Source organism: Mixophyes fleayi, chromosome 2 (assembly GCF_038048845.1).
Source record: "Mixophyes fleayi isolate aMixFle1 chromosome 2, aMixFle1.hap1, whole genome shotgun sequence".
Lineage (NCBI taxonomy): Eukaryota > Metazoa > Chordata > Amphibia > Anura > Limnodynastidae > Mixophyes > Mixophyes fleayi.
Genome location: NC_134403.1, coordinates 239,936,713 through 240,008,801, shown reverse-complemented (window position 1 = coordinate 240,008,801; position 72,089 = coordinate 239,936,713). Strand labels below are relative to the sequence as shown.

The 72,089-nt window shown below is 42.4% G+C and overlaps 1 protein-coding gene across 1 annotated transcript; it reads right to left on the bottom strand.

Moving 5' to 3' along the window:
- Positions 1-30,655: 30,655 nt before the first annotated feature.
- Positions 30,656-64,406, bottom strand: LOC142139903 (tetraspanin-18-like). The gene is made up of 7 exons (XM_075197765.1): positions 64,284-64,406; positions 61,108-61,302; positions 50,549-50,623; positions 43,806-43,904; positions 41,069-41,248; positions 32,994-33,077; positions 30,656-31,391 (listed from the first exon to the last, which is right to left on the bottom strand). Exons 1-7 carry the CDS (start codon positions 64,404-64,406, stop codon positions 31,344-31,346), a joined length of 804 nt encoding a protein of 267 aa, XP_075053866.1. The 3' UTR covers positions 30,656-31,343.
- Positions 64,407-72,089: the final 7,683 nt, after the last annotated feature.

The window sequence follows — 72,089 nt, the reverse complement described above, 5'->3', positions numbered from 1 at the left end:
TGCCCCTTTTTATGCATGCCAATACTTTGTTTGCCCTTGCAGCTGCTACTTGACATTGAGCACTATTGCTAAGTCTACTGTCTACGAGCACTCCCAAATCCTTTTCCATTATAGATTCTCCTAAATTAATTCCATTTAATTTATAGATTGCGTTCTTGTTTTTGATCCCTGAATGCATAACCTTACATTTATCTGTGTTAAACCTCATATTCCATTTGGCCGCCCAATCCTCCAGTTTATTTAAGTCCCTCTGTAGAGAAGCTACATCTTGCTCTGATTTTATTACCTTACAGAGTTTAGTGTCATCTGCAAAAATAGAAACTTTACTCTCTAAACCATCACCAAGGTCATTAATAAATATATTAAAAAGGAGTGGCCGCAGCATGGAACCTTGAGGTACTCCACTTAAAACTTTTGACCAATTAGAAAATGTTCCATTTATCACAACTCTCTGTTCCCTTTTCTCTAACCGGTTTTCGATCCAAGTACAAATGTTGATTCCTAGACCCAGTTCCCTTATTTTGTAAACCAACCTCTTGTGTGGCACTGTATCAAAGGCCTTTGCAAAATCTAAGTAGACCACATCTACTGTCCTGCCCTGGTCTAAGTTCCCACTAACTTCCTCGTAGAAACTAATTAGATTAGTTTGACATGACCTATCCCTCACAAATCCATGTTGATTCCATAATACTGAGTGGTTTGAATTTAGAATGGTTTCTGCAGATCCACCAATTAATCTATCTTCACCTCCTAATATCTAATCTTTGTTTAAAGTGAGGGAGGAAAATGATAGTTCAGCAACTGGGGTCTTTTGTTTTCTTTTCCTTTTCATTCTTTCAAATAAACATAAGATTCAAAACAAAAACAAAAACAAAAAAAAATTCTATTTTTAAAGGTTGTGGATGGATATTTGAAAAAATAGGCATGGGATGTTGATTGCTCATTGGATTGTAAGATAACTGTGAAAATATGTATGTATTTTATAATGCATTCAATCGTATATGTTGTATTTTATACCTCAATAAAATATAAAAAAAACATTCAAAACATTTTGAATGCTACTGGAGTTGGGAGGGGGTTTCATCGGGGGTAGGGGGCCCTGCCTGTTTCATTTGTACTGGGCCCCATGATTTCTGATGGCGACCCTGACTGTATGCATTCTATTCCTGACCATCTCTGAGTGAATATACTATTTATAGAATTCCATTTTGCTTTTTGTTCTGAGAGATAACATTTTGGGCCTGATTCATTAAAGAAAGTAAGGCAAACAAAATGAGTAAGTGTTCTCCTGGACAAAACCATGTTACAATTCAAGGGGTACAAATTAGTTTATTATTTTGCACATAAGATAAATACTGGCTGTTTTTTCAAGTAGCACACAAATACTTGATAATTTTACACTGCAAAATTATAGTTGATATAGAACATGCCTTACCCAACTATAAATCTGCCATCACATTTTAAATTTGCCTCCCCCTCCAATGCAACATGGTTTTGCCCAGGTGCAAAGATACTCATTTTTTTTGCTTTACTTTTTCTAATGAATCAGGCAGGCCCTTTGAGTATATGGACCACATTTCAATCCAGCAGACATATGACTTGATTTTGTTTTATTTCCTTATGACTTACTGGCATTTTAGCTTATTTCAACAATAAATAGTAACATGTGATTCATATTTGTTGTATTTGATGAACCCTGGACTAGTGGAAGTGTGTTTAAGAAAAAAAGACTGCAGCACCTATGGGTGTTTGATGCTGTAAAACAGCACTGAGACCTGCAGGACATTTCTGCTCAGGCTGACTTCGGCAGAGAGTGATTTATGAGGCTGAGTTCCCAAAGATGATGCAAGCGGTTGATGAAAGCAGTTGATACAACTCACATATTGAGATTGAAGTAACAACATGCACATATCCCCTAGACAAAAATCAGTGAGAATACCGGGGGAAGAGGTGAAACTTTTTTTACTGTCTCCCAAACCAGCACTTAAAGAAAAACCTCTGGTATGGTTGGTGTGACAGGCAATTGTCCTACATTTATCATATGCACAGGGCTGCCAAGAGGAATTCAGGATCCCGGTACTGAAACTTTTTGCCACCACCCTCCCTCCATAGGTGAGTAGGAAGAGGGCTGTATGCCGCTGAAGATGCCTGGTCACATAGTGTTGGCGGCATAGTCAACATGGGGGGTAGCTGCTCTTCCTTACACATGACATATGATGTATTAAAATGGTGTTGTTCTAAACTAACTTATTGCAGCTTTCACAACCTGGCACTGGATTCTTGCATGGGTCCTGGAGTGTTGGGACTTGTTAGAAAATGTAAATATGGAAAATCAAGCAATAAGTGAATACCATATATAACACAGATCATGCAAAAAAATTAGTTTGTTTTTTTTTATGTAAAAAAAATAACTCTTTTGCTCCAGTGGAGGCCCAGCCCCCCCCACCCCCCCAGGCAGGCCCAGACCCTGTCAATGCCCTCCACCCCCCCCTCTCGGTGTTCCTGCATATACATGTTGAATGGCAGCTGTTTCCTAACAGTGGCTGGAGCTGCATTGTCTAATGCTCAATGTCTACTGAGTGTTTTTTTCTAAAAAGAGACCCAGTTGGAGAACTTAGAGCATAAGAGGGAAATGCCAAGGTCAAGGTAATATCCATCATAGTGGGTGAAAAATTAGATTCATTGGGAGAGAATAAGTGGCAGCAGAGAGGGTTGGGTTGTCAATAGAAATGTTGAAAATGCCTAATATGAGAGTAGGCTACACAGTTACCTTTTCCATCACACCAGAAAGCAGTACAGAGGGCCATGACCTATAAGCTCCTGGCAATGAAGCCCATACCAGTTTGCTGAGGTCCTGGTGTCAATAGGGGGAATTGTTATACTTTGCGCTTCCATTCTGCTAGCGCAAATTCTGGCTGGCAATTGAAATCCACCTCTTTGGAAATACACAGTGACAGTTTCCTCTGACCCTAAAATATGTATTCTGCTGAAAATCCCCCTCCTAGGGATCTCCTGCAGCACTTGGGAGATAAGATTTAAAAATGAGTTATGTCTGTATTGTGCAGATTTAAGTCAGCTTCTTGGAAATTGCCCTAAACATTGGGAAACAACAAAGATTAATGAGGTTCCAGAAGGGCCACATTAGGTTCTTCTAATCTTTAATTTATGCTCAGCTGATTATAGTTTTTTTACACCTATCCTTTTGCATTGTTCTACTGGTGCAATCTCCCTTTCTGCCTTTTTGGTGCCCCAGGAAATTAATTTCTACCTCTTTTGTAACCAAATTCGCTCTCTCTACCTTATCACTTGAGTGGTCTTTTTCTTTCACCGCTATTGATGGAAGCAAGATTGTTCGAGGCATCATTTGAGACTGTACAGCACCCCTAGCTCTACAAGTTGGAACTTTGCATTAAGAAGTTATATCCTTTTTTGTTATCCCTAAAGTTATCAACCTGGTAGTCTTCTGACTCTATTACCTCCATCTGCACTCTCCTATACTTGATTGTCATGCTGCACAAATCTTATTTTGGGGACCAAGCTGTCATTCCCATTGTTTACAGAAGGTGGTACCGTCTGTTCAATTACCTATTTCAGCTTTAGAGATGGTTCTGCCTAAATCTCCTTAGTATGCTCAATTCTCTGATGAAGTGAAAGTAGCAGCAGCAGATTCAAGCTTTGGGCATCTCAAGGGGATGTGATGTTTAGTTGTATCACTTGCACCAGCTACAGGTCAGGTGTATGTGTCAATTACTTGACGGCTGTGTATGCATGCTAGAATATGTGTTTGCAATAAGGAGCAACTGTAAAAATGTATTTTATGTACAGTAGACATTAAGAGCATCTTAAAAATGTATATTATAGAAAAATAAAATAAAAAACCCACTTTTTATGTTTTAATGTTTTGTCATTATGAGTATATTATTGACAAGTGACACAATTTTATTTTTTTCTGTGTGCTCTTTTGTGAATTTATATTTCACATATGTATTTGCCGTATCTTGCAATGTCTTCGGCAGTAAAAGCAGAGCAGACCTAGACCCATATTCATCAACAGTCATAACTTTAGATCTGCTCCTTGTTGAATACAGACAAATGTATGTCGATGTACGTGCGTTTTTTAAGAAAACGTACATTACGCTCATTTTGCATTTGCCCTTGATTTCTAAACTCTTTGGGCCTGACTCATTAAGGAGAGCAAAGTATTAAAAGGAGTAACATTGTAAAACCATGTTGCATTGGAGGGGGAGGTACATTTAAAATGTGAGGACATTTTTATAGTTGGGATAGGGCATGTCCTAGGTCAATTTTACATTTCAGTGTTAAAAAATGCTATCAATTATTTGTGTGCTACATGAAAAAACAACCAGTATTTAACTTTTGTGCAAAATAATAAACTAATTTTCACCCTTGGCATTGTAATATGGTTTGTCCAGGAGCGAACTTACTCCTTGTTTTTGCTTTACTCTTCTTAATGACTCAGGCAATTTTACGGGATGCAATCTCATTGGTATCAGAAGAGGAGATAAATGGAAAACAGCTTTTAACACTTGAACCATTATGAGTATTTAGTAATGCCATTTGGCCTGAGGAATGCCTCTTGCAGTTTTCCAAAACTTTGTTAACTAAATCTTTCATGAAGTACTTGTTACGTTGGCGGGTCTTGTCAAAAATTTACAGAACCGATGGTAGAGGTCTTCTCCTGTAGTAGCCACCTTTCCCGAAGAGCTTGATGTGCTTACAGGTACTCTGATGCCCCCAGGTCTTAACTCTAAAGTAGTGTAAGTTTATGGACAACACCACAGCGGGCAGGTAGGAGGAGCCAATCTGGAATGTAGCAAGATATCCAAAGGCAGGCCTAGGTCAGGGGTCCAAAGCAGACAGGCTGATCAGGAATAAGCAATAAAGGATCAGGGCTGGCGGCAAACAAGAATATCCAGGAAACAGGTCCAGAGGTCAGGGCAATCAGCAAAAAAACGAAGTCCAGGTATCAGGCCAAGGGTCACAACAGTAGGTACAAAAACAGAGAGGCAGAGTATCAACAGGAACAGGAGTAAAAGAACAGGGGCAGGTCATCAACAGACAAAATCTACCCTATAACTGGCAGAGAGGCTAAGCCCTCCCTGTCTTAAATACTAAATGCAGCCAATCAGGGACAAGGTTTGGGCATCACATGATTAGCCCCCAGGCGCTGCTTAATAAATATTATTAAGCCTAATTAGCCAGCAGGCTAATTGTAACTAATGCGCACGCACTTGGCTGCCCTGTGTTGCCGGGACGCGGCACTGATTACAAGGCATCCCGGCCTTTGCCATGGTGACGGCCAGGCCTGTAGAGAGGGGAGGTGACATCCCGGCTGTTGCTATGACAACCGGGACTCAGACATAAGTAGTGAGCCGTGGTGATCCGCTGCTCGTTACAGTACTTTATCATTATATAGCAGTGTATTTGGAAGATATACTCATCTTTTTAAAAGACATTAAAACTCACCAATAACATGTGGGAAATGTCCTTATTCGCCTTCGGTTTTACCAATTGTATTACATAACTCAATTGCCTTTTTTAGGTTACATTGTTTCTGGTTCTGGACTCTAAATAGACCCGGATAAACATGAGGTCATTTCTGCAGGGCCTCAGCCCTCAAGGATACCCAACGTTTCCTGGGCTTTGCAAATTATTATTGCCAATTTATTAAGGAAATTTCTTTATTGGTTGCTCCTATTGCAGCATTATCACGAAAAAACACTACAGATGCTATAGAAGCTTTTAAATTTCTTAAATCAGCTTTCTCTTCAGTCCCCATTTTGCAACAACCTGATAATTACCATCCCTTCTTCATTGAGGTGGATCATCCTAAGGAGTAGTCTTGTCTCGGCATGAATTCTCTGGGAAGCTTTACCCTAGTGGATTCTTCTCCCACAAGCTTTCACCTGCAGAGAGTAATTATGTCATAGGAGACAAGCAGTTGTTAGCTATCTAGTTGGCTCTTGAAGAATTGAGACACCTTTTTGAAAGGGCCCAAATTTCAGTGACCATTTATACGGACCATAAAAACTTTCTATACCTACAATCAGCACAGTGTTTAAAATCTCATCAGGCAAGATGGTGATTAATCTTTTCTCATTTCTTGCCAACTGTCCAGGCTCAGAAAACAAGAAGGCATCAGCCTTCTGATTCTGATTTCTCAGATAAGGAATCTTCAGTGAAGAATAAATTTATCTACAATCCTAAATGTATCCTAGCTGTTACATTTTCTTTGCTCTTCAAATCTCCTCCTGCCAAAACTTTAATTCCACCGGAATTACATCCAAAGTTGTTTCATTGGGCCCATGCTTCTCGAGATCTTCAAGCTCTGAGTTCTTGGTGGCCATTTCTCTGTTTGGATATTGAGAAATTTGTCAGCACCTAGCACAAGGTGCCTCATCAGAAACCTTTTAATCCAGTCTTTCTTTTTTGCCAGTCCCAGACCAACCATCGACCCATTTATCCATGGATTTTATCACAGACTTACCTTTGAATGGCCTCTCAACACCATTTTAATGGACTAACTGAAATAATTAATCAAAAACTCAAAATAAAATCATAATTCTTTTCTTCCAATCAAAACAATTGCGAGCAATTACTTTCCTGGGCAGAGTTTACCCACCATCTCTGTGAGGCTACCACTAACTCCCCATTTTTGTACTCTATGGATGTCATCCTATATTACCCACCTTGTCTAATATATCTTCTTCAGAAATACCTGCAGTGAATTCTCGTCTTCAACCATCTAGTCCCAAGTCAAGGAAAATTTGTCATCATCTCATTATTAAAAAAACCTTTTGATAAAAGACGTTCTGTACCTCAACTAAAACCCAGAGACAAGGTCTGGTTATATACTTTTATACTTTAGAGCAGGGGTTGGCAACCTTTTTCTATCGGAGTGCCAGCTAAAATCTAGTCAAGCCCAGGTGTGCCAGTTGTGTGTGTGTATATATATATATATATATATATATATATATATATATATATATTCCCACCAAATTTCTAAGCTACACAGGCGCTTATAAGTGTGCAACCACAAAGTGATAGTGACAAAAAAATAATTTGTATACTCAGTACATGAGATGGCAGCTCCCAATACAATCGACACCTATCTGCAGGTATCAGCCTAATAAAATACAAAAAGAGAAAGGGGCGCCAACATAGTGCATTAAATGTATATCATCTTTGGGATAGTCCACAAATGTGCAAGTCCCGTACCAGAAATTCAAATTCAAATAGCCTTGAATAAGTGCTCATAGACCTTCACATGAATGTGGTCTGTAACGGACCGCTGTAGTGTAACGTCCTGACTCCAGCAGGGTCTTCTCCCAGAATATTAGCACCACTTCGAATTGGCTAGAACTCAAAAAGAAGCCAATATAGTGTAATACCATCACAACAAGTGAAATGTAATAGAAAATTTCCCATTCGTTTTGCACGCTGTTCCGGACTGGTGCATCAGTGTGGTTTTACTGGCTAACTTTGCCCTGCATGCTGTTTCATCTTTGCACGAGAGACTGGACAGATAAGCTGTTTTATATTGTGTTTTATGTACGAGCATATTATACTTAAGCTGCAGTTGAGGCTATATTGCCTCTTTTTGTATTAAAATTTTCTATTACATTTCACTTGTTGTGATGGTATTACACTATATTGGCTTCTTTTTGAGTTCTAGCCAATTCGAAGTGGTGCTAATATTCTGGGAGAAGACCCTGCTGGAGTCAGGACGTTACACTACAGCGGTCCGTTACAGACCACATTCATGTGAAGGTCTATGAGCACTTATTCAAGGCTATTTGAATTTGAATTTCTGGTACGGGACTTGCACATTTGTGGACTATCCCAAAGATGTTATACATTTAATGCACTATGTTGGCACCCCTTTCTCTTTTTGTATATATATATATATATATATATATATATATATATATATATATATATATATTTATATACATACACACACATACACATACACATACACATACATACATACATACATACATACATACATACATACATACATACAGAGCTGCCTAGAGAAATTCATGGCCCCAGTACAGCAACTCCATGGGTCCTCCCTTATAGTTAAGCATGGTTAAAAAAATGTTGTGCCGCCGTACATTTTTTTACCATGCAAGTGGTCATACAATTGGGGGTGTGGTGGTACATCATTGGGGGCGTGTCTAGCAGGTGAAAAGCACCAGGCCACCCTCTTACAGAAAAATGCATTACTCACACATGCCCTCTTGCTCAGCAGCTTTGCTCACATATGTCCCCTCTGCCCACATGCTTTAATAACACTTGCCCCCCCTCTGCCCAGCACCTTTAGTGACACATGGCCCTCTCCATCACCTTTCGTCACAAATGCCCCCTCTCCAACACACCTTCTTCTTACCTTATTCTCCAATGCACAGCATGGGAAGATATTCAGCAGCCCGCTGAGTACCATGTCACCACTGCAGTCACATGACCTGGCGTCTGAAGGTACCTGAGCTAAAGGGGATTTAGCCACTACCGATCCCCCTGCACTCAATAAAAAAATTAGGTCTCCAGAGGTGACTCGGGCCTCCAAGCAGACCCAGGCAATTTGTAGCCACCCCCTCCCCTCTCGGTGGCTATATATTTATATATATAATTATTTCTCATTTTATGAGGTTAATATCATATTAACAGTAAGGGACCAGCAAAAAAAAAAATGTTATGCCGCACAGTAGTGCCCCAGTTCACATCATACCTCATAATTGTGCCCCCAATTCATCTTATGCCACATAGTTGTGCCCCCAATTCATACTTTGCCACAATTGCCCACAGAAACACATAGTATGCCACAGTTGCCCCCATAAATACATAGTATGCCACAGTTGCCCCCCATAAATACTTAGTATGCCACAGTTGCCCCCAGAAATAGATAATATGTCACAGTTGCCCCCAGAAATTCATAGTATGCCACAGTTGCCCCAGAACCACATAGTATGCCACAGTTGCGCCCATAAATACATAGTATGCCACAGTTGCGCCCATAAATACATAGTATGCCACAGTTGCCCCCATAAATACATAGTATGCCACAGTTGCCCCATAAATACATAATATGTCACAGTTGCCCCCAGAAATTCATAGTATGCCACAGTTGCCCCAGAAACACATAGTATGCCACAGTTGCCCCAGAAACACATAGTATGCCACAGTTGCCCCAGAAACACATAGTATGCCACAGTTGCCCCAGAAACACATAATATGCCACAGTTGTCCCCAGAAACACATAGTATCCCACAGTTGCCCCCAGAAACATATAATATTCCACAGTTGCCCCCAGAAACACATATTATGTCACAGTTGCCCCCAGAAAGGTGCTTGGGAGGAACTGCGCAGTCGACACTGAACTGCTGCGCAAGCGCACCAGTTCAGCTCTTCTCCGGCTGTCATTTTTAATAAATGACAGCCGGAGAAGTGCTCAACTGTTGCGCTTGAGCAGCAGTTCAGTGTCGGGGAAGGAATGACAGCCGGCTGTCATTGAGAACGGACGGCATGCCAGGACTCAGGGGGCTGCGTGCCACCGCCGGGGGTTGCTGACCCCTGCTTTAGAGACTATAAATCCGTTAGCTTTTAGATTAGAATTACCTCCTACGTTATAAGTGCTCAATGTCTTTTATGTCTCCCTATAAAAATAACCGTTGTCATTAAACAATACTCCACATAAAATGAACAAGAATATGAGATTAGACAAATTATTGCCTCTCTGTTAGGAGCCGCTGCCCCTCTCCCTGGCATCCCGGCCCTCTCCATGACGACCGTGACATTACTTCCAGGTTCTTCTAAGGCAACGGTCAGACACCGAGTGTTCTGTTCAGCACCCCCCGGCACGCACCTGCTCTACAGGACAGCCGGGCGAGTGTGCTGGAACTCCTATAGCCTGCTGGCTAATTAATCTGGGTCTTTTTAATTAACCAGGGCCTGGGGATAATTACAGGGCAAAGCCCTGATTGGCTACCATTAGTATTTATGGCAGGGAGGGCTTAGCATCCCTGCCAGTTATAGCGTTCCAGTCCTGTGCTGTGCAGACCTGCTCTTGGATACCTATTTACGTGATCTGCTGTTGTGACCCTTGCCTGTACCTTGGACCCTGCTTGTTTGCCTGTGACCCTGACCTTTTGGCTTGTATTCTGGACTTTGCTGTTTGCCTGTGACCCTGACCCTTTGGCATGTTATTTGACCATTCTACCTGCTTGTGACCCCTGACCTTGGCTTATGCTTGACCATCCATTACCATCTACTCAGCCTCCTCTAGCCTGCCACTGCGGTGTTGTTTAAAGAACTTGCACTACGCTAGGAGTTAAGTCCTGGGGGCATCCGAGTACCTGTGAGCCCATAAAGCTCTATGGGAAAGGCGGCTGCTATAGGTGAAGACCTCTGTCATCTGTTCTGCAAGTTCATTATCAGCCTGGCAGTTTAACAATCTCCAAAGGCACAGTTTCTTAATTTGGAAGATGATAGTCCTGAGGAGTGCTCTTGGGTTGAGGTGACTGATGTGCATATCCCCCTCCTTTTGAAACTGTTTTATAAAAAAATTCCAGACAAACCGTTTTAGGTTGTTCAGTGTCAACCCTTATTAGGGGGATACTGTCACAAGCCACTGGACTTACCTTCTCCATGATGTATATCCAGGGATACCTTTCTCAACAGTGGCTCTAGTGGGTTGATATGCTCAATGTCATGTGACCGCAGCTACAGGGGCAACAGTCAGAGCAACAGGTTTTTCTACCATACTGTCCGGTTACTTTTTTTCCCTGCTATATTTTTTCCCTGTGCTTCTCTTTGTAACTTGTGCTTTTGATCATGGCTGGTTACTGACTACTCTCTTGGGTTTAAATTAAACACCTCTCTAGACCATGTGTGTACCAAACACGGGATTGTTGACTTTCCCTGCTGCTTTCTTTTACACAGTTACCATCTATATCACACCAGAAAGCAGTACAGAAGGCCACAACCTGCGAGCACCTGATTGGTACATAATTGGTTATCTTTAACATATATTGTCAACTCGCATTCATCCTCATTAACATTATTATCTTGTAGAGTCTTTTTAATAGCATTTAGCCCCTTTTCATGCTGTATGATGGTATATAAAGATAAGACATCTGCGGTAACTTAGTACCAATTTTCTTCCCATTCTATATTATTAATTTTTTCTAGAGCATCTCTCGTGTTCTTTAGGTAAGATTTAATTTTTATGACATGAGGTTGCAATAGATGATCTACGTACATAGAGAGATTAGATGTAATTGAATTAACCCCCGGGGGTCTTCCTGGGGGGGTATCAATATTCTTATGTATCTTTGGAAGAAGAATATATATATATTTGGTATTGTTGGATTATTACATGACACAAAGTCTGCTATAGTTGGATTAAGAGTACCTTTCGCTTTGTATTTCTCAATTAGGCAGTTTAATTCCTTTTCAATTCGTTTGGTTGGATCTCCTCTCAATTTCACATAGGTTTTTCCATCATTAAGTTGCTGATTTATCTCTGTAATGTACTTAGATTTTTCCATGATCTCTATGGCTCCGCCTTTGTCAGCCGGTTTTATTATAATATCACTATTCTTCTTTAAGGAATCAATAGCTAATCTCTCTTTTTTCGTTAAATTAAATAGTTTTTTCTTTTTTACATCTTTCCAAGTATCCACCTCATCCAACACGAGTTTTTCAAATGTTTCTATCTGTCCTTTTTTCATTTGAGTAGGGAAAAACGTTGATTAGACTTTTAGATTCTTTTATTCCATATCAATTCATTGTTTTATGTGATGTCGTTTTTTGAAGTGTTTAACAAGTTTGTTTTTTTTATGATGCTGTTTTGCGAAGTATTAAACTTACTCGGTTTTGAGATAATGCACTATGTGCCCGTTTTGTTCATTTACTTTTATATGTGATATTCGGAGCTGAACACAGATTGGTGAAATCAGGACTTTCAATGACCCACTATTTACATTTTGAAAGTAAGCAGATTGGAAGGGGTTCATAACCGTCAATTCTACTATTTATTTATTTGTTTTGTGGTGTATGCTAATTTACAAACAGCACCTGCGAAATATCCTACACCAGGTGTTAATCATAAAAGCTCCTTTCAAATGTATTCGCTCAATCTCTCAAAGTTTTCCTCTATCTGGGCTATTATAGAATATACATCATTGACATTAAGAGAGATTATTTATAAACGATTCCTCTGTTTATGTTTTTCTTGTATATATCTGGAGAAATACCGGAGGGATCCGACAAAGCTGCTTTCCTTATCCTTATTTATGTGAAATTCGGAGGGAACTGACAAAGTTTTGAAAAGCACTCTTAAGATTTTTGAAGATGTCGATGTGCTATTTATCTACCATGGAGGAACTATTTTGTTAAGAATATAGTGAATTATGACAATTTATTTGGATGAAACAATTTGTTTAATTAGTAATCTATTGACAAAACTCATAAGCGCCTGATATATATATACACATTGTTATATACATTTTAGATGGTCTGTAGAGGAAAGTGGTTTCCTCAGTTTTATATTTAAGGCAGCTGTGTATAAGAGCGCTTAGAAAAGTCACAAATTTTGTTTGTCTGATAATTGTTTTTTTTTTGCCTAGCATTCATTATCATGTGAACTGCCAGCAAGGGCTAGCTAGTCAATAATTTCACATGTTTGACTGACATCTATATAACAACTGCTTCGGCTTAAGGATCGTTTGTCATATATTTTTGGTGCAGAACAAAATTTGGCTTTTTGCCCTAGTCAGTGCATTTTAAAAAATGCACTTGTTTAAATGACAATGTATTGTCTGGATTATTGAATGCCTCAATAGGAAATGGTGCTAATGACAAGTGACAATGAAATGTATTTTGTGTGCCAGCTTGTGCATTGTAAAATAAATACATTAGAGACAGCAAGCAATGTATTACCTAGGCATTAAAACAACCGATATGGTTAATGACAAGTACAAAAGGAATGGATGTTTAATTTATTACAGTACTACATAAAATAAGGTGGATTAAAATTAACCACAAAATCCTGCACTAATTTATTGGACTCCAATTGACATTGTTACTGTAGGACTAAGTAGGATGTAAAATAAAAAGCACAGGCAAATCAGGCAATGCTGCAATGTACCAAGTGTGCACAAAACAGAAATAAAGATGAAGATTAGTCAAAGGGCAAACCAGTGATAATTCACAGCTTATGAAAAACAAATATTGGGACAGAAATAGCACTACGTCACCGGTGGTAATCTTTTTCACGATGCTGGGAAATCCGACAGCATTGAGTGCTACAAAAGAAAACCGATTTGTGAAATATATGACTACAATCTAAACAGACTTACCTGAACACGGAATGTGCAGCTTTCCAAAGGAACCGCCATGCTGACAGCCAGAGCTTCCGAACACACAGGACTCCGGCACTTGAGTTTAACATCGTTGCGACTGACATCAATGCTTAATTAAAGTAGAGATGGTCCCCCCCCCGTGTTTTGGTTTTGGATCTGGATTACCTTCAGGTTTTGGTTTTGGCAAAACCGCCCTTGCGTGTTTTGGTTTTGTTTTTTTTTTATTTGGTTTTGTTTTGCAATTTTGTTTAAAAATCTATTTTTTTTGGACTAAATTAAGTTAATTTAGTGCTCCATTGTTTCTTGGATAAGTAAGGTAATTCTAAAGCTAATAAAATAGGAAAAAAACAGTTTAATCCCTGGTAGTGTTTTCGTCAATCCACGGGTTGGATACGTATGAATGAATATGTCTCACTTCTGATTCTCTACTCCGCAAAGAAAAGCATATGTTAACAGAAATGTACGGAGCTCCGTTAATATAATCTACACTTCTGCAAACTGTCTTAAATCTGCACGTCTGGTCACCAGCTCTGTTTTATTTGAAATGGAATGTGAATACTTTATAAAGATGATAATTAAGAGCATTATCTACCATAGGAATACAGACTCAATTGTCACACTATATTCCTTGTTTATTACATTACATCCCCCGTGGTGTTGATGGTCAATATTATAAATGTGCATATTTTATGTATTTTAATAAATCTTATGTAAAGTGTTATTGCGAGCGCCCCTTATTTTCTATGATAATCCCTGGTAGGCCGTCCTGAATTCTGCACACAAACCTGATTGTCTTCCTCTCCATCATAGCCTATTGACAATGCAGCCATCGTCTTTGGGTGTATATTACACCCTACACTTATAGTTAAATATAAAAAGAAATGGACAAATGCTGTTTGGTTTCTGTCTGCATCAGCCCCCCCACCCCGCCTCCACTTGTAGTAAAACAGAAAAAAAACATCCGGTATAGACTGTACAATAAAAATAGAAATGGACAGGGGCGTGGTTTAGCGGCTATAGTGAACGGTCGCAATTATCTCCGGCTCCCTTGCCAAAGTCCCTAAACCGACAGTCACCCGACTGAATCTGACTACTTGCTGGCTTTTTTCTACGGCACACCACACCGCTACTCTCTGCTGCTTGTTTGGGGACCCTTACCTGGCCTCCGTGACTGCCAGGGATCGCCACCTCCGTCCTCGAGGCCCTTTCCGCAGGACCGCTGCATCGCTGTGGCAAATAACACTCTCCACCCTCCTGTAAAACCGGTCGGCTAACTGACTACCTCTGATCGAAGTTGCAGCTGCGGTGCCTCCCGCGGCGAACCGCTAGCCCCGGGAGCACAGAATTACACCCAAAGCGGTGCGCGCACGGTGACTCCCCCTCATCCACAGATCCTGGCTGCAGACTTCAATCTCCCCACCACTGCCAACTTACCAGTCGGGTGCGCGGTTATCCTGGGATGGTCTCCCTAATCGTGCATTGTAGCAGGTCAGTGTGGCTTCCCTCTGTGGTCTCACCTGGTTATACATGGAGAATTTGATTGATGCATCGCTGGTAGCTCCAAAAAGCATCCGGCCTCCAGCTCCTTAATCCAACTTTGGGCTGCACAATGAACCCTCAGTATCTCACCTGTCACAAACCAGGGGTTAAAAATCTCTCATCCCTTGGTGCAGCAGCTCCAGCCACTAAGGGGTTAATCCAGTGGTTCCCAAAACTTTGCAGTTCGCAGCACCCTTAGAGTCTCCAAATCTTTTCAAGGCACCCCTCCAAAATAATTATTGAGCAGTCCTGTTTTAGAAGTAGTTGGGTCAAAAAATTGTAATAAGTATTTAGTTCAGGACAAAAATACTTATTTAGTTGTATGCAAAAATGCCCCCTCTGCATCCAGACACTCTGCCCTCAGGCACTCTGTCCCCTCTGCATCCAGACACACTGCCTCCTCTGCATCCAGACACACTGCCCCCTCTGCATCCAGACACACTGCCCTCTCTCACACTGCCCCCTCTGCCCTCTGTCACGCTGTCCCCCTCCTCTGCCCTCTGTCACGCTGTCCCCCTTCTCTGCCCTATCTCACGATGTCCCCCCTCCTCTGCCCTCTCTCATGATGTCCCTCCTCCTCTGCCCTCTCTCACAATGTCTCCCCTCCTCTGCCCTTTCTTACGCTGTCCCCCTCCTCTGCCCTCTGTCAAGCTGTTACACTCCTCTGCCCCTGTTACACTCCTCTGCCCCCTGTTACACTCCTCTGCCCCGTTGTGCCCCAGCTGTCACCCTCTCTGCCCCAGCTGTCACCCTCTCTGCCCCAGTTTTCACCCTCTCTTCCCCGCTGTCATGCTCTCTGCCCCAGCTGTCACCCTCTCTTCCCCGCTGTCACCCTCTCTGCCCCAGCTGTCACCCTCTCTGCCCCAGCTGTCACCCTCTCTGCCCCAACTGTCACCCTCTCTTCCCCGCTGTCACCCTCTCTGCCCCAGCTGTCACCCTCTCTTCCCTGCTGTCACCCTCTCTGCCCCGCTGTCACCCTCTCTGCCCCAGCTGTCACCCTCTCATCCCCGCTGTCACGCTCTCTGCCCCAGCTGTCACCCTCTCTTCCCCGCTGTCACGCTCTCTGCCCCAGCTGTCACCCTCTCTTCCACGCTGTCACGCTCTCTGCCCCAGCTGTTACCCTCTCTTCCCCACTGTCACGCTCTCTGCCCCAGCTGTCACGCTCTCTTCCCCGCTGTCACGCTCTCTGCCCCAGCTGTCACGCTCTCTGCCCCAGCTGTCAACCTCTCTCCCCCGCTGTCACGCTCTTGCCCCAGCTGTCACGCTCTCTGCCCCCGCTGTCACCCTCTCTCCCCCGCTGTCACCCTCTCTTCCCCGCTGTCACGCTCTCTGCCCAAGCTGTCACGCTCTCTCTGCCCCAGCTGTCACGCTCTCTCTGCCCCAGCTGTCACCCTCTCTGCTCCAGCTGTCACCCTCTCTGCCCCAGCTCTCACGCTCTCTGCCCCAGCTGCCACTCTCTCTGCCCCAGCTATAACCCTCTCTTCCCCGCTGTCACCCTCTCTTCCCTGCTGTCACCCTCTCTTCCCCGCTGTCACCCTCTCTTCCCCGCTGTCACGCTCTCTGCCCCAGCTGTCACCCTCTCTTCCCCGCTGTCACGCTCTCTGCCACAGCTGTCACCCTCTCTTCCACGCTGTCACGCTCTCTGCCCCAGCTGTTACCCTCTCTTCCCCGCTGTCACGCACTCTGGCCCCGCTGTCACGCTCTCTGCCCCCGCTGTCACGCTCTCTGGCCCCGCTGTCACGCTCTCTGCCCCCGCTGTCATGCTCTCTGCCCCCGCTGTCACGCTCTCTCCCCCGCTGTCACGCACTCTGCCCCAGCTGTCATGCTCTCTCCCCCGCTGTCACCCTCTCTCCCCCGCTGTCACGCTCTCTGCCCCAGCTGTCACGCTCTCTGCCCCCGCTGTCACGCACTCTGGCCCCGCTGTCACGCTCTCTGCCCCCGCTGTCACGCTCTCTCCCCCGCTGTCACGCTCTCTTCCCTGCTGTCACGCTCTCTGCCCCAGCTGTCACGCTCTTTGCCCCAGCTGTCACCCTATCTCCCCCGCTGTCACCCTCTCTCCCCCGCTGTCATGCTCTCTGCCCCAGCTGTCACCCTCTCTGCCCCAGCTGTCACGCTCTCTGCCCCAGCTGTCACGCTCTCTGCCCCAGCTCTCACCCTCTCTTCCCCACTGTCACGCTCTCTGCCCCAGCTGTCACGCTCTCTTCCCCAGCTGTCACGCTCTCTTCCCCGCTGTCACGCTCTCTGCCCCAGCTGTCACGCTCTCTGCCCCAGCTGTCACCCTCTCTCCCCCGCTGTCACGCTCTCTGCTCCAGCTGTCATGCTCTCTGCCCCCGCTGTCACCCTCTCTCCCCCGCTGTCACCCTCTCTTCCCCGCTGTCACGCTCTCTGCCCCAGCTGTCACGCTCTCTCTGCCCCAGCTGTCACCCTCTCTGCTCCAGCTGTCACCCTCTCTGCCGCAGCTCTCACGCTCTCTGCACCGGCTGCCACGCTCTCTGCCCCAGCTGCCACGCTCTCTGCCCCAGCTATAACCCTCTCTTCCCTGCTGTCACCCTCTCTTCCCTGCTGTCACCCTCTCTTCCCCGCTGTCACCCTCTCTTCCCCGCTGTCACGCTCTCTGCCACAGCTGTCACCCTCTCTTCCCCGCTGTCACGCTCTCTGCCCCAGCTGTTACCCTCTCTTCCCCGCTGTCACGCTCTCTGCCCCAGCTGTCATGCTCTCTCCCCCGCTGTCACCCTCTCTCCCCCGCTGTCACGCTCTCTGCCCCAGCTGTCACGCTCTCTGCCCCAGCTGTCACGCTCTCTGCCCCCGCTGTCACGCACTCTGGCCCCGCTGTCACGCTCTCTGCCCCCGCTGTCACGCTCTCTCCCCCGCTGTCACGCTCTCTGCCCCAGCTGTCACGCTCTCTTCCCCGCTGTCACGCTCTCTGCCCCAGCTGTCACGCTCTCTGCCCCAGCTGTCACCCTATCTCCCCCGCTGTCACCCTCTCTCCCCCGCTGTCACGCTCTCTGCCACAGCTGTCACCCTCTCTGCCCCAGCTGTCACGCTCTCTGCCCCAGCTGTCACGCTCTCTGCCCCAGCTCTCACCCTCTCTTCCCCACTGTCACGCTCTCTGCCCCAGCTGCCACGCTCTCTGCCCCAGCTGTCACGCTCTCTGCCCCAGCTCTCACCCTCTCTTCCCCAGCTGTCATGCTCTCTGCCCCAGCTGTCACCCTATCTCCCCCGCTGTCATGCTCTCTCCCCCGCTGTCACGCTCTCTGCCCCAGCTGTCACCCTCTCTGCCCCAGCTGTCACGCTCTCTGCCCCAGCTGTCACGCTCTCTGCCCCAGCTCTCACCCTCTCTTCCCCACTGTCACGCTCTCTGCCCCAGCTGCCACGCTCTCTGCCCCAGCTGTCACGCTCTCTGCCCCAGCTCTCACCCTCTCTTCCCCGCTGTCACGCTCTCTGCCCCAGCTATCACCCTCTCTTCCCCGCTGTCACCCTCTCTGCCCCAGCTGTCACCCTCTCTGCCCAAGCTGTCACCCTCTCTTCCCTGCTGCCACCCTCTCTTCCCTGCTGTCACCCTCTCTTCCCCGCTGTCACCCTCTCTGTCCCAGCTGTTACCCTCTCTTCCCCGCTGTCACGCTCTCTGCCCCAGCTTTTACCCTCTCTTCCCCGCTGTCACGCTCTCTGCCCCAGCTGTCACCCTCTCTTCCCCGCTGTCACGCTCTCTGCCCCAGCTGCCACGCTCTCTGCCCCAGCTGTCACCCTCTCTTCCCCTTTGTCACCCTCTCTGCCCCAGCTGTCACCCTCTCTTCCCTGCTGTCACTCTCTCTTCCCCGCTGTCACCCTCTCTGCCCCAGCTGTCATCCTCTCTTCCCCGCTGTCACGCTCTCTGCCCCAGCTGTCACCCTCTCTTCCCCGCTGTCACGCTCTCTGCCCCAGCTGTCACCCTCTCTTCCCCGCTGTCACCCTCTCTGCCCCAGCTGTTACCCTCTCTTCCCCGCTGTCACGCTCTCTGCCCCAGCTGTCACCCTCTCTTCCCCGCTGTCACGCTCCCTCTCTCCTCTGCCGCGCGCCAGCCATAGAAAAAAAAGAAAAAGCACATAAACTTACCAATCCGCCGGGCGCTGGGACCCAGCAGCCTCCTCTCTCCCGCAGCAGCTTGTTACTGACGTCGATATTCAGTGACAGCGGGAGAGAGGAGTCTTCTGGGTCCTGGCGCCCGGCGGATTGGTAAGTTTCTGTGCTTTTTCTTTTTTTCAATGCTTGGCCCGCGGCACCCCAGTGACAGCGCCGCGGCACCCCTGGGAGCCGCGGCGCACAGTTTGGGAACCACCGGGTTAATCCCTGTTGCAGGAAACCTTGTCTTCTCTGCAGAGTTCGCTACAGCCACCTAGTGGTTATACTGAGAACAACGACTGTCTCTCCAGGCAAAGTTCTCCTCATTTAAGTCCTTTGTTCGGGACACAGCACCATCTGGTGTTCACCTCTAATACTACATTACTCTGTGGTGACCACTCACTATAACAAATTGGAGATTATTTCTACCAAGGCAAAGCCAGTAATCTTTCATCTATGTTACACTACCTTCACCGCCTTTCTGTATACATATCGTACAATATGCAGTAATTTTTTCGACTGCCCAGCCTGGGCCTGATGTGGTCTGTATGATTTTCCAAACTCTATTGTGCAGCATCTTCCCTCCCTTTCAACCTCATTTTCCCTCCTTCTGCTTCATACATCTAGCCATATTCTCAATACAAGCAATATGTCGCAGAAGAACAAAAAACCCTCAGGCAGCTCTTCTACGCCCAATTTTTTCGGGACCAAAAATAAAGCTTCACAAGCTTCCTCTGATACTTCAGAAATCTCACAACTCTCGCATCATCTGAACTAGACTCTCAGATTCAAGCAGTTATGACAAATTTACTGGAAGGGGTTAAAGAGACCTTCAAACAGGAACTCTCAAAGGCAGTCAGTGAGTTCAAACAGGAACTTACCTCTCTGAGAACACGGACTGACACTCTAGAAACAAAATCAGACGACCTTTGTCGCTCCCAAGCGACATTTGACAGAGAGTTATCCCATTTAAATTAGGAGGTTGAGTCTCTAAAGGAAAAACAAGAGGACTCTGAAAACCGATCCCGGCGTAATAATATCCAAGTTCGTAACGTGACTGAAGATATTTCACCATCTTAAATTCAGCCGTTTCTCAAAGGCCTCTTTTTTCACCTACTCCCTGGTCTTTTAGATTCCAACTGCATGATGGATGGCGCACATCGTGCCCTCAGAGCCAGACCAGCTGCAGACCAACCCCCATGTGATATTATTGTACGCTTCCACTACTATCATATCAAAGAGCGCATCCTAACTTCTACAAGGAACTCCACCTCGATTCCCTTTAGGGACATGGATCTACAACTTTTCCAAGATCTTGCCCCCTCCACTATCCAAAAATGAAGAGCTCTACAACCTGTCACCAATATTCTACGCCAGCACAATATTCGCTACCGCTGGGGGTTTCCCTTTCAGCTTCAAATCTTTGCAGAAAATACCACTCATCACGTCAAAACCCTAGACCAAGGCCAAGAAATACTGGCCAAGCTGGACATCCTTCCTGAATCCAGATCACTACCCAATTGCACATCAAGGCTAGATCGATCTCTACCTCCAACCCCTGAGTGGTCTAAAATCTCCCAGCGTCGAGCTCGAGACGACCCTCCAGCCTGAAATGTTCAAACGTTCTCACATACCCTTTTCTCTAAGCACATTCGTCTAGAGGTGACTACAGCGGACGGTTCCACCTAGCAGAACTTATTTTATGTTTTTGGTGTTTTGTTTTTGTTTAGTTTTTCACTGCAATCTGTCTTTTTCAGTTGTCTTTTTTACTCTTTTTGCACTTCAAAATGGACACCGGATTTGATATATCCTTTTGTCCTTGGTCTTAGTCAACTAGATGTTCTTATTTCAGCTTTAAATTAAGGTTGACTGTTACTATGTTATTATGTTTTATGATACTCCCTATATATCTTAAACAAATGTTCTTGTTTCTTATTACTGCATTAAGGTTTAACATGCCTCTGCTCATATTACCCACTCCCTTCTTCCTCCTCCATTCCCCCTTCCTTCCAGTATCCCTATTCCCCCCCCCCTGCTGCACAACCTTTCATGCATCTGGATTACTAACAGTTGTAATTTCCTCATTAATAGCTGCATCCAGTATATATGGCGGAGCTATCGACTCAGGTAGCAAGTCCGTACAGATGTTTCCATACCACCCCCCATGCGATTGTTGTTTAGCTTTACAATGTTTACTGATATTAAGTGTGGATCCCTCCTGGAACCCACCGTTAAAGGGTTTCCGCACAATTGGGCCACTCTTTTTTCTCTCTTCTCTTTCTCTCTCTCTCTTCATTCTTAGTGGCTTAATTTTCTCCCTCCTCACTTCTTCTTTTTTCCCCTTCCCCTTCTTCCCCACTTAAAGCCTCCTGGACCTATTCTTTTCACCTTTACAGCACCCAGATTAACAGCAGCGAACTCATTTCTGCCTCCATGACCCTGAAACTCCTTTCCATCAACGTCAATGGCCTCAACTGTCCTCACAAACGTACAATAGTCCTGGGAGCCTGCAGAAGGGAAAAAGCGGACATAGTCTTCCTGCAGGAGACTCACCTTACAGGTACTCAAACGTAACTCCAGGGTAAGCAATTCTCTCAGACCTTTTTTGCCTCAGCAAACTGTAAAAAGCGGGGGATAGCAATACTTATCCATAATAAGGTCCCTTTTCAGCTTTCCTCCACGTATTCTGACCCAGAAGGTCGGCTCCTTCTAGTTATGGGCACATTTCGCTCCTCCCCAATTACTCTGGTCTCAATTTATGCTCCTAATCAAGGTCAGGCTCAGTTTTTCCCAACACTATTCCGACACATTGAGCGTTTGGCCCAGAGTCACATTGTGTTAGGCGGCGACTTCAATGTCGTCTTAGACCCACACCTTGATACCGCCCTCTCCTCTTGCGGACCCTCCACGCCTTCTTCTAAAGGCTCTTCCGCCTTGTCTGCCTTGCTGTTACAACATTTCCTGTATGATACCTTGCTCCTCAAAAACTCCAACGCGAGAGATTATACTCACTACTTCGTTCCCCACCAGATATACACCCGCATTGACATGATCCATGTTTCCCAGTCTCTGATACCCTCAACTACTCAAGCGGGCATCGTCCTATTCTCATGGTCTGATCATGCGGGAGTATTCATCCTTCTCAATCTTTTTCACCATTATCCACGACCCTTTAGATGGCGTCTGGATGACTCCCTACTCTTAAACACTTCTACCTTTATTAATATTTAAACGGCCATCTCAGATTACTTCCAGGAGAACGCCTCCCAGAAGTTAGCTCCAGGTGTTATCTGGGAAGCTCACAAAGTCACAATTCGTGGTCGAATTATTAGTGCTGCCTCGCAGGTAAAGCGAAAGGCTGCCGCCCTTGAGGTCTCCTCATTAGAGCAACGTATTTCTGCTCTTTTGGCACAACACAAGCTGCTCCCTGATCCATCTCTATTAGCACAAATTAACTCTTTAAAGGGCCAACTTAATACCCTTCTGTCCCGTAGAGCGGCCTCTATTCTACAGAAACTTCAGCAACGCTTTTATGACAAGGCAGACAAGGTGGACTCATTGTTAGCTCGGAAACTTCGTCAGAAGCGTGCGCGTGGAGCTATTGATAGACTCCACAAGAAGGCAACTAATTCTATAACATACAATCCATTAAATATTGTTAAGGAATTTAGAGATTTTTATAGTTCCTTATATAACCTTCCTGACCCTTCGCCCCGGGGGACCTCCCATCAGACACTCTTGAGTCATACCTAGCTAATACCCCTCTTCCACATCTCTCTCAATCCCAACTCACTGCAGATGAAGTCAAAATCTCTCAAATCCTGCTCCTGGCCCGGATGGATTCACAGCCCAGTATTATAAAAAGATTTCTGTGGACCTGGTTTCTCATTTAACGATCTTCTATAATCAAATTCTGGAGGGGGCATCCTTTGACTCTGCTACTACTCTGGCCAATATTGCTGTCATCCCAAAACCAGGGAAGGACCTTCTTCATTTTGAAGGCTATAGACCCATTTCCCTTCTCAACGTAAACCTCAAGCTTTACGCTAAAATCTTGGCCATCAGACTTAACCCTCTTCTTCCAGATCTTATCCATCCGGACCAAACGGGCTTCATTCCAGGGAGACAGGCCCCTGATATTTCTAGGAGGACCATTGATTTGATCCACTCCATTGATTTGGACCATTGATTTGAGTGCCCTCCCTCATGATGCCCCTGGATGCGGAGAAGGCATTTGACCGCATCTCTTGGACATTCATACGGGGGGTGGTCGGATCGATGGGCTTCTCTGGTAGGTTTCTGACAGGTATCTCAGCTCTCTACCGAAACCCTTCTGCTACCGTATCAGTTAACGGCCTAACCTCCGAACCATTTATAATTTCCAATGGCACTCGTCAGGGATGCCCCCTCTCCCCTTTGATATTTGCACTTTTAATTGAACCACTAGTGGCCAGAATTCACTGTAACCGATCCATCTCCGGCATTAAGGTCGAGTCGAAGGAAAGCAAAATAGCTTTATATGCAGATGATGTCCTCATTAGCCTGTCCAACCTCGTCATTTCTCTTCCCCCTCTCCTTTCTGAGCTAGAAACTTATGGGTACTTCTCGGGTTATAAAATTAATCCTGCCAAAACTGAAACATTAGACTATTATATCTCTAAAACAGATAAGACAATTCTAGATCAAACATTCTCCTTCACCTGACATCGCCAAAAAATAAAATACTTGGGCATCTTCCTGACCAAAAATCTTTCCCACCTTTTTCAAGCTAACTTTCCCCATACCCTATCCCAAATTAAGAAAGACTTTTGTACCTGGTCTCAGCAATTTATTTCCTGGATTGGCCGTATTAATTCTGTTAAAATGAATATCCTTCCTAGACTATTATATCTTTTTCAAACCCTCCCTATTCGAATTCCCCCTTACGTATTTAAGTTCCTTCAATTCGAATCATCCAAATTTATTTGGGCAGGCAGACGTCCACGTGTATGACTCGGGGTTCTGCAGAGGTCCTCACGGGGAGGTGGTCTAGGTATACCTAATTTTAAGAATTATTACCTTGCAGCCCAACTTGCTCAATATGTCTTATGGAACAGCTCTACATCTGCTAGGGTCTGGGTAACTCTGGAGGCTGAGAGTCTGGGGATGCTTACTCCTGCCTCCCTTCTGTGGATTCCAAGGGCTTGTGGTCCTAAAAAAGTGCTGGCCCACCCCACAATCTCCCTCTCTCTAGCTATATGGGATTCATCTACCAGACTTTACAGTCTTTCCTCACAACCATCTCCAATAATCCCCCTCCTCAACAACCCGAATTTCCCTCGTGGCTTACACCATCCCTCGTTCCTTCCATGGCACTCCCAAGGGATACGCTCCCTTAATGACATAACTCGCAATGTATCATTTCCCCAATTTGCAGACATTGAAGCTAAATTTGGTTTGCCTACGCGAACATTTTACCAATACCTACAAATTCGTAACCTACACTCCAATACCAAATCCCGCCTTACCTCTCGACCTCTCACAACAATTGAGACATTGTGTCCGCACCAGGCATCAACGTCAGGTCTTATATCTAATATTTACTTTGAATTAATCTCTCCCTCTACTCCTCGAGATCCCCATGAGTTGGCATGGGAACATGACTTGGGCTCACCACTGGATACTGAGGAGTGGTTGGAAATTCGAGACAATGCTTCCTCAAGCTCAATTTGTGTCAGTGGCCACTAGACACCAAAATAAACTTGCTCGCCACATAATTTCTGCGGCCACATGTCAAATTGCCATTGAATGGAAACAGGCCTCCGCCCCTTCACTTACCACTGTGATTAATAGGATTTGGCAAACTCACCGGATGGAGTATATGACTAGTATTATAAGGAACTCTGCCAAATCCTTTAACAAGGTCTGGGACCCCTGGATGTCTTACTTCCAATACAGCTCCCCCTTCATTTAGTCATATTCCCCTCCCATTCCCAACCCTCCCCCTTCTTTTTTTGTTGCATCTAATCTCGAGGTGACTTCTGCCATATCACCCCCTCTACTCATCTCTACCTATCTCTGTATCTTTTTTCTCTCTCTCTCTCTCATCTTCTCTTTCCTTTCTCTTCTTATTCTTCCTTTAAAATATAAAAATATACTGCTCTTTCTTGTTTATTATTTGATAGAATCTGACATACTGATTGTATCCTGTACAATATAAGATGTCTTTGTATTGTATTGTATATCATATGTAACCATTAATAAACATTTGGTTTAAAAAAAAAAAAATAGAAATGGACAAAGGCAGTTTGGTGTCTGTATGTATAGCCCCCCCCCCCCCTCCACTTGTAGTTAAATAGAAAAGAAGCAGCCTGCATAGAGACTGTACAATATAAAACAAAATGGACAAAGGCAGTTTGGTGTCAGTCTGTATCAGACCCCCTCTCCACTAGTAGTAAAATAGAAAACAATTCAGCCGGTCTAGACCGTAGAATATAAATAGAAATGGACAAATACAGTTTGGTGTCAGTCTGTATCAGACCCCCTCTCCACTAGAAGTAAAATAGAAAAAAAACAGCCGGTATAGACTGTACAATAAAAATAGAAATGGACAAAGGCAGTTTGGTGTCTGTCTATGTATGACACCCTACCCTTATTGTGAAATTGACAAAACAGCAGCCTTTCAAGACTGTACGTGATATAGAAATGCCTCAAGTCCCTTTCCTATTTGGGGGTAGATTGACCCCTACACTTATACTTATTTTTTTTTTGGGTGTGTTTTTTTCCCTGATTTAAAAACACTATGTACTTTTACATATGCTTTACCAGATGACTACCAGAAGACTACCATCAGGACTGGTGCCAGCACCTGCTTGCTGATCCTGCTCATATGTGGACTGCTTTGGGTTTTCGGTTTTGAGTCTCTCTATTAGAGTGTAATGCCCCTTAAAACTCCTTTAAATAAAATAGTACGTATTCTAGGAGACCCTGTTTATATATTTAAATTGGTTCTGCAAAAATATGCATGATGATCACTGTACAGAGATCTGTAATAGAGCAGCGATTAAAGTGGCCTGATTAAAGGTCATGTAAGATCTTAAAGCACTCACAATTATATAGATACTGTATTCTCGTTAAAGACGCTGCCTAACGTGTATAAAAGTTGGCACTTATATAGCGCTTGCTTCACTGGGTGATGTGAGCAAGCAGAGTGTGTTAATATGTAGAGACCCTATCTAAACATTAATATGATAGAACAAATAGCAGCGCTGAATACGCTGTGTGTAGGTAAGGTAGGGATCTCAAATACCATGACACTCTGTTTAGCCTAATCCCTGACAATGTAATATCACGGAAAGCCTATTTGATTATCAAGGCCAATGGCTAGCTTCTGCTAAATCAGACAGAGTATGCAGCGCACGTCTAACACCAACATAGCTGTGCCGGTGACATGGCCTGCAGGAATATCTCTGATGGAGATAGAACTAGGCCCCAAAGAGCACATAATGCCAAAAAAAGAGTTGCAACATGGTATTGTCCTTGGGCCCTCCCATCCACCCTGATGTTGTTGAAATAGGACATGCACACTTTAACAAACTAATCATTTCAGCGACAGGGCCTACCAAACTACTGTGGCTGAAATGATAGGTTGGGCCTAGGTGGCCAAGATCCTTACCCCTGCTTATTTGAGCTTTACATAAGCTACATATGGCCATACATTTGTTGTCCGGATTCGGATAAAAATAACTCCAGACAGAAGAGGTGGATTTTTTGGGCTTCTGACCAGGCATCACGATGGGCTTTTTCATCCCATGGACAACAACTGTTTCCCCCCCTGGTGCCTCATCTATGATAACCACATCAGCATCCTCCTCGTCAAGTTCCTCCACAACGCCAGCTACATCAATAGCCTCCTTGACACCTTGATTATCCAAATCTGGATCTACACTGTGGGTCATCCTTCCAGCATATGCAGAGGGTGTGCTGCAAATGGTGGATGGAGTCACCTCTTCCCATACAGTGATGGGAAGGTCAGGCTTCGCAACCACCAACACCCTTGGACTCGCCTTGGGGATTTGTGATGTCATCTGTTTAGAAGGCAGAGTTGTTTGCTGTGTTGTTGCTGACAGCATAACTCTTTTAAATTTTTGGGAGGGGGGGGAGGAGGGCTTAGATCCTTGGGTGAAGCTGAACCGCTAGTCCTGAACACGGGCCAGGGCCTAAGCCGTTCCTTGCCACTCCGTGTCGTAAATGGCATATTGGCAAGTTTACGTTTCTCCTCAGATGTTTTCAATTTTCTTTTTTTGCTAATTTTAGTGAACTTTGGTTTTTTGGATTTTACATGCCCTCTAGGAGATTGGGCATCGCCCTTGCCAGACGACGTTGATGGCATTTCATCGTCTATGTCAGGACTAGTGGCAGCAGCTTCAGCATTAGGAGGAGGAAGTGGGTGTTGATCTTTCCCTACTTTATCCTCCAAATTTTTGTACTCCATTATATGCATCACAAGAGAGCGTACCCCTAAACCACACACACTTGGCAAAGCCTTTACAAATTATCTGCGGCACAGGAGAGTACCACTGTACTGTAGTTATACAGCAGTACCTAGAATTTTAAAAATATTTTTTTATATTTTTTTACAATTATTTTTGTATAATTTTTTTATAATTTTTTAATTTTTTTTCTTATTTTTTTTTTATAATTTTTGTATAACTTTTTAATTTTGTTTTTAGCAGAACAGAGCACAGGACACAGACAGCACCACTGGACTCAGCAGGACAGAGCACAGGACTCAGGCAGCACCACTGGACTCAGCAGGACAGAGCACTGGACAAAGCACCACTAGACTCAGCAGAACAGACCACTGGACAAAGCACAAAAGTACCACTAAGATCAAAACAAGGACAGAAGCTCCCTAACTGCAACCTCTCTCACAAGTGATCGCAGCCAGAATGAAGATGGCGGTCGCTAGCGCTGAATTTATGACATCCGAGTCTCGCGAAATCCGAAGCGAGACTTGGATGTCATAGCCTCGGTTTGGCTCCGTTTGGCACCCAGAAGTTCCCGTCGGATACGCACTGTTCGGGTGGGCTCGGATTTCGGAAATCCGAGCCCGCTCATCCCTATCACAAACACATGCACAAGCTAGCAGTTTGGGAGGCACAGCGGGGATCCAGGAGGTCAGCCTACCTTACCGCAGGGTCACACACAGACACACATACATGGATAGTTTACAAAGATTTTTTAGGACTAATAATGACTCTGTAACTGCTGATAGTTCAAAACACCTGGTTTTTATTATTATTGTATTTTTATTGAAAAAGAACAAACTTAAGATAGAAGTGAATTTGTGAGTAGAACAGCCTCTATATTATACTCATATACTATATTCTGGATTTTTTTTCTATTACTAATGTATTCACTTGCTTTTATAAACAATATGTATTTTGCTTATTTTAATTATGCTATGCTTTAATATACCTTTTTTTAGCTATAGCTATAGCTAATTTTATTATGAAAATATTTTTAGTACCCAACAGATAAATATTGACTTTTGCACAATAAAATAAGTTCTTGTACATTTGACATGTTATATATTAGGCACATGGACGATTTGTTTCTGAAAATTTTAACTATAAGTAGAAGAGGATAGAAGCCTGTTAGTACACAATTTTTGATGCCTTCATGCTCCAATATGGCCAACATGCCTGTGAAAAACAGCTGTACATACATGAATATTCAGTCAAAGATATTTTAAAAATATGTGAACGCACAATTTATTTAGTTTTAAACATATGCATCTGTTTGTTTACCGCACACATATATAAGTGTACATCCACTTTCTGATCAAGGAAATGTCCCTAATCCAACCATCTGCCAGAGTGTGGGGAATGTGCAAGACAGAAAAACCACATTAGCTATCATGCTAACAATCCCAAAATGGCAATCTCCACCCCCTGAATTTAATTTCGGTGGGGGAGTTCATCATAGCTACCATTTATTGACTACATTCTACAAAATGATAGCTAGAATCTGATTGGTTGCTATAGGCAACATACCCACTTTTCAATGAGAGGTTATATACCACCGCACTAAGTATTTTTATTTACATATCCAGACTGTAGCGTGTTTCGCTACTCGCTTTAACTAGGCAAAAGTTTTGCCTAGTTAAAGCGAGTAGCGAAACGCACTTCGACATTCGCCTCACTATGTTACAATAAGACCTCACACTGTCTCTATGATTTGTTCTGATATGTTATAATCCAATTACCAGAGGAATACTAATCCTGTCTCATAGAGATGTACTGAACTGAAAATCTTACTAGCCAAGGGATAGCTATAAAAGGAATTCAGATCACCCGATGTCAGAGTGCTTATTAATCATGGCATTCACCCAGTAATTTCTTGCACCGGACAAGTGATAAAAGAGAAATCTAGCTTCTCCTAGGTTATAATGTCTCTGAGATTGAAGTGTAAATAGTTACTTAGTAACAGTTCATACTGATTAAATTATACTAAATCAACACTATCTTTGGAGAACCAGTTACTATACTAATTTACTTGATAGAAGTCTTTTTGACTAATCTCTTGTAATAGACATATAGGTAACATAGTAACATAGTTGATGAGGTTGAAAAAAGACACCAGTCCATCAAGTTCAACCTATTTTGGATCTCCTGCGATCCTGCACTTATATTTGAAATCGATCCAGAGTAAGCAACCGCTAATCTGTTTCAATTGTGAAAATCCCCCCAGACTCAATAATGCAGTCCTATTTTTACCCTATTTTCACTACTATCCTACATTATAATTAATGGTCGTATCCCTGGATACACCTTTCCGCTAAAAATTTGTCTAACCCTTTCTTAAACATATCTATTGAATCTGTCATCACAACCTCCCCTGGCAATGAATTCCATATCTTAACTGCCCTTACTGTAAAGAACCCCTTCCTTTTCTGGTTGTGAAATTTCCTCTCCTCTAACCTTAGAGGGTGACCACGTGTCCTTTGTATAGTCCTAGGGGTAAAAAGTTCCCATGAAAGTTCTCTGTATTGACCCCTAATGTATTTGTACATAGTAATCATATCTCCCATTAGACGCCTCTTTTCTAAAGTAAACATGCCTAAACTGGCTAACCTTTCCTCATAACTTAATGACTCCATACCCTTTATCAATTTTGTCGCCCTTCTCTGAACCCTTTCTAGTTCCAAATTATCTTTTTTATAGAGTGATGCCCAGAACTATACTGCATATTCAAGATGAGGTCTTACCAACGATATGTGATCAATGTTACCATTTATGATAAGAATGGAGAAATAAGCTTCATTAATGGTAAAAACTATGAATACAAACCTTGTCATTTAGCAATTCGAATTCACCTATTGATATATCTGGTTAACTTTGGATTTACACAGCGTGAGAACGATTAATTAATGAAATATATCTTCAAAATATATAAGAAATAAAACAACATAGCGAGGCTTGGCATTTTTTGCCATTTTATTAACATCTTTATTTTAATCTTTATTTTCATTACTTTTTCTTCCTTTTATTATTTCGCTGCCAACGATTTTTAGGTTTATGATGGGAACATTATATTTAAAAATTAAACTAATAAAAGTTATATTTTAAATAAAATGACTATTACAGAGTGCCCTTGTTAAGCATGCTTTCCTCTATCACATGTGTCTTTATACCCACTTTTCAAACCTACCGGAAAACTCTCAGCTTGATACATTTACCCCCTGGAGAGTTTAAAGTCAAGTCTGTCTCAGTAGTAGGCTTTACAAATTAAGCATAAATGGTAATTTCAGAGAAAGGATGACAAGAAAGCAACATCCCCCTGTGATGGTGATGTACTGTCATCCGTTGGGTTGTGCTGATGTATTGTCATCCATTTAATTGTTCATGCCCACTCCCTCTCATCCCACCTTGTGGATTTAATTCCATGCCTTAAAACAACTTATTAAGCGTTATTTTATAGCATATTAGTGTGTGATGTGTTTGATGTTTCATTTTGTAAGACCATAAAGCATACATTGTTTAGCAATGCGTAAGATCATGTAAATACTGTGTGTCCCTGAAAAATATAGATAATCTATTAATCTTCTGATTATCTATTGTGCTTCTTAGCTAACTGAAATTAAATAGTTAATCAGTTTTATTAATTGCTGCAGATGTGGTAAGTTATTGATTACATTGTGAATGGTATGCACAAAATGAAGGAAAGTGGTATATATGCCTCTAACCACCTTAACTATAGTAATTGAAAAGGGAAATGTCCACATTGTTTGAATATGATCTCTCGCAGATATCCTTCTTCACACAGCCTGGTCTTCTAGTCAAAGTTGTAATAAAGACAAAGAGCAAAGAACATGGCGAACATCTGTGGGTTAAGCATGTTAGTGTAAGTATCATAAATGAAAATATTTTACAAGCTTAATGAAACACTCTTATTATAAATAATTTTTCCAAAAGATATAAACGCTGTATCATTATATACTGACTGTATATGTATTTACACTGTGACAATTTTATACTTATTCTTACACTTTTTAGCACAAATTACCTACATAGTAATAACCAGATAGAAAACTATATTTACTGCAAGGAATGCTTTTTGCTGCAAAATCTAATTTGGACAACCTAGAGCACAAACTTCATAGGGGTCTATATATCATGGCTCCTTGCAGCATTTTACCCCAACAAATTCAGACTTGGGCTTCCACGTTCAGATTCATTAAAAAAAATTGATAAATTGAAAAAAGGAAAAAAAATACACATGTATACAAAACAAACAAAAAACCCTGTATTATTTTTTATTATATATTTTTTTTAAATGCTTTATTTTAATAATAAAGCATTTTTCCTGAGGACACCTTATCACATTCAAATATGGCATCAGAATTTGGCGGGCAGAGGCGGCCCTTAATAAATAGGCAATGACAACTGATGGTGATAGTCTTCATTGGCCAGGAGCTTGGTAAGTCTCCCTGTACCCCTTTGATAAATAGACCGCACAGTCTCTCATTATTTTAATGAATGCTCATAATAATAATAATTACATTTTTACTACCGACTGAACTCTTTTCATCTTCAAAATTGGAATATTTACTGTAGTTATATTCCTTTTAAAGACTATTATAAAAAAAAAAAAATCACATTGGGTCACAATTATCAAAACTAATGGAATGAGAGAAAATAGCGATATTGCCCACATCACAGCAACAGGCTGTGAATTGTTCTAAACCAGCAAGGTTACCTTGACATTTATTTATTTTTATTTTTTGTAACTTATGTTAGCCCTTTTTAGTAGGTGCCAATTATATCCCTAATCAGTAAAAGTTTAAAAAGCCTTAAAGTTTAGCATAATCATGATCATTTCTCAGGTTTCAGCAATGGACTTTTACTGATACAAAGTGAAACTCTGCAAGAAGGCAACAAATATAGGCCTGTGCCCCAATCACTTTATGTTTATTACAGTATTGAAATTAGAAGGTTGAAATTTGCCACTATTGTTGTTATCACTCAAAGAAAAGTATAGGTGGCACAGTAGAGGAGATACTGCTAGAGTAGTGAAGGGGCCTAGTCAGTGTCGGAACTAAAATTGATGCAGCAGGAGCGGTGCACCGGAAGATAATAAGGCATGCTATACGGGGAACTAGTGAGCTGTGGGCCCCGGTTCCCTCCTCCCCGCTTCCCTGCACCGTGGCCCACACCTCATAAGTTCCGTTTCTGGGCCTAGTGATGCTGGTCCATGCACGCTGAAAGTCCCCTCTCTACTCTTAAGAAACCATAAGCTTAAGCAATATTTGCACCTAAGAAAATATACACAGTTCAGTTGGACTACTAGCAATACAAGTATATAAATTGTTTGGTGTGTGGCAGAGTGAAAGATTATATTTTCTCTATTGTATCGTTGAACTTTGAATATATCATTAAGCACTGATTTGTTCATTTATGTAATAATATATACATAATAACTTACCTCAATTCCGAGAACTCCAAAACCTACAGCTCCTGATATGGAAATGTATTTCTTCAAATTTCTCGCAATGGTAACAAAACAGCCCTGATGCAAAAGGATTAAAAGCGGGATAGTGTACAAAAGAATGCAATTTCTATAAAGTGAAATGTTAATAATCTAAAGTCAAATTATTATTTTACAGTGGATCATTTGTAAAATTAATAAATTAATATTTTGGAGGAAGAGAACTTCCAGCTGGGTACAAATTGTAATTATTGTCATTATGAAAATAAAATAAAGTGCACTACATTTATAAAAAGGATAATTTCAAGCGCAACCTACCATGCACCGTAAAAAATGATCTCCCCTATACCTCTGAGTAGATATATTGCCATGAACTACACATGCACCACAAATGGCAATCACTCCTTGCTAAACTACAATAGAGGATTTACCAAGTCGAATATCCGACAATAGGCTGCAATATTAGTTCAACCCAAACTCCACTTCTACAAGCTTATTTTATCTGAACAAAAAATTGCTGTAACCTACTTACAAAACCTGTGCTAAGTCAACTTTCATGCTAACATATGAGAACAGTTTCATGATAATATTATATATTCTCCCTGTAACCCTTTCATTGATTAATCTATTTTAAAGTTTGCAACTCATTGATATCTTACAAGAAAACATTTATGTAACAGCCAAAAATTAATTATTATGTCCATAACTTTAGGGTGTCACTGGTTATTGTGATTATTTTTAAGATGACACAAGCTCATGTTTCCCCGCCTTCAACATTACCTTCTACAGAGCAGTCAGCTAACACTGTTCAACAGTAATGGCACACTGTGGTCATGTAAGAGGGAGGAGCAAAAGGAAAAACCGGTGACAGATAATGCAGGGAGGCAGCAAGGACAGATCTCAGCACAGGCCTGGGACAGTGCGACCAGGTAACAGGTCTGTGTCTGTCTGTCCACCCAGACAACACCGCCATATAAGCCACCAAACCTCAGTAGATCATAGGCCCCTGCTTCTCTGTCAAAGAGAACCCAGGCCACAGTCAAAGTCCTCTACCAACAACCACAGCCCCAGGCTCCAAGTCTGGCCAAAAATCAAAGCCTCAGTTCAGGCCTCAGTCCAGGCTGCAGTCTCAGGTATTAGGCAACTGCCAACCACAGGCAATAGGTCCCAGCTAGGCCCAGGCACCAATCTGCATAAGTCCCAGACCTCGGGTCTCACAAGCATTCGGCCTGTTTTTAGGTAGGCTGTCCACATCACCAGTACTCACAAGGGCTAATGACCTGTATTTGTTGCAGTTGTCAGGCATTGTTCTTTAATGATAATGTGTATTGTATTTTGTGTCAGTTGGTTGCTCATGTAGGATAGTTGTCAAGTCCTGTAAGCAACCAGTTCTAGGGAGTGTCTGGTAGGATTGAGAAAGGTTGGATAATGAGGTGTGTCTTATTCGCAGAGATCCCCAGTAAATATCTCTGGTAAAGCAGAGGCAGTTTGGGAAGGGGCCTTGGAAAATATTCTCAAAAAACTGCATAAATTCTCACTTGTAGGTGGGACCAACTCAAATGTCAGAGGGGCCACTACAAAATTAGCAAATCATTATCCCTAGCCACATCGGTGGTATGCAAGGCCAATGCAATACACAATGGTAGGCAGAGTCACAACCATGGCAGGAATTTTAGGGACCTCTATATAAGGCATGCATTTTAGGGACCTAAATACAATACAGTTAGCATACCAGAGACCAATATACAATACAGAGATAATCCCAGTGACCACTATATAATACAAAATGCATCCCAGGGACTGATATACCATACAGAGCGCATACAACTGACCACCACAGAATACCCTTTAGATATACACCATGTAAGGGTTCAGTGACTAAGATGTTGGTATAATCATATATACTCTGAGTAGGCTCTTGGTCATTGAGATGTCTATTTGTATCAGTGGCTTAGATCTCAGTAAGCATACTGATCAGGGTGTCACAGGAAGATATCACTCTCCCCTCAAACACTTACTTGAGGCTGAGGCTGCACAGATGCTGACGTAATTGTCTGCCTGTCTTAGCCTCTTCTTCTTGAGGCACAGATGCACAGTGCCAATGGTGGAGGCTCAGTTACACCTGAGGATCAGACTTTAGCTAAGCAACCTGCTGAACTGAGCTAGTTCCCTGCTGGAGGATTTCTCTTCAGGGCTATCAGACAGGATGAGGAAGAGGGGAATCTGAGGCTCGGAGCTTCTTACGTGAAGGACGGGATGATTGTCCAATGTGGGAGTGTCAGAAAAAGGGGTGCTACTGGACTGAGAACTTTTCATTCATCAGCCGTTTCTCACAGTTTAATGTACTTTTTAATCCTTGGCCCAGTCAAAGTATATACACCACAGCATCGGTGTATTATGTGTATTATTATTTCATATTATTGGGTACATTTTGCCATTACTATTACCTGCAATATTGTATGTATTAGAAATATAAAGAATATTGCCATATTGTGTGAAAGTAACAGGAAGCAGAAGTCATTTTGCTTGTGTTAGCTAAGGTAATTGCCATTTGTCTTAAATGTCCATTGTTATGATGTGTAGCTTAAATCTGGTTTGTAATCAAAATAATGGCTGAATGACTTAACATAGCTAGCTGGCAGCCCAAGTTCATTAGCTAGGTCAACAGGTAATCTGAGAGGCAATTAGATTACAATACAACTTCTAGATGATATGCAATGTGCCTCCACATTAATATACTGGCTAAGATAGTATTGGGAAATGTATTAATATGTATCAATATAAATGTTATTGTATGAAAATGTATCACAGACTCAGATTGTGTAACGCTGCTGATGCAATGTGTCAAAAGTCTTATTGTTTCATGTAAGCCTGAAATGTTATTCCCTGATGTAATATTGTAACCCCGTGTTTAGTGTATCCAGCCAAACAGCGAATTGAGTCAAGCCATTCCATTGTATAATAACAGAGAAGGTACTGTATGTCTAGCAGCTAAAGTGTTCACTGATAGACCCTTGCTGTAAGGGGGATGATTGAGACATTTGACCCTACTCTCTGTCTATACAGCCAAGAATATAAGGAGAGCAGAATGCCAATAGAGCTATGCTAGCTTTGAGGATCCTGGTGTACAAGACATCAGCGAAAAGGACTCTGGGGAGGCATTTTAGTGCCGCTTGAGGAAACCCTACCAATACAGGGTCTGTGTGAGCCAGTAACCCAGGTTGGGCAACACTGTAACTGTCTAGCTAATCAGTAGTGGTAATATTGCGGGAGGATAAGACTCTGAAAGATACTGAGGTTATTATTTTGGAGTACCTACTGCAAGAGGCTGCTGGAGGATACATGCTACCATGTACCCTATATATTGTGAGGGCTTTGTGGTATTGTGCTGTCGCATTAAAGCCTTATTTTGGATCTATTCTGTTCGACCCGAGTGAGGTGAATCACACAGAGGGTAACTTCCATCCCAGCTAAGGGTGATATCCTCACATTTGGTGGCAAGCAGTGGGATCACTCAGCCCAATGTCATAAGAACCGGGTGTAAGAACGCTTACCTGTCCTCGCTCCAGTGCCGACAGCGCACTTCCGGGTTCGCAGCGGGGAGGTCACGTAACTCCCAGTTGGATCTCTCATGTGACCCTGAGGTGGATAGTTCAAAATAAAAAGGAGGATCTGACATCATATTTGTGTCAGATCAACAGGTTAGTCCTCCTGACTCTGTCCTTGTGTCTCCAGAGCTCTGTTGCTATTATCCTGTGTTCCTGTCCTGGCTCCCGGGTTACTTGCATCTTTGAATTCTCACCTGTGTACCGAACCACCTTGTATACCAGACCACTCTCCTGTCAAATCCTGTGTACCGCTGCCATCTGACCTGTGTACAGAACCGGCTTGTATACCAGACTACTCTCCTGTCATATCCTGTGTACTGCTTCCATGTGACTTGTGTACCGAACCAGCTTGTATCCAGACTCTCTACCTGCTCTGCTCAGACTGTCATCTCCTGTCGTTTATTGGAGACCACAACATCCTCAAGGTACCAAATTACTACTCCTATTATATTGTCAGTTTCTTCCATTTCGCTCACGTCTAGGGACCAAACCAAGGGCCACAACCTGCAGTTCCCTTGCAGCCAAGTCCATCCCACCTTGCGGTGGTTCTTGGGGAAAACCAGGGGGCTGTTAGACTCCGCGCTTGCTAGGTCTGCGCAAATCTAGACTGAGTGTGACAGTTTGATCTGACCCCCAAAAACTTTTTAATATGGATGAATCTGGCAATCCCTCAACACGAGATCTTTTGGGGCAATTGGTAGGTCGGGTAGAAGAGCAAGAGAAGAACCAGGCACAACTTCTTCAATTTCTAAGGGGTCTCTCTACTCGAATGGACACATTGCAGAATACCCAGGCTTCCCATGTCAATCTTCCTCCAAACCCCTCAGTTGAAGAAGCTGTAGCTCCCAATGTTAGTACTCCTGCTGGGCCCTCCCAGGTGCGGACTCCTAATCCCTCCAAATTTGATGGGGATCCCAAGTCATGCAGGGGTTTTATTAACCAATGCTCTATTCAATTTGAACTACAGTCTGGAAATTTTCCCAGTGACAGAACTAAAATTGCCTATATCATATCTCTCTGAGAGCGTAATCACCCTCTCCTTCCAACATACAATACATTTTTAGAGGCCTTCAAAAGAGCTTTTGATGAACCTGGCAGAGTCTCCAGTGCAGCCTCTGGTCTTCTGCCATTGTGCCAAGGTCCACTACCATTGGGACAGTATGCTATTCGTTTCCGTACCCTTGCTTCTGAGCTTCGGTGGAATGAGGAGGCGCTCATCGCCACCTTTTGGCAGGGACTGTCTGAAAGAATTAAGGATGAGTTGACTGGTAGGGATCTCCCTTCTTCTCTTGATGCCTTAATTTCTCTATGGAATCAGATAGATATTCATTTTCAGGAAAGAAATCAAGAGAGAGAGCCATCTCACCGCGCTCCTACTCAGGTTGCTCCTAGATCACAGTTTCCTATTTATCCAGAGGGAGACCCAATGCAACTAGAGCGATCACGTCTGACTGCAGAGGAGAGGGAGAAATGCTTTAAGGGTAATCTTTGCCTATATTGTGGAGAATCAGGTCATCTTCTGAGCAAATGCCTTATTCGGCTGGGAAACGAGAAGGCCTAAATGGCTCTGGCGAGGCTAGGGTAGGCATCTCAGGAATCCGTTCCAGTAACTCCAACTTCTCTATTGAAGTATCTTTTTTGCGACTCCAATCACCAACTTTCTCTACTGGCTCTCATTGACTCCGGCGCAGCTGGAAATTTCATTTCAGCAGCTGCTGCTGCCCAGCTGCTCACTGCTATTGTTGGCAGTAGAATTGAGAGTGGATCAGTAAAATTCCGCACCGCTCCTATGTCCCTGCAAATTCGAGCCCTACACTTGCAGACTATTTCATTGTTAGTCATCCCTAAGAGTATCAACCCTCTAGTTCTAGGACTGCCATGGTTAAGAATTTACTCTCCCGTTCTGGATTGGCAAAACATGCAAATTCTATCTTGGGGGTCATCCTGTCTCTCTCTAAATGTTTATGACAGGTTTTAGCTCCAGTCAAAAAAATTCCTACAGAGATTCCTGTTCCTACTGAGATTCCTGCCCCTTAAATTTATTTTTCTGATGTATTCAATGAAGAGGAGGCCTCCAAATTACCTCCATTGGGATTGTGCCATCAATTTACTCCCAGATAAGAACCCCACTTGAGGACGAGTTTATTCTATCTCTCAGCCTGAATCTTTGGCCATGTCCATATATATTGAAGGCAATCTCAAGCGAGGGTTTATTAGGAAGTCTCCCTCTCCAGTAGGAGCTGGATTTTTCTTTGTAAAAAAAAAAAAAAAGGACTGAGGTCTGCGTCCATGCATTGACTATAGGAATCTTAATGTGTTCACTATTAAACATAGATACCCTTTGCCTTTCATCTCTGAGCTTTTTGACAAGTTTAAATTAGCATCAATCTTTTCCAAACTAGATTTACAAGGTACCTACAATTTGATATGGATAAAAAGGGGAGATGAGTGGAAAACAGCATTCGATGGTCATTTTGAATATTTAGTGATGCCCTTCAGGTTATGTAACAGGACAGCTGTTTTTCAACACTTCATGAATTAGATTTTCCAGGACATGCTATACCGTTTTGTCATTATTTACATTGACGACATACTCAATTACTCTACAGACCTAAAGTGTTATAGAGAACATGGGGTAAATGTATGAACATGCGGGTTCTTCAACACCCGCGTGTTCAGCGTGTTCGGCAATTAAATTTCAAGCGGTGCTGCATTGTAAAGGGAAGTTTCCCTTTACAATGCAGTGGCACTTGAAATTTAATCGCCAAACGGGCTGAACTCGCGGGTGTTGAAGAACCCGCATGTTCATACATTTACCCCCTTGTGTCTTCAGTTCTAACTCGTCTCAGGCAATATAAATTTTGTTGTTAACTTCCGAAATGTATTTTTGAGAAAGAGAAACTTCCCTTCCTAGAGTTTATTATCTCTGGTTCTGGTCTTCAAATAGACCCAGTAAAATTACAAGCTGTTCTGGATTGGCCTCAGCCTGTTGAATTTAAGGCTATTCAACGATTTTTAGGATTTGCTAACTTCTACAGGCAATTCATTCAAGGCTTCTCCTCTCTTGTGGCACCTATCACTGCTCTAACCAAACGCTCTGTCAAATCTAAAACCTGGCCACCTGAAGCAATTAGAGCCTTTTCCCTTCTTAAAGAGGCCTTTACCATAGCTCCAGTGTTGCAGCAACCAGATACCTCTCATTCCTTTCAGCTGGAGGTTGATGCCTTCTCTATCAGAGTGGGAGCCATTGTCTCTCAAAGGTCGTCCATGGGGAAGATGCAACCATGCAGATTCTTCTCTCGAAAATTTACTTCTGCTGAGAAAAATGATGGGATAGGAGACCGCGAGCTACTTGCCATCAAATTAGCATTAGAGGATTGGAGACACCTTCTAGAGGGGGCTTCTTTTCCTATAATCATCTATACTGACCAAATTTTTTTATTTTATTTACAGTCTGCCACGTGTTTGAACTCTCGTCAGGCCAGGTGATCTTTATTCTATTCACGATTTAATATTTGCATAACCTTCAGACCCGGTTCTAAAACAAGAAGGCAACATTTGCGCTCAAAATAAAATTCCTAGACAACACCCATACGGGTATCTTACCTGTTCCGGAACGTCCCTGGAGTCACTTGTCAATGGACTTCATCACAGATCTCCCAATATCCAACTGCTGCTCGGTAGTCTGGGTTGTTACTGACAGCCTCTCTTGAGCGGTCCATTTCAAACCAAGGGCCACGACATGCAGTTCCCTTGCAGCCAAGTCCATTCCACCTTGCGGTGGTTCTTGCTGAAAACCAGGGGGCTGTTAGACTCCGCGCCTTGCTAGGTCTGCGCAAATCTAGACTGATTGTATCCTGAGTGTGACACAGGGAAGGATGCAAAGGATGGTTGCGGTCCAAGAGGCTTTTAGGTACAGCACAGCATGGGCTACACAGCACCCAGAGGAAGTCTATCAGATGAGTTGCAAGAAACATGAGCCATGAACAACTATTACTCCCTAAAACTGGATGAACTCTGGGGATTATGTCGGGCAAGGGAAATTTCCCCTACCCAGAATGACTTCAGGCCACAACTACAACACAGTTTGCCATGACTGGCTTCTAGAAGGAAATATCTAGCGACATTGCATGGTGACAACAGATAGATAAGCTTTGACAATACACCAGCTGTGAATGGCCGTTTTGAATGCTGTTTGTAAACATCAAGGAACCAAAAATGTGCTTTAAGGATGGGGGTACACTCAAGCCCAGGATCCCACCAGTAAATGCCCACCTTCTGAGTCCGATCTATCGTTATAAAATTGTTCACCATTATATATATATATATATATATATATATATATATATATATATACACACACACACACACACACACACACACACAGTATATGTATCTATTTATATATGTGCAGTAGATGATGTGAAATGCAGAAATTCAGTTATAACCTAGCAAATATGTTACCTGATTATTGGTGTGGTCTGGTATATTCTCCATGCACTTCTGTTTGTCCTTGATTACTCCAGACAAAACAGGGTTGTCACGCTTGCAGCATGCTTCCGGCCATGGAGCCAATGGATATAGGTCATGGAAATGAGATCTGTTATCAAAATCATTCAATCCAGATATTCCACAACAGGACAGCTAAGCCAGATAAAAAGAAAGAGCAGAAACTATTTAGTAACACGGCAGTTAAGAAATAATCAAAAAAGGTAAATATGTTTAAGATGTTGCCCAGCATGCCAAACCAGCACAGTTCTATTTTGCATTTAAAATTGCCCATGAAATAAATAGTCCTAGCTCATGGAGCAGTATAATATGGTTGGCATGTATGCTGAATACTGTAATATGCTTTAAAAATGGATGCTATAAAATATGGTGGACAATTGGGATGATTGTTTATAATTCTACAATAATCTTTACATAGCAATACTCACTATTTGGCTAATTCGCATTATGAATTAATTAACAAGATCATGGATGACTTTTATGCAAGTGCTGAAGCCTAGCATATATTGTAATATGTGGAAATACTAATTCAGGTGTCTGAGATATCTAAAGGTTATTTAACATTTAGCAAATGGTAAGTACACAAGTAATTCATTTAACAAACTGTGTTACATCTTTATTCCTCCATGACAGCCATTACAATGAACTAGTTCCTTTCTTTTGGGCAGAGAAGGGAAATTAGAAAGGCCCACAGGCAGTATATAGTGCAGCTTCTCCTTTTCCCAAGTGTGAAGTTCCTGTCAGTAGCTGAGAATAGAGAAGACAAGTAGTAGTTTTCTGTATGTGTAGTGGCTTACACGCTACTGTGATCTCGGTGATGCACAGCTGGTGGTGCCAGCCAAAGATCAAAGCTGGCTACCCAGGGCCTGCTAGTTTCTACATTTGGTAGCAATTGAGGTGAAAAGCTTTGAATTCTAATTGAAAATAAAATGTATGTGCCGAATAAAGTTCTATGTGCATGTGTATTCACTGCGCCTGTGGTTAAAGGATGCCAAAATGGAGTACAATACCTCAGAACTGCTAGCTAACAGCCCCTCCTCCCTGAAGAAGCACCACTGTCCACTGCAGAGTAACCAAACATTTGGCAGCAGGATGGAGCCTGATTCCACCCACAAAATGCCAAAGAACACACGTCCAAGATAAACGCCTAAGTTAGGGATGCTTTGCTTCTAGATGTTTAGCTAGTTAGCCATTTGTAATACTATTCTCTCTCAGCACTCTTGTACAGTCTGTGGAGGGGAAGAAAGAGAGTAAAGCTAGCAGCACTGGGTCTGTGGACAGAAGGTAATTCCAAGTCTATAGAAAATAATCCTCAGAATCTGAAGGAATTTATAGCTTAACAAATTCATTTGTGACCAAAGAGAATTTATGTGATATGCAGTGAGTGAAGAGAGCAAGTTCCTAGACAAGTATGGACTTAGATGACAGGCATTCTCAGAATTGGATTCTTTGAAAGAGGTGGATGAATCCTCTAGTAGTGATTAAATTAAAGAACCCAGACTATTTTATTTGGATAATGTGGAGACTTTGCCTAACTCCATAGAGGTAAATGAAGCACAAACTTCCACTGCACTTCAAAAGTTCCTTGTAATAAGAGAAATAGATTTTCCTATGCAGCAAGTAGTAATTGATGGATGCATCATTAGCCAGTTTATCAGCCAGAACCACTATTCTTTTAGAAGATGGTGGTCCGCTAAGAGATTCTTTGGCTAGGAACATGAAAAATTGTTTTAAAAAAGCTTCCTATTTCTTCTGGAACCACCTTGAAATAAGGGGTAGCTATGGCTTCAGTGGCCAGAGCACTCAGACTATGGGGAGAGACGCTTCCTACTGATGTCCCGGAAAAAAAATAATATAGAATATTTTCTGAAAAGCATTGAAGTTACACAGAGAGGAATAAAACAGCTCACTGACACTGTCCATTTTCTGCAGCTTTTTAATCTAAAAATAGTCTATTGATACTCCCCTTTGAAGGTTCCCTGCACTTTGATGATAAAGTAGACACCATGATTCAGAAGTCCTCTAGTGGTAAATCTAACTTCCTGCCGCGGGATCGAACAGTGATGTAATTCAGTTCTGCCTCAACTTGTAAATACTTCAAATTTGTAAGGAGTTATAACCAGACAAAGTGGTACCGGTCAAAAAACCTCGTAATGAATTTTGCCTGGCTTAATGACCACTGTCACCTGTGGGTGGCAGGACCACAGAGTATGCAGAAATGAGCAATGTGTCCAAATGTGCTATAAATATAACAATAAGATGTTTGCTTCTATATTCTAAGATGCCCTAGTAAGCTGAAAGAATATGATGGGTTGCCAGAATCTGATTAGTTGCATACAAACAATATTATTAAATATGCTGCAGCAAACATTTCCCCTCACTTGCCTATTTACTTGCCACGCAACACAAAAATAGACATCAGAGCAAAGAATTTCAATAACAATAGTAACGTTTTCTTTGCTGTCAGCACATACAATAATATACTGGCCCATGAGAGACATCATCCTGGCAGCTCCAAGTATGTAAAAGCTGAGATCTGATAGATCTGTAGATCTGATGTATGTTAAATAATTATTTATCACTGTCACATATACTAATATATGTTTATTACACATAGTTTAAAAAAAGATAATTAAAATGGTTTAGGTTTAGCTACATATTAAGTGTACCGCCAGGCCTGAATAAATCTTACTGCGATCATAATGGTGTTCCAGGACTGGCTGAAAACTTCAGTAGAGTTGTCTCCTTTGTAATACCTCTGCAACTCAAGCAAAAAAGGTTCTTCTTTAACCTGTTAAAGTGATAACAAAAAATAGAGTTAAGGATTAGATGACTCAATAATGAAATATTCGAGATGAGATTAAATTTTTTTTAAAATCCATACTGTTCAAAGCAGTGCTGCCCCCTTATTCATTGAATACTTACGATGTGCTGTAAGAAATTGAGTGTTAAGACACATACATTAGGAACCTGCGATGTCAAATCACTTTACACTTGTATTGGCATAGATGGGTGCGGGCATACATATCACTATTTATGCAATCTCAACTGAAAACTGAACAGTTTCATCATGGACAGTATAGTGTTAATTTTACTTTGCAACTATTTTTGTCATTATGACTGGATCACCTAGAAATAATTGATTGTATAAATGTATTTCAAATTGTGTGGCAATGCGCCGATGTATTTAATTGCAAATGCACTGATTTTTGTATTGTAAATGTAATGATTTCTGATGCAGTAGGCATATGTTGGAGGAAATTTGTTTTTGCAAGAAAGGAAGAAAGGATATCCCATGCTAAGTAAGTCTTTCCATGTGAGTGACCATGAGTAAACCACTCTTAGCTGGGACAGTGCTTATCCTCCATGGGAATCAACTCACTCTGGTTGACCAGAGTATATACAAAAAAAAGGTTTTATCATGACAGCATAACACCATAGAACATTCTCAAGATACAGGGTAAATGGTAGCGTGTACCCGCCAGCAGCCTCTTGCAGTCAGCACTCCAAAGTAATAATCTCAGTATCTTTCAGAATTGTATCCTCCTACAGTATTACTACTAATGTTTAGCTAGACAGTCCTGTATCCCCCAGCATGGGCTACTGGCTCACACAGACCCTGTTCTGGTAAAGGTTTCTTCCAATGGCACTGCAATGCCTGACACAGAGTCCATTTTGCGATGTCTTGTACACCAGGATCGGCCCTCCTTGTATTCTTAGCTGTTTACACAGGGAGTAGGGTCCAATGAATTAATCCTCCCCCTTTCAGTGGGCAATTAAATTATTTAACTGTTAGACATACAGGGCCTTAGTCATTAAGGAGAGCAAAGCAAAAAAAGGAGTACATTTTGATCTGGAACAAACCATGTTACACTGCAAGTATTTTCCTTATATTTTGCATGTAAAGAAAATGCTGGCTACTTTTTCATGTAGCACACAAATACTTGATAGCTTTATTTTTACACTGAAATTTAAAGTTGATCTAGGACATGCCCTACTCCAACTTTAAATCTGCACCCACATTTTAAATGTACTACATTTTAAATGTAGTTTTGCCAAGGTGGATAGTTTCTGCTTTTTTGTTTTGCTCTTCTTAATGACTCAGGCCCACTGTGTCTGTTATCTTGATTACACAATGAAATGGCTTGACTGAATTAGCCATTTGGCTGGATACACTAAACAAAAACATTTGACACATTATATCTGCAGTGTTACACAATCTGAGTCTGTGATATAGATATTTTGATACAATAAGAGCTATATTGCCTCTGATTTCGCCTCCTTCTTCTCCTCTAAAATCGAGGCCATCCGACTTGAAATCTCCTCCTCCACTCTCTCTTCCACCCCTCCCACTCTTCCATCCTCCCCCCCAACCACCTTCCCCTCCACTCCTTCCGTCCCACCACCGGCGAGGAAGTCCACTCTCTCATTTCATCCCCCCCCCCACTACCTGTCCCCTGGATCCCATCCCCTCCCACCTTCTTCGCTCCCTTTCCCCCACCACCTGCTCTCACCTCGCTCACCTCTTTAATCTCTCCCTCTCCACTGGCATCTTCCCCTCCTCCTTCAAACATGCTCTCGTATCCCCCATTCTTAAGAAACCTAATCTCGACCCCACTTCTCTCTCAAACTATCGCCCCATATCTCTTCTCCCTTTTCCTCAAAAATTCTCGAGAGGCTCGTCTGCAGCCGTCTCACCTCCTACCTTTCTGAATACTCCCTCCTTGATCGTCTCCAGTCTGGTTTCCTCCCCCTCCACTCCACTAAAACTGTCCTGGCTAAAGTCACCAATGACCTTCTCTCTGTTAAAGCCAGGGGCCACTTCTCCCTTCTCATCCTCCTTGACCTCTCTGCAGCCTTTGACACCGTTGACCACCCCCTCCTCCTTCATACCCTCCAGTCTTTCGGCCTCTCAGGCTCAGTCCTGTCCTAGTTCACCTCTTACCTTACTCACCGATCCTTCTCTGTCACCAACCCTGGGTCTATCTCCCCCCCGTCCACCCTTCCAGTCGGGGTCCCTCAGCGCTCTTTTCTGGGACTCTTACTCTTCTCTCTATACACCTCCTCCCTGGGTGAACTCATCAGCTCCTTCGGCTTCAGCTACCACCTTTACGCTGACGACACTCAACTATACCTCTCCTCTCCTGATCTCTCTCCCTCCCTCCTCTCTAGGGTGTCCACCTGCCTCTCTGCCTCCTGGATGTCCTCTTGATTCCTCAAACTTAACCTTGCCAAAACTGAGCTCATAGTTTTTCCTCCCTCTCATACCTCATCCCCTTCTGACCTCTCCATCACTATCGGCAACATCTCTATCTCCCCTGTCCCCCAAATTCGCTGCCTTGGTGTCATCCTTGACTCCTCTTTCTCCTTTGGCCCCCACATCCTCTCTCTTGCTAAATTCTGTCGCTTCCAGCTGCGTAACATCGCTCGCATCCGGCCCTTCCTCTCCCAAGATGCCACCAAATGCCTTATCCACTCTCTGATCATCTCCCGCCTGGACTACTGCAACCTCCTCCTCACTGGCCTCCCCCACTCTCATCTCGATCCTCTTCGATCTGTTATTAACGCTGCCACTAGGCTTATTTTCCTTTCTCGCCGCTCCTCTTCTATCTCCCCCCTCTACCTAGCCCTTCACTGGCTCCCATTCCCCTTCAGAATCCTCTTTATGCTCCTCACACTCACCTACAAGGCCCTCGCCAACTCCACTGCGCCCTACATCTCCACCCTCCTCTCTATTCATGCTCCATCCTGCCCTCTCCGTTCTGCCTCTGACCGTCGCCTCTCTTCCCCCCTTACAACCTCCTCCCACGCACGTATCCAAGACTTCGCCCGCGCTGCCCCCCTCCACTGGAACAAGCTCCCTCCCTCCATCAGATCTTCCCCTAATCTGTCCAGTTTCAAACGGGCCCTAAAAACCCACCTTTTTCTTAAAGCCTTTCTGTCTCCCACTTAACTTCCTACCTTATCTTCTGCCTCCGTCCCCCTACTCTTCCTCTCTCCCCTGCGTCTCTCTGTCTGTCCACCCCTCCCCTTAGATTGTACACTCCTCTGAGCAGGGCCATCTCTCCTCCTGTTTCCACCACTTCTAACTCTGCTCTCCAGCTACTTAGCCCTCCTCCTCGAGGCTCCACTCCACGTCCACTCTCGCTTCCTCCTCCCTCCTGGGGGTCTCCCTGTCTTCCGCGCCCTCCTTCTTGGGCCCCGTCATTTGCGGATCCTACCTCCTCCTTCCCCGCCCTCTCTAGCTGTGCATTGAGCTTACTGATTTGCTGTGCTTACTGTTTACTGTACTGTGCTGTCTCCCATTGTATTGTAATTTGTTTGTCTCTGTACGGCGCTGCGGATGCCTTGTGGCGCCTTATAAATAAAAATTAATAAGAATATTAATAAGAATATATTGATACATATTAATACATTTACAAAAGCTATTTCAGCCAGTATGGTACTGTGGAGGCACTTTGCATACCATCTAAAACTTCTAATCTAATTGCCTCTCAGATTACCTGTTGACCTAGCAAATGAACTTGGGCTGCCAGATGGCCATGTTAAGTCACTCAGCCATTGTTCTGATTACCAACCAGATCTAAGCCACACCTCATAACAATTGACATTTGAGACAAATGGTAATTACCTTAGCTAATACATGCAACATGACTTCTTCTGACCTGTTATTTGCACACAATATGTCAATATTCTTTATATTTCTAATACATACAATATTGCAGGTAATAGCAAGGACAAAATGTATCTTATAACATGAAATAACAATACACATATTACACCAATGCTCTGGTGAATATACTTAGACTGGGCCAATGCTTAAAAAGTATATTAAACTGTGAGAAATGGGTGATGAATAAAAAGTCCTCAGTTCAGTTTCGTAACAGTGATGAACACATCTTTTCAGCTTGAATACAGAGCAGGGGGTTGTTACCTTTCTATCATGTGTCTTAGAGAGATTGGAAACCTATCAGCAACTAGTTTAGTAAATCACAGACTGATGTAAATTTTGTTACGTTTAAATTGTGTTAAATCCAAGTTTAGAGAATATAAAACATCCTGATGCTAAAACATTGAATGTAACATCTCAGACTTTGTGACACCAGCTAGGATCAGGGGACTGGATTACACCCTGTCAAAATGTGTGTCAGAAACAGTATATAAAAACTGTATTTTGTATTTCAACAGTAGTAGGATACCTTCTGAACTTTTGGAAGATCATTAGTATTTTTAACTAATGTGTAAATGTCCTTATAAGGATCCTTAAGCAATAAAACATCACTGCTTGTAGATTCTGTCTGACGCCTATTGCCTGCTGTATTCCGTCCTTGAATGTCCTATGTTGAACCCAGCGTCTCTGTGTCAGAGCTCTGCCCACTACCCAGCAGTCCTTATCCATAGTAAGCAGTCAGGATATACCAGCCAACCCACAGTAAAAATTAACTGAAACAGCTGTACCAGCTACCCATGAGTAAGCGGATCTAGGTGGCGTAAAGGAGCCTAGTGGTGGCAGTGAGAATACAACTATTGTGCAATTGGCATTTGCAGTCAGCGAGTGTCTGGTGGCAAGGTGACACCAGTAGGAGTTGTCAGTAACATTTTGTTACTGACGATGAAAAAGAAAGAAACTCAGATAAACTTTGTAAGAAGGACATCCCTTTTCCTCATCTCTCCCCAGGGCCGGATTAAGGGAATTGAGGCCCCTGGGCTAAGTGGGCCTCCATTCCCCCGTGAGGCCCCCCCCCCCCCCGTGATCCGAGCTGCCCGAACCCCCCTTCCCCGGCACTTACCTCCTTCTCCGGCGCACTGTACACTCTTTACTGAGGAGATCTCGTGAGAGTGAGACTCACGAGATCTCCTCAGTAAGGAGACTACAGCTCTCCAGGGAAGGAGCGCAGTTAAAGTGCTCAGCAGCACTGATAGCGCCCGGGGCGCTCCCGCCCCCTACCGATCAATACTGCTGCTGAGCACTTTCAAGGGCCCCCTGGATGCCATAGGCCCCTGGGCTGTAGCCCAGTTAGCCCTATGGTTAATCCGGCCCTGTCTCTCCCTCCCAACCGACCAGGTGGCAATGTAAGCTCATCCAGTTGCAGTCATGAAGGGCAGTATTATAGACAAATTCAAAGTACAGCGATGGGTACACTATTTGCACCCAGTTACGCCAATCTGTGTGTATCTAAGCGGGAAGATGATTAAATCTGGATTCGTAACACAACACATACTGTTTGTTTATTTAGGATGGAATAGAAGTAAAACTCACATTTGTAACATATCAATTATAGCACCAAAAATGTACAATTTACTTCCTATAGCAGTAAAAAAATGTTAGTCTTTCTAAACTTAGAAATATTTATACAAAACAGACAAATTCAAACTAGGACACATATCAAGCAAGTGGATAGTAACAACTTTCTACTTGCAATCACCACAAAAGGTGAATACATAAGAGTAAAACTCAATTGCCTAAGTACAACTACATATAAAACACAACAAAAATATTTTTTTTGTTGATGGTATGTATAAAGAAGGTGCATTTTAAAAGCCTTTGAAAGTTCAAAATATTTTACAAAACATATTTGCCTACAAGCACAAAAAGAAAAAGAAGGAACAAAAAAAATCGCAATACAGCTGTAATTCAATTAGATGTGAAGTGTCTCCAGAACATCTGTGAGAAACTTCTTGGTGAACTTTTCACGGAAATCTCCACTTAATTTTCCTTGCACCTTGGAAGTACAAGGGAAAAATGAGTGGAGGTTTCTATCATATTGGCCAGCAATGTACGCAGCACAATGCATATGTACCACATTGCCAGCAATTGAACTCCCCACAGAGAATAATAAAGCACAGTGCTATGTTTTCAACATGGATGAAGATTTAAAGGAAATTCTTCCTTTACAACCAAAAATTATATATAGATCATTTTTGGTTGATCATATATACCATTATTGTACACAATGTACAGGATGCAAAAATGCTTCCATACTCACCACACAACCTGTACAAAAAATGACCTCCAATTTAAAACAAATGACGTATAAAATTGAATTATAACTTGTAACACCTGGGGGTTTTCTACCTCTTGTATTGACCCTGCAAACTACAGTATGTTGGATGCACAAAAATAAAAATAAAAGTGAGAAATTCAGAATACATAAAAAATGTAAGAAGAGGCTTAACCATCCGCAATGTGTCAAACCATTAATTGTTTTACACAACAAAGAACCAGCAGGTTTGAGATTTGTTGACACACAACATATTTGTAAGAACTGGAGAGAAGGAGATTTTATGGCTACAATATCCAGATCCAAAGCCCAATGGATTTATTAATCCCTGACACCAGTAGGATTGAGCTTGGACTTTGATTCATATATTTAAAGCTACATGTACATTCACAATGATATCTAATAAGAAGCAAATATTTATTTTTAGACTTACCGTGTTCTGATAGGTCAAGGCCAGAATAATGCCAATAAGTTCCACAGTGAAGAAGAGCAAAACAAGTATAAAGAACTGTAATAAAAAAATACTGAATTAATTAGGTGAGATAAAAACTGATAAATAACAAAATAAACATACGAAAGTTAAAAATATATAAAAAATTTCAGGTAACAGCTGCATATTATTTATTTGCTTTATATATTTTCACTGAACAGTATTTGATTTTTATATAAGTCTGAATAATTTTTTTTTTACCAAGAAGCAGTTTTGTGTAGAATGCTGAAATGTAAAACAAGGATGTTGTAAATTATACTTTATTTATACGAGAGCAGGGATAAGGGGTATTCAGGATGCTTCCTATATTTTCACGTGCAATTACTCTTTATGTACTATATGATTACATGTTAGAGGATCACAGCAAACCCATAAGAAGATCAGATTTTTGGATAAAAGCAAATGATTCAGTGAAAATCAGATTAAATTAAACTCCTTAAAAACAGAAAAATCTCCCCTATAGATCAAGATCTAAATGAAGGACCTACAATCAGAATACATTCCAGGCACAGCTAAATATAACATATGATCCTGGCATGTATCCTGATTTGGAGTTAGGGGGGTATTCAATTGACAGCAAGAATTTTTTTTGAACCACGTTGTCATTTTAACGCTGTTTTTTATAATTTTTGAGCAGGTTAACATTTCCTGCATGCTAAACAGTCCAATATGCTGTTTTATCTCGCACCTCCTTGCGGTGTGATAAAAATTTAAAAGTATTTGAAAATCATGTAATAATGAGAAAAAAAAAAGATAAAATATGTTTATCACTAATGCCTAACATGTAAAAGTTGATTTTCTTGTGAAAAAAAATATAAATAAATAAATAAATCAATAATTTAATATATTTATTTATGTTTTTGGTACACATATGTTTGTACTAATGTGTTTTGACATGGTATTGATGATTCTATAGTAAGAAATAGTTAAATAAAAAAAATATGCTAAAGTACTGTAATGTAGATATTGTGTAATGCAATAAAATGTATGAAAATTAATGCAAATCCTTTAGTGTTTTACATGACCGTGTTAAAACTCCCTTTCACTCCCCTAAAAACTTGCAAACACAATGATTAACGCGCGGGGCAGAGTTCCCTCTTTTTCAAATGAATTGCACAAGTTTTCACGCTGTGTTAACTAAAAAGGGTCGGTATACCAGTTGAAAACCTGCGGGTGATTTTTTTTTTTAATGCGGCGGGAATTTTTTTTTATTTCGTGGTCAATTGAATACCCCCCTTAATTTGTGATTAACCAATTCACCTGCATTTCTGTTGCAGTAATTTGTGATAATATTGCAACAGAATTTTATGTATTAATTATGTTTTAATAATTATTTAGTATATGAATTATCAATAATATTAATTAATTAATTACAATTGCAAATGCCAGTATTTTACAGAGCAATATAAGTTGTCTATTGCAATTTGTTGCTGATGATAAATAACGGCCTCACTACTTAGTACATTATAACAAATTATATATTCTAAATGCAGATAAAAGCTGTGGCGCTACATAAATAAATAGTTGTTTATGATGATGATAACAAATTCCAATGCCATTTATACAAGAGATTTATTCAGACTTTTTTTTCTATGAAGCTCATAACCAGAAACTATTAATAGTCCATTTTCATAATTACATGGTGGACTTGATATTCCCTGAAAACTATTTTACTTAATTGTTATTATCATATGCCACCAAAAAACTAAATCTGAAAGTGAGGGAGAATTACAGAATGGTGCAGATATACTGCAATCTGGGACAGCAGACACTCACCTACTATCATTCTGATAGCTTTCTTCCTTCATTCTTTATGTCAATCATATAATAAACATAAAAATTGTGTCAAAAAAGTACAGATATTAAAACATTAAGGGGTTATCAGACCATAACCCTTATTGATTGTGTTTATCAGAACACCACACCAGATATGGATTAACTATCATCATCATCATCATCATCATTTATTTATATAGCGCCACTGATTCCGCAGCGCTGTACAGAGAACTCATTCACATCATTCCCTGCTCCATTGGAGCTTACAGTTTAAATTTCCTAATGTACACACACATACAGACAGACTAGGGTCAATTTTTGATAGCAGCCAATTAACCTCTTAGTATGTTTTTGGAGTGTGGGAGGAAACCGGAGCACCCGGAGGAAACCCACGCAGACACAGGGAGAACATACAAACTCCACACAGATGAGGTCATGGATGGGAATTGAACCCATGACCCCAGTGCTGTGAGGCAGGAGTGCTAACCACTAAGCCACCATGCTGCAGATACAAAGTTTACAAATGACAGACCCGCGCTTTATAAAACCTATGGCTGTCTCCTCATTGGCCAGGCAATTTTGGCTACAAATACAAAAGGCACTTCCTCCATTCACTCAGTGTATGTTCCTCAGTTGCCTTTGGGTGTCTAAGACATGGCTACTCTGTGTTCTACTCTACTCGTCTGCAAAGCTGACACTCTATTCTAATACCTGCTATCCTACCTGCTGGTCTCCTGACTTTCTAAGTGGGTCTCGCTCAGTACTCTGGCAGGGGCCGCGACCTGCGAGCAAACGCAGCTAAGACCATACTGCTTTGCAGAAGTTCCTGGTGAACACCGTCTGCTCATTAGACTCCGCGCCCTGTTGGGGTAGCGCTAAACTGTGCAGACCCTAGGATTCGCATCGTAAAGACCTGCTATCGCCTGAAACCGTGACAGTAGGAAAAGGCCAAACTTTTCTTTACCATGACGGATCCCAACGTGGAACCCTCGGCGAAAGACATGTTACAGCATTTGCTTAGCCGAATGGAGCAACAGGATTCGATTCAGCGGCAGCTTCTACAAGGATTCCAAAGCCTCGCTGCTCGCCTTTATTCTTTCCAAATACCTCCAGTTGTCCAGGCAGCATTTCCTCCGGAACCTGTCACAGCTCTTCCCTTCAATTCTACTTTGCGCCTTCCAACTCCCTCTAAGCTTGACGGGGACCCCAAATTATGCTGTGGTTTCCTGAATCAATGTTCAATACAGTTTGAACTCCAGCCACAGATCTTTCCAACTCTGCGGTCCAAGGTGGCTTATCTCATAACACTCCTATCAGGCCAGGCTTTAGCCTGGGGTTCACCTCTTTGGGAACGTGATGATCCTCTCCTGGCGAATAGTGCTGCTTTAATAGCAACGTTTCGTAGAATATTCGACGAACCAGGAAGAGTCACCATAGCAGCATCTAGCATCCTCTGCCTTCGTCAAGGTTTCCGCTCGGTGGCTCAATACGTCATCCAATTTCAAACACCGTCGTCTGAACTGCGCTGGAACAATGATGCTTTAGTGGCTACCTTCTGGCAGGGTCTATCCGATAAAATCAAAGATGCCTTAGCTTCACAGGAATTACCCTCCACACTTGAGGCTATGATTTCGCTTTGCAACAAGGTGGATCTTCATTTCCGCGAGAGGTCCTCTGAGAAGGATGCTTCCCAGCGTACTCCGACTAGACTCGCACCTCACTTTTCCCATCCGGTGCTGGTGGATGAGCCCATGCAAATTGGGCCCTCCCGCCTGACCCCAGAGGAACGTGACAGGAGGCTCAAGAACAAGCTGTGCCTTTACTGCACTGATCCAGGACATCTCTTTAACTCCTGCTCCAAGAGGCTGGGAAATGCCAGACCCTATCCTGCTCAGGAGAGGTCAGATTAGGGTTTTCCAAAACCTCTCCCTCCAGTAAAACTCCCAATATCTGTTCCTTTCCTGTGACCCTCTACGGGCCCTCAGGTCCCATTCTTACCTCTGCCCTCCTGGACTCAGGAACAGCTGGGAATTTTATTTCCTTTTCTTTGGTCTCACAGGCTTCCATACCAACGGTGCCTTTGGAGATTCCGGTTTCCATCACAGCCATAGACGGCTCCCGAATTGCTTATGGTACTGTGGAACTTCGTACCAAACCAATTGTCTTGCAAGTTTGAGCACTTCATCGTGAAGAAATCACTTTCCATGTGCTTCCCTCTACCATGACTCCCATCATCTTGGGCCTACCCTGGCTCCAGCAGCACTCTCTCGAGATAAATTGGTCCACTTCTCAACTTCTCTCTTGGGGTCTTGTGTGCTTCCAGAAGTGTCTTACTTGAGTGCGACCTCTCCGAGCCATTTCTACTTCACCTCAATCCACAACTCTACCCGAGCACTATCATTCCTTCCTGGATGTGTTTGATAAAGTTCGCTCTGAACATCTGCCACCCCATCGCTCATGGGACTGTCCCATTGAACTCCTGCCCGTAAAGATTCCTCCTCGAGGTCGAGTATACCCATTATCATTACCTGAGACCTCCTCTATGTCAGAGTATGTTAAGGAGAACCTTCTACATGGTTTTATCAGACCTTCTTCATCCCCTGCTGGAGCAGGTTTTTTCTTTGGGAAAAAAAAAAAGACGGATTTTTGAGGCCATGCATTCACTATCGTGGATTGAATGCTATAACAATAAAAACTCGTTATCCCATCCCAGTTATCACTGAGCTCTTCGATCGGATCAAGGGGGCTTGTGTCTTCACCAAACTAGACCTAAGAGACGCCTATAATCTTATTCCGATCAGAGCCGGAGACGAGTGGAAGATGGCATTTAATACACGTGATGGTCATTATGAATATCTAGTTTTGTTAATGAAATATTCAGAGATCTGCTCTATGTTTGTGTCATTGTGTACTTAGATGATATTCTAATCTTCTCTCCTAACCTCACATCCCATCGTCTCCACGTGGCAGAAGTCCACTCCAGGATACACCAAAACCACTTGTTCTGTAAACTGGAGTAGTGCTCCTTTGAACTCGACCAAATACCATTCTTAGGTTACATCGTATCCGGATATAAACTACAAATGGACCCAGAAAAGGTGAAGGCAATCTTGGAATGGCCACTTCCATTGGGCTTGAAACCTATCCAGCGATTCCTTGGCTTCGCCAATTATTACAGGCGCTTCATCCTGGGCTATTCCACCATTGTAGCACCCATTGTGGCTCTTACACGGAAGGGTTCCAACCCTAAATCTTGGCAATCAACCGCTGTAGAGGCCTTCAACTTCTTCAAAAAATCCTTTGCCTCAGCACCTATTCTCAGGCAACCCGACTCCTCCTCCCTATTCTTTCTAGAGGTCGATGCTTCTAACGTGGTCATTGGAGCAGTGCTCTCTCAAAAATCTCCCCAAGGTCAATTCAACCCTTGTGCCTTCTATTCAAGGAAGTTCCTTCCAGCGGAGAAGAATTACGCCATAGGGGATAAGGAGTTGCTGGCAATCAAAGTGGCCCTGACGGAATGGCGGTATCTTCTTGAAGGGGCAAGACACCCGGTTACAATCTTCACCGACCATAAAAATCTTCTATACCTTCAAACCGCACAATGCTTAAACCCCAGACAGGCACGCTGTTTTTTTCCCGCTTTGAGCTCCGGATTAACTTCAAGCCTGGGAATATGAATAAAAGGGCTGACGCTCTCTCCCATGCGTTTCCTGCGCACGTGCTCTCTGAGGACGAACCGTCTTATCCTATCCTGGACCCTAAATGTCTGGTGTCTGCTATGCAGCTCAAGTCTCCTGTCCCTCCTGCTGGGAAAACCTTTGTACCTCCTAAACTCTGCCATAAGCTCTTGAAGCACTTCCATTCCACCATGTTCTCTGGTCACTCAGGCATCCGCAAAACCACAGAATTAGTGTCCAGAAATTATTGGTGGCCCAGTCTACACTCTGATATCAAGGACATTGTCTCTTCCTGTAGTACCTGTACACAAAGCAAGTCTTCACATCAACTTCCTGCCGGCCAACTGCTCCCTCTGCCGCTTCCTCAGGAACCGTGGACCCATATCAGTATGGACTTCATAACTGCTCTTCCACAAAGCAAGAATTGTACAGTCATATGGGTCGTGGTCGATCGCTTTTCTAAAATGGCCCACTTCATCCCACTTCCTGGTCTTCCCTCCTCTCCCATCTTAGCATCTCACTTTGTTAAGGAGACATTCCGTCTGCACAGCTGCCCTCTCGAAATAGTTTCGGATCGAGGCGTTCAATTTGTTTCCAGATTCTGGAGGTCCCTCTGCAAACTATTGGGAATCAAGTTGAATCTATCTTCGGCCTACCACCCACAATCCTACGGGCAGACTGAACAGGTGACCCAGGACCTAGAGACTTATCTCAGAATGTTCTCCTCTGCTAACCAGGACAATTGGGTAGATCTCCTACGGTGGGCTGAATTCTCTCACAACAATGTCTTCCATGAATCCACCTCTAAGTCTCCCTTTCTGGTGGTCTATGGGCACCACCCTTCTCTCCCTAAATTCACATCTCTCCGACCCACCCAGGTGCCTGCTGCAAACCTACTATACCGCAACTTTCTCTCTATATGGACTTAAGTAAGATCAAAAGTCCTCTAGACAATATAAATTGGCTGCTGATAAGAGACGTTGGGTACTTCCCATCTTTAAAGTTGGAGATCAGGTGTGGCTCTCCAACAAAAATATATGCCTCAAAGTCCTTTTTATGAAGCTGGCTCCGCGGTTTATTGGTCCACATACCATCTCTCAAATCATCAATCCAGTTTGCTTCAGGTTACGCTTACCAACTTCTCTCCGTATTGTCAATTATTTCCATGTCTCTCTATTCAAACCACTGAAGATCAATGGATTCTCTTCAACATCCTTTTCTATCGTCCCTACAGCACATCAAGAGGAGGAGTTTGAACTTAAACATATTCTAGTAAGTATTGTAAAGGCGACCTAAAATACCTGGTAGACTGGAAGGGCTTCGGTCCTGAGGAACGCTCCTGGGATCGTGCTTCCGATGTTCACGTCCCTCGCCTGTTGGAGAAATTTCATAAAAAGTTTCCTACAAAACCCCGCAGTAGACGTGCAGTGCCCGTCTTTAAAGGGGGGGTACTGTCATTCGCCAGGGTATCGGGCAGCCCACCCGACCCCCGGCAATCTTACCTTGCTCCGGTACTCCTCTCGGTCCCGGGCTCGCCATCTTGGATTCGGGTCTGCGCATGGCAGACCCGCGATTTATAAAACCTAAGGCTGTCTCCTCATTGGCCAGGCAATTTTGGCTCCAAATACAAAAGGCACTTCCTCCATTCACTCAGTGCATGTTCCTCAGTTGCCTTTTGGTGCCTAAGACATGGCTACTCTGTGTTCTACTCTACTCGTCTGCAAAGCTGACACTCCACTCAGTTACCGACTATTCTACTTGACTCGTCTGCAAAGCTGACACTCTATTCAAGTACCTGCTACTCTACTCGTCTGCAAAGCTGACACTCCACTCAGTTACCGACTATTCTACTTGACTCGTCTGCAAAGCTGACACTCTATTCAAGTACCTGCTACTCTACTCGTCTGCAAAGCTGACACTCTATTCAAGTACCTGCTACTCTACTCATCTGCAAAGCTGACACTCTATTCAAGTACCTGCTACTCTACTCATCTGCAAAGCTGACACTCCACTCAGGTACCGACTATTCTACTCTACTCGTCTGCAAAGCTGACTCTCTATTCAAGTACCTGCTACTCTACTCGTCTGCAAAGCTGACTCTCTATTCAAGTACCTGCTACTCTACTCGTCTGCAAAGCTGACACTCCACTCAGGTACCGACTATTCTACTCTACTCGTCTGCAAAGCTGACACTCAATTCTAATACCTGCTATCCTACCTGCTGGTCTCCTGACTTCCCAAGAGGGTCTCGCTCAGTACTCTGGCAGGGGCCGCGACCTGCGAGCAGACGCAGCTAAGACCATACTGCTTTGCGGCAGTTCCTGATGAACACCGTCTGCTCGTTAGACTCCGCACCCTGTATGGGTAGCGCTACACTGTGCAGACCCTAGGATTTGCATCGTAAAGACCTGCTATCGCCTGAGACCGTGACAGGCATCCATGAACTTCAGAGTTTTTATGTGCCCACACAAGCAAAAAAATATACTTAGAGGTACATAGCAAGAACCATCACTGCTCCAGCAAAACCGTTTCTCCCTCTTTCTTCTCATCCACCTGAAATTATGATTGATTACTGTGTTGCTTCAACTTGATTCACTGATTTAGGTAAGGCAGCATTGATTCAACTGAATTGACCAAATTTTTAAATTGTTACCAACTGCCCACATATATGTCCTGCCAGGAACTTCTTCCTCTAATAGAAATTAAACACATGTTCTGCCAAGATCGTGGCTTACCAGTATTTATCACAATAAAAACTGAACCATCATTGCCAGCCCTTGGTACCAGCGGTGTGCAACTGACCTGTTTGATTTGTGTCCTAGACACCCAATTGCTACATACATAGCAATCAAAACAAGAAATTTTTCAGCGCTTATCCTTTAAACTGCATATCTGTGTGTGTCTAGCAAAATGAAAAAATTAGGTATTAGTTCATATTTTGATCAAAAGACTTAAGCCTGCATCCCAATGTCAAGGGTACCTCATTATATGCAGGTCCTACACTGACCTATATGCTTTAAACCAGGCCTGTCCAACCTGCGGCACTCCAGGTGTTGTGAAACTACAAGCCCCAGCATGCTTTGCCAGTATACAACCTGTTGATAGCTGGAAGGGCATGCTGGGACTCGTAGTTTCTCAACATCTGGAGGGCCGCAGGTTGGACAGGCCTGCTTTAAACACTATTAAAATGCAGTTAAAATCAGATGCACTCACCTTCCAGGTACAGGGGTTTACATCTAGGAAAGGCTGGCTTGTGAGCCACACCCAAATGTGCCTTAAATAGGCTTGATGGACAGCTGCTATGACAAAAAGGCAATATTTTGAAACAAAACCAGAGAAAAATAAGCCTGTGTTCGGTATGAACTAATTTCTTTTTGTTTTGTATACATATTTGGGCATTTATATTGCCACGCAGCTGGTACCACATACAATATGGGATATACTAAGCGCGGGCTTATTGCCAAGCAGCTGGTACCATATATAATGTGAGATATACCGAGCACAGGCTTATTTTTCTCTGGTTTTGTTTCAAAATATTGCCTTTTTGCATAGCAGCTGTCCATCAAGCCTATTTAAGGCACATTTGGGTGTGGCTCACAAGCCAGCCTTTGCTAGATTTATACCTGGGAGGTGAGTGCATCTGATTTTAACTACATTTTAATAGTGTTTAAAGCATATAGGTCAGTGTAGGACCTGCATATAATGAGGTACCCTTGACGTTGGGATGCAGGCTTAAGTCTTTTGATCAAAATATGAACTAATACCTCATTTTTTTATTTTGCTAGACACACACAGATATGCAGTTTAAAGGATAAGCGCTGACAAATTTCTTTTTATTTTGTATACATATTTGGGCATTTATATTGCCACGCAGCTGGTACCACATACAATATGGGATATACTGAGCGCGGGCTTACTGCCAAGCAGCTGGTACCATATATAATGTGAGATATACCAAGCACAGGCTTATTTTTCTCTGGTATTGTTTTAAAATACATAGCAATCACTGTCATTGTGATATAACTGGGTTTTTCTCTGTCCAGGGGGAGGTCATATCAGAGCTGATCTGATTTTTTGAAAACGAATAATTATTATATATTGCTAGCTGACATTCCTATTGCTGCATGTTTATGATCTCTTCGATCAGATTTACTTGCAACTGCCTCCAAGTCACCCATGGACCAGGCTCAGAAGCAGGTGGTACTTCCTCTGTCTACTCAAATGGTGCCAGATCTTCAAGCCGTGTAGCTTGTAAGCTGCATGTTCATTCATCAGGTCCTGATATCCAGCATCATATTCTTCTTAGCTAATCATGGTATCCTGTATCCATGCTCATTGATCAGGTCCTTGCATCCATCACTTAATGCTTATCAGCTAATACTGGTATCCTGTATCCATGTTCATTCATCAGGTCCTTGCATCCAGCGCCTATTGCTTATCAGCTCATCCTGGTATCAAGTAATCACTTCCACTTAGCAGATCCTCATATCCAGCTCTGACAGCCTCTCTTCTTATTCTGGTAACTTATTATGCAGAGTTCGTTTACATCCTGAACTCTCCTTGTTGGCAATACATCTTCTCTTGTTAGTCTGGTACCCATCCGGAGAACTGGGCCTGCGGTGTGAAGAAGTGAAGACAAAATCTGTTTGTTGGGGGGAAGGGGCACTGGTGAGGAGGGTGAAGTCAAACCAAGCAGACTGCAAAAAATCCAAATCGTCCCTGTGAGTTCCCTGACAGTTATAAATGTACAACATCCCTCTGTTCATTAAGCAATACATTATATTGATATACGCTCTTATTATTTACAATTATGCTACATTTCCTATCTTCTCATTTTTTATTTGGTCTGGAAAAATTATAAAAACTAATTTTGTACTGAATTAATTTAAAGAAAGATAAAAAACAAAACTAAGCTCCTGGTATTGGGATAATAACACTGATATCAAATATGATTTCGGTACACAGATGTCAGCTTAATCCAAATAATTTAACCTTTATTATAGATATTTTAAGTTTTTGTTTAAGCCCCTTATATTTTGAAGAGCTCACCAAGAGCAGCAGTGGTTTACTCTCCCGAATTGCTCCAAAACATCCCAGGAATCCAAGAAGCGACAGAGACAGTCCCACAATAAGCAGAATGTAGCCACCAGCACTTAGCAATGGATTAGAAGTAAAAAGACTCTGGAATCCATCAGGGTCAGCAACAATCCATACACCAACTCCTAATAGGCAAATTCCTCCCAGCTGCAAGAAAGTAGTATAATTTGTAATACAAAATAAAAATAAATTCCATAAACTATTATTTAATTCACAAAAGAATGTACATGAATCTTTCTGTATCATTCACAAAGTCAAAGCAATCATGTGAAATGTAACATGCTTAGACCTTTCTTTATTTATGTAAATAGTTACAACTTGCAATTCTGAAAACACACATAGGGGTAAAGTGCTTTTTATAATATCAACCAATATAATGATGTTGTCTAATAGAAGACAATGCTCCCTGCAGGATTCTGGGCTTGCCTAGTTCAGCAACAGTGGTGTAAAACCTGAACTTTAGTAATTTAAGCTACATCTTCAATGGAGGTCATTTATGAAGCACAAAATGACCATGTTGCAGTGCTAAATTCTCTTTGGTGACATACACACCTTGGTTTGTTTAGATGCGCCTAATGTTTATTGATGTGTGGAGCACTACTTATACTAAAGGGAGCCCTTATACCCCCTTACTTTCCCACACTCAATAATAGCTAAATGTGGTTCAAATTAGCAGCCTATTTAAAGGAAACAAGGATCTAATCTAAAATCTAAAAATAGAGAAAGCTAAATAGAGAAGGATATTGATATTTTCGTCTTTGAAATATGTTTATTATCTGTTGAGCAATTAATGTGACTGCGAGGGGGAAGGTCTGACACTCATAAGCAAACAGAGCTTTGAGTAAATTCTAAGGTGTGAACACAGCAAGTCGATGTCTGTACACTACGTCAGTTATTTTCCCAGTGTCTGCTGGATAAAGCGTACCCAGGAATGAAAATACGAAGTGCCATAAGGAGAATGAGCACTAAAGGAAGAAAAAATGCATAAAAAATAGTAGATAAAAAGTAATAACCAAATGGGCAAGAGTGAGTACCACAGCACAGAGCAAGAAGATTTTTTATATAGCTTCAGAGAGAAGGGAGGGGAAAGAGAGAGATCGAGAAAGGAAGCAGGCTAAAGAAAGAGAGGCTAGAAAAACATATGGGGCCTGATGTTAAGATGAATATGCATTTATAGGCATATTTACGTGAAATAGCCATGCGCATGCTTGGAATCAGACCTTACGCCATGGAACAGAATCGCATGCAATTTATGAGTGGACACAAGTGACACTTACTATTGCCTACGACTTGAGAGGCATAATGCGGGGCAGGGGCCGCAGGCAATGTACAGTAAAGGCATGCCGGTGCAGATCTGACCGATGCAATTCCTGGCTTTGTATTAAGTATGCTGGTTTTCAGGCGTGTGATTTGCACCTGCTACAGAGCAGGTGTAACTGACATATGATAGTGGTGACCAAACACCCCCTTGTTTCTACTGAATGGCAATGAAGTATAGTATACATATTTTTTTCCCATGCAGACATTTAATAAATTTACATTTTCCCAATATGGAATTTGTATTATTATTAATTTTTCCTTAGAATGTGTAATTTCAAAGAGACACAAAAAAATCCTCAAAGGCTTTTTTTTATCCCCATCTTGCTCACATATTCCCATATTTTTTACAGCGGGTGATTCTTCAAGAAGATCACGTAGATGATGGTCCTCCAGAATCACAAGACTATGCTGCCTCAAAAGCATATGTGATTTCTAGTTTCTTTTCATGTAAGTACCTTAGGATTTAGTTAGAATGTAATGCTTACAATAAATAAAAAAATATCTAAGGACAGCAGGGTTTTTTGAAACCATTGAGGGAATTCAATTGCCGACGATGTGGCGCCACGTACATTTCCTGGCAAATACAGTAGAAATCTCCGCTCATTTTTCCTCGCACCTTTATGGGGTACAAGGAAAAATGAGTGGAGATTTCTGTAACAATCTCTGCAACAAAGAAACTTTACAGCTAATCCCATGTATTTAGTGAAATAAACAATCAAAATAATCAGAAGAGGAGCATCCAAATCATTACGATTTCCATGACCTCTTTCCCCCGGTTCAATATTTTCCATGTTTGTGGCACCTGCCTTCGAGTCACCCGAGCAGAGGATGGACCAAGCTCAGATGCAGGTGGTACTGCCTTGGTCTGCTCAGGCTCCCCAGAAGCAGGAGGTGCAAAAGGGGCTGGTGTGACGACACTCTGTTCAATTAAATAACTGATCGTTGCCGCACAAAAATGCTTCAAAGTTTACTGCATTTTATTCTGCCAGTCTGTCAAGTTCCTTAAATGTTCACATATCTGGGTTAAAGTATTTTCAATTTTGCATCTTGTCTCCTGCATGTCCATTAACATTTGTTGGCTGTCGGTGAGATTTTGCTGTTCAGGAGATGTTGATATTGGCCTTTTGGGAGGTTCTTCTTCTCTTTCATCACTGCCATGGCCGTACCTCAACATGGTCACAGAGATTCTTCGCCATGAACCACTCAGACAATGAAAAAAGAGACACATATTAAAATCATGTATGTTTCAGGCCATTACATTCATTTTACGTTGATCAAAAATATTTTAATCTAGTTTGTACAACATTTGGCATCATCTATTTGTTTATTTGTCTATTTGTTTACTAGTAAATCTCATTACATTCATTACTAAGGTAACATGTCAAAATGCATACACTTTTTGACGTGTGTGTATATGTGGACTGAAAAAAACAGCCAAAAAATGTATTGACAATATCCCTAAAGTGCAAACTACCATTTTGTATATTTGTGGCAACTTTACTTGAATTATTTATTTTCCAAGAGATAATCACAGAAAATACATAGTAAACTTGACAGTGTTTTATATATATATCACATAATAACTATATGACTGTATGTTGTTTTTGTAACACTTGTTTATTGTTTATTAAATTAAAGCTGCTCTGTACTTTTTTTTATCCTTATTTAAAATCAGGAGTTTCCAACATCTGATCAGTTGATTGCATCACACAGTATGAACAAGTGTTTAATAGTTCAGCTAAATTTAGTTAGTCACAATATTATTGTGTGTGGAATAATTTATGCACGTGTTATTATATGATATTTACCTCATGGTGAGTGACTTGGGGAAGACTATCACTGGTGTCAATGCGTCTCACACCTTGCACCAGTTGCTCATCAGTGCAGACCAATGCTGTGCGCTCCATTAATGGCAGGTCCAATGATGCCATGGGTCCACCAACTCTCCCAATCCAATTTTCTCTTTAAGGCAAAATCTTAAAATCCTGCCACCAGTGTGAAATTGCAGATTTTTGATTATTGCTATGGACAGAGTGACAAGTATCTGTAATACTGGTACAGACATACATATAGCGATATATATAATCATTTATTGTCTTAAGGTCACACAGTAATTACCGACAGCTACACAGCCAGGGGTCTGTGGTCTCCAATTGTCTGCGGTGCAGATCTCAGTCCCTTCAACTTTGACCTAATGGCACATGGGACGCGCACCACGTCATAGGTGCCGTCCCATGTGCGAACAGATGAAGAGCTGCACAGCGCGCCAATGAACCAGGTGAGTGTATGTTTGTGTCAGAATAATAAAATAATGTGTGTATGTTTGGGGGACAGTATATGAATGTATGTATGTATGTATGTGTGAGAAGGGGCCAGTGTATGAATGTATTGTGTGTGTGTGTGTGAGGGGGCCACTATATGAATGTATTGTGTGTGTGAGGGGGCCACTGTATGAATGTATTGTGTGTGTGAGGGGGCCACTATATGAATGTATTGTGTGTGAGGGGGCCACTGTATGAATGTTTGTGTGTGTGAGAAGGGGCCAGTGTATGAATGTATTGTGTGTGTGAGGGGGCAGCTATATTAATGTATTGTGTATGTGTGAGGGGGCCACTATATGTATTTATTGTGTGTGAGGGGGCCACTATATGAATGTATTGTGTGTGAGGGGGCCACTATATCAATGTATTGTGTGTGTGAGGAACACTATATGAATGTATTGTGTGTGTGAGAATGGGCCAGTGTATGGATGTATTGTGTGTGTGAAGGGGCCACTATATGATTGTATGTGTGTGTGAGGGGGCCACTGTATGATTGTATGTGTGTGTGAGAAGGGGCCACTGTATGAATGTATTGTGTGTGAGAGGGGCCACTATATGAACGTATTGTGTCTGAGAGGTAGGCTGTTAATTTAATCGAGGACTGCAGGTGGGGGCTAATTATTGGGTGCTATTTTATTTGTGGGGTGATGGTGGGCAATTTAATTTAATAGTGGGTCCTATGAATTTAAGATGGAGTACTTGGACCTTTAATTTAATGCTGGGGTGGTGAGCTATTAATTGATTGTGGGGCTGTTTGGGGAGAATGAGGTCTCTTTATTAAATCTGATTATGAATTATTTAATGCCTGGGATTGTTGTGGGAAATGGTTATATCTGTTAAATAGTAATGCTATTTAAATTATTTCTGGGGCTGTTTGGAGAGGGGGAAATAGGTTATTATATTAAATGTGGGTGCTATCAAATGTCAGGGTTGTTTGGAGGGAAAGAGATCTATTTAGCAAATGTGAAAATTATTATTTTAATGTTGTAGCTGAAGGGAGGCCTAATTATAAAACATGGGTGCTATTGATTTAAAACTGGGACTGGTTGGAGTTTTATATATTTTATGTACCCATTTTTTCTCCAAATAGGGCCTCCAATATGCCATGGTCCAGACAACCAGCAAATAAGCTAAAGAAACCAGTAGCCACAAGTGGTGACAGTGACAAGAACAGGTAGGAGAGAGCAGGACAGTCTGCCAACTGTCCTGAATCTGGTGGGACAGTCCCGAATTTGGGTGACTGTTTCGCTTAGGGCAGTTGAGAGGTATGTCCCGCTTCACCGTGTACTGCTCGTGAAGGCAGAACTGTGTGCACCTAATAGTAGTGCACACAGTATTGCCTGTGTATTTGTCTAAATGGATAACCATGCTACATCAAAGGGGGTTATCCTGTCTAAAGTGCCCAGCCCCCCAGAGCCTTAATCCAGCTCTGGGCCTGGGCATAAAAATATATATATGGATTAAGCAACACTAAAATAGCCTCTTTTTATATATATATAAATATATATTATACCAAAAACCACCCTTTAAGGATGGGCCGCTACTTATGGGCCAGTGCGGTGTGCTTGCCCTCCGGACAAAAGTCTGCCAGCCCTCCCCTGTACACAGCCATAAACATATAAAAACTAATAAAAGAGATCTAAATTAAAATAGAAAACAAAATCACATGGTTCACACATTTTCGTGTTGAACAATATTAAAAGAATGTGGCCATTTTCATCATGCATTATGAGCTTAATATTTTTAAAAAAACATTTTAGTTCACACACCTCTTTCTGATTTCACCCACAGATCTGCTTATGGGAGTCACAGCACTGACCTGATTGTCTATTGCTTCCTAGATGCATTGCTTCCCCCCTGCTGATAGCTGACGGGTAGTGTGGTACAGGCGATCCACCATGAGATATACCAGTAGCTCCACTTCTTGATAGTCAAAGTTGGGCTGGCGAGAGTTGACGGAACTTTAATTGGTGCAGCAGGTGCAGTGCACCGGGGCCCATAGAGATAATGGGGCCCACTGCATGACAGATGTAGAGGGTTGGGGGCCCCAGTTCCCTCCTCCCTGCCTACCTGCACCAGAGCCTACAGCTTGCTAGTTCCACCTCTGGCTGGCGATGTTTTGCAGATGCTTGTCTAAGCCCAGGCTTTTCATCTTCAGGTTAGGACATGTTTGGAGAGAAGAACCCCACAAATATCTGGTGAGTAAAATACTAATTTGGATATGATCTTTCACAAAGTGGCAATGTCGAATCCACTTCTTCTGCTTTATATGATACTTGCCTACTCTCCCAGAATTTCCGGGAGGCTCCTGAATTTTGGGAAGATGAGGCACCCTGCTGGATCACCATGGGGGTGGAGGTTAATTACGTGATTGCGTCTTGAAGGGAATGGCAACTTATGTAACCACACCCACATGTGTCCTACGATCCAATCAGTGAGGAGAATGTTAAAAAGCCTCATTCACTTGTAAACATGTGCTTTGTTAGTTCCTTTCAGGGTCCGAGTCCTGACACGTGTTATGGAATTTAGGAAAAGAAGCAGCATATAGGGCTACCAAATCCTATTTGGGGCACAGAGTGGGCAGGAGAAGGTGTGTTCCGCAGCTCCAGAACTCTGCAGAAGACTCCCACAGCTCCTTCCTTGAGATTAGGAAGGAGATAGTAACGTTGCTTGCAATACCCTTCTTATCACAAGGTACAACAAATGCTATGTAATAGTGATGTGTCAGTATAAGGGTTAAATTTGTGATTACATACAATAAAAGATAATTCGTTTTATTAACACCTCCTATATATCAAATCCACATGCAAGTGGTTTAGATTAATTATATAATGCTCCATGTGTAAATAATAATTATGTGTAAAATTATTTCGTTCAGAATGCTATCGCCGACACAGGAGCAGGCGATGGATGAGGTGAGGGAGGAGGCCCCGAAGAAACCTCAGGAGGAGGACAGGGAGGAGCTCCAGGAGGCAAATGAAAAGGGTCAGGAGGAGGAAGGGTATCTTGATTTTTTTTGGACTCCATAGAGCTAGAAAAATGTGGGACCAAACTACATGCTTAAAACAAATATATGTTTATAACATAAAATAATGTGATGTTTAAATGTAGTATTTTAATGTTTTTTTAGAAACAAATTTGAATAACCACCCCCGGAACATTTTGTTAAAAATAAATAAAAATTAACATTATATTGATTTAGTTTGAAAAAAAAATCATTACATTTATTTTTGTTTTTGTTTTGTTGTTGTTTGTGTTCTATGTTTTGAGTTTGAATATTGTTAACATTTGTGTGTTTTATTCATCAAAAGGAAATGTGTAATAATGAGACATATTTCATAGTAAAGTATGTGATAAAGGGGTAATTTTAGCAAGAAATAGTGTAGGTTAATTAGGTAATGCAGTGAAAGGGTTAATATGATTTAATTGTCAGTAAACATCAGTGTTTTAGGACATTCATATTTAAATTAGGAGTAAATATGCATGTAGAGAAAAAAGTGCAGTTGCTCCAAACACAAAACAAAAAACAAACGTATACTGGAAATGTGACCTATTCTAAGTAGACCACATTTCCAGATATCCCGGTTTACAGATGAATCTTTTGCAGTGTTAAACACCTACAAGAGATACGTGCAAAGATTCATGCTGATGCATGATGATGACAACGATTCTCAGTTCAGACCTTTGTAATGTTAAAAAAAAAAAAAAAAAAAAAGATTAAAGAAAGGAAAAAAAGAAAAGCAACTTACCCCCCTCACACCCTAAAAGTAAACTGAGCACCAGAGTACATAGCCTGGTCTGGATACAATTAATGCAGTGGATCAAATAGTTTGTTGTCCCCCCAACAAAGCTGGACAGGTTGGATTGAACCCACTATAAAAGTGGGGGGTCCTAATTGTCATAATGAAACTAAACAAGAGCCTGTAAAGCACAGTGCTTAATTCACCAGAGGAATCAGTTCCACAAACAAAATGTGCCCCTCTCCAGAAAAAAACAGCCCCATGCTCATAGCACTAGGGCTCAACCCCACAACCCTTGGCAATGGGTGTTTCGGTAATAATGAAAAATAGCATTTTAACATGTGGCGCTACTTGTCTCTCCAAGCCCTGACAGCCATAACCTGCTTGGATATGCTGCCACTTGCAGATCTACAAGTCTTAGCTTATCCATGATTGTCAGCAGAGGTGAAACTAGCGAGTTTTCGGCCCATGTGCAAAATTTGACTACCTCCGCATGAACACAAAAACAAAAAACATATGAAAAAAGAAATAGAAATATAGATTATAAAAACTATGAACAACCCCCCTTCTCTGTAAAAAAAACATTCTTCAATTTCAATAATGTCTTGTGCCCCTGGCCCCCATCTGTATCAGACTTTTTCCCCTTCTGTTTCACACTGTGCCCCCTGTGTCGCTCCTCGCTGTTCATCAGACAGGAAGTGAAATGAACACTTTCTGTCTGTGCACAGTGCTGTGGGACATTCAGCAGCAGGCAGCATCGCTGTTCGCTGCCTGCTGCTTTCTACTGACCACCAATTACTTTGATTGCGTGTGGGAGGTCCCAGTGTTAAAAAAAATAAAATATATATATATTTTTTTTAAAACAAGAAAAAGCGATGCAGCCCGGCGATGCGGTGGCAGAGGGTCCTATTATCTCCAAGGACTCTGGTGCCGTACACCTGCCGCACCGCCGGTGCTTTCACCTCTGGATATCAGAGCATATGGCTACGTATGCACAGTACATCAACAATCATGTGACGTGAAAGTGTAAGGTCTTTATTACCAAATATTCGTATATTCTGTGACAGTGCTTTGCACAAACAGCAGTTAAAAAGACAATATTAAGCACCACCATTGTTCTTGTTGTCATTTCAGATAAGATATTCTCTTATATGTGTATGCTAACATTTTCTAAGGGAAGCGAGAGACAAATGGACCTCGAGGACTCTGTACAGAAATCCCTGTTCCTGCCAGATTGTCTATTAAGATAAAACAATAAAGGCACAATATTAACATTTACTTTCCTGCACACAATACAAAGAAAGAAATAAACAATCTTAAGGTTTCTTCGATTCTGTATGATAAGAGAGGCAACCTAATTTCTTTCAGCATTAAGAGATTAGTTGCACATCTGTTCCACAAAGTCATGTTGTCCAATGCAAAACTTATTGCTACAGTCTTGCAGTTCCCCATACTGGCACCTACGGCATAGGGTCATGAGTCTATGGAAAGCCAAATGGTCATGACCTGAATTGCAGTTTCAAGATGCCAACGACATATTAAAAAACTATATGCTGGTAAACTGACGAGTGCCAGAAAGAAGGTTAATATTTACAACAAATCATCTTAACTGCTTCTAATATACCTACTGCAACCTACTGCTTTTACACCATCCAGTGTGAATTATATTGTAATGCCCCCTAGTGGCGTTTTAGTAAACCCTGCACCCCAGTGAATACAGCAGGGGTCACCTAGAGGGAAAGTTAGGTGTTTGTGAAAAGTGACACAAGCTGGTTGCTATGGTAATAACCCAGCCCAGTCTGCTAGAGACAGAGTGAGAGAAAGGAGGGGCTGTCAGCAAGGGGGGAGAAAGACACCCAGGAAGAGACACAGGAGAGAAGAGATGTAGCTGGGGACCTGGGAGCTTCCTCCCCGGCTCCCCCAGCATTGCTAGGGAGTGTGAACGCAGGGACTGCGCAAAAGCAAGTAATGTGTGCTTGAATAGGGGGAGAGTCCCCAGAGCAGAGACCCCTAGAGAAAAGGTTGGAATTGATGCAAGTGGCAGCATACACTATGGGATACAAAAGCTGCATATGTGTTGGAGGTGAGCTACACTGTGATTCTGGCTGAACTGTGAGTAGCTGTGGAACTACTGTGACCAGGATAACCTGGTATGTACTGTGATAAAACCTGCAGTGTGGCTGCATATGCAGAGGGTAAGAGTCCCTAATCCCAGTGACGGGGAGAACCCCATATCACTAAAGAGAACACCAAGAGAGAGGGGGACATTTTGCATGGAAGAGACCCTGGACTGAGGGTTGCTATAAGAGGCATGATAGCTGTATTGTCAGAGCCAGGGGCTGTGCATACAAAGAGTGAAGTATCAGAGGCCAAAGGAAAAATCATCCCTGCAGAGGAGGGGTGATCTGCAGTTGAGAGTTACACAGCGTATGTCAGAACTGCATTGAGGAGGAGCTGCCTGCCTGTTAGAATCCATGTGAATGCCCCTGCAGAGAAGGGGAGAACTGCAGTGAAGTATGGAGTACTGGAGTGTAAGAGACATGTGAACTATGTTATATAACATCTAGATAGCCTTAAGAACTGTGCAGGAGGAGCAAGGAGATATATTTGCAACCATATTGAACTCATTAAGAACTGTGCTGGAGAGAGTAAGGAGCTGTATATATATATTTATTGATGCAACCATTATGATTATCGTGCTGGAGGAAGAGAAGTGTAAATAAAGAGTTCAGTTTTTGATAGAGATGGTCTGGCGTCCAAATTATTGTGTTTATTGCACTGCAACACAAAGTGACATCACCTGTGTCCCACTACTTATAAAGAAACACCTGCATGTGCAGGGAACCCCTGGTCATTTACACACATGCCTGCCAGGGCTTGAGAAGGAGGTGCATTGTGTACCCTTTGCACCCCACACTACACACAGTGACAGGGGGTTACAATATTATACAAAGCCAATATAGACAGGCTAATTTTAATTTATATAGAAAATAAATACTTACAAATATCAGTGTATTGAACAGAAACATCATGTACTTCATGAAGAGTAAGACCCCCATATTCAGTACTTGTTTTTATCTGCAAGGCAAATTGTATAACTGGTTTATCAAAATAAATCTCAGGTTAGTGCTATACATCTATGACAAAGTCAAATGTATTGAAATCATTTTCATTGGGCTTGACTTAGCAGGACAGATAAAATTAACAAATATATGTATCCAGTTTTGTAGGGAACCAGTTGCCCATCATTTCTATAATGGGGACTCAATGTCATACTTGCCAACTCTCCCGGAATGTCCAGGAGACTCTCGCATTTTGCGAGAGTCTCCCGGACTCCCGGGTGAGTGTGGCAGTATCCCGAATTCTGCCCACTTCACTAGGAAGTGCCCCACTTCCTAGTGAAGTGGGCAGAATTAGGTCCCAAACGCCGCGATTCCGGTGAATCGCTGCGTTTGGCCCCAAAATGATGCGATTTTTGAGGCCCCGCTCCCCTCACGCCCACCTCCACTGGCAGGCTCCTGGAAGAGAGCTGAAGAAAGTTGGCAAGTATGCT

Excerpts from the sequence above, each read along its gene's own strand:
- LOC142139903 (XM_075197765.1), bottom strand. The coding sequence starts at position 64,406 with ATGGCATCATTGGACCTGCCATTAATGGAGCGCACAGCATTGGTCTGC. Across the intron at positions 61,303-64,283 it reads CCCAAGTCACTCACCATGAG|CTGGGAGGAATTTGCCTATT; the intron begins GTAAATATCATA and ends ACTTTCTTGCAG. Across the intron at positions 33,078-41,068 it reads CAGACCACACCAATAATCAG|GGCTGTTTTGTTACCATTGC; the intron begins GTAACATATTTG and ends CTTTTGCATCAG.